The sequence below is a fragment of the Melospiza melodia genome, chromosome 16 (assembly GCF_035770615.1).
Source record: "Melospiza melodia melodia isolate bMelMel2 chromosome 16, bMelMel2.pri, whole genome shotgun sequence".
In the NCBI taxonomy this organism is placed as follows: Eukaryota; Metazoa; Chordata; class Aves; order Passeriformes; family Passerellidae; genus Melospiza; species Melospiza melodia.
Window position 1 is genome coordinate 19,175,756 of NC_086209.1, and position 72,089 is coordinate 19,247,844.

The 72,089-nt window shown below is 41.0% G+C and overlaps 3 long non-coding RNA genes across 4 annotated transcripts; all 3 read left to right on the forward strand.

Annotated features, from left to right (window-relative positions):
* Nucleotides 1–542: 542 nt before the first annotated feature.
* LOC134425520 (uncharacterized) lies at nucleotides 543–19,707 on the forward strand. Its single transcript, XR_010029705.1, has 3 exons — nucleotides 543–629; nucleotides 14,283–14,425; nucleotides 19,606–19,707. It is a non-coding gene; the product is annotated as an uncharacterized LOC134425520 (long non-coding RNA).
* Nucleotides 19,708–30,037: 10,330 nt separating this feature from the next.
* On the forward strand, nucleotides 30,038–35,922 carry LOC134425939 (uncharacterized). The gene is made up of 3 exons (XR_010029811.1): nucleotides 30,038–31,907; nucleotides 32,446–32,812; nucleotides 35,695–35,922. It is a non-coding gene; the product is annotated as an uncharacterized LOC134425939 (long non-coding RNA).
* A 70-nt stretch (nucleotides 35,923–35,992) lies between these two features.
* Nucleotides 35,993–48,172, forward strand: LOC134425846 (uncharacterized). 2 transcript variants are annotated; one of them, XR_010029784.1, is made up of 4 exons: nucleotides 35,993–42,334; nucleotides 42,432–42,569; nucleotides 45,757–45,929; nucleotides 47,416–48,172. It is a non-coding gene; the product is annotated as an uncharacterized LOC134425846 (long non-coding RNA). The 2 variants fall into 2 exon arrangements; XR_010029783.1 differs by having other exon boundaries at nucleotides 35,993–42,569.
* Nucleotides 48,173–72,089: the final 23,917 nt, after the last annotated feature.

The window sequence follows — 72,089 nt, forward strand, 5'->3', positions numbered from 1 at the left end:
CTACTTCATGCTCTTCTTTCTCAGGAAAAAAATTTATGAGAAGTGGAAATACGTCGATGATTAATGCTTATACCCGATCCTGTGAAGTGAAACCCATAGCATTTAACATAATTTTAAGGTCAGAATTTCTTCCATAGAAAGAAATCTATAATAGAAGATCTATAGAATAGAAGATCTAAATAGAAGATTTATAGAATAGAAATCTATAATAGAATATTATGGTTTTCTATTCCATAGGAGTCCATATTAGACTTCTTCTAGTACAAATTTCTAGTCTATAAATGGAATTAATTAATTAATAGAATAGGAATCTATAGTAGAAGTCCAATATAGACTCCTGTAGGAGTCTGCCTGGTGGGAAGTGTGTTCCAAGCCCAGAGTGTCTGGAGCAGTAAAACATTTGAAAGGAGAGGGATGTGTGTTGGCATGGCAACACTGCTTAACTCATATTTGCCAAGGCCACTGTAATTACTTAGCTGAAGCCACAGGTCACAGGAAGAATGCTATCAGAACTAAAATTGTTCCATCTTGTCCTCAACTTCCAGGCCAGAGGTTTCTAGATAAATCAAGAAGTGCAGTTTGACTGGAGGAACTCGCTCTCTCTTGCCTTGGCCTCGGCAAAATCTCATGTAAGTGCCCTTCTGATCTTGTGTGTTCTCGATGCAAATTGCAGATTGTTTTGGTGAAAGTGTCTTCTCTTGTTTACAGGATGATATGTCTGGGTATGAAAAGTGGATTGTTTACTTGTTTGAGGTGCCACTTTTGAGTGTGTTTCAGAAATTGCTACTCAATACCTGAGACCAACCCCGTATGACAGCGGGTATTAGAATATAAACCAGTATATCAAAATCAAAAAAGGTTCAGGAGGGATCAGTACAGAGCACTGTGCTTTCCTGCATTTATACAGGAAGGTGGAAATCTGTTCATTTGGGGGTTGAAAGGATTTGGTGTAAAACTGGAAGGTGAGAAGTTGGATTGCTACAAAACTTGCGCTCAGTTGTGGTTTAACTCATCTGAAAAACAAGAGCTGTGGTCTGCCCTCGTCACTATTACAGCTAAAAATTGTTCTTGTCAGCTCAGGAGTTTGATTTTTTTGATCAAAGTTGAAATTACCTGATACCATTAAAGGCAGTTCATTGAAGATAAAGGTCGAGAATTTGCTCTCACAGTTGTCATGTCTTTCAGTAGGAGAATTCAGGAGTTATTAATATTTCTGCCTCTCCAAATCCATTTAACTTGCTTACAAATCTTCATAGATTAAACAGTGGTAATTAATTAAAATTCTAGTTAAAATAATTCAAATTCTAGTTGATGTTTAAACTTAATTTTTTTTTCTTTGATTTCCTGAAGTTGCACACACTGTGTTGTAGAATTTCCCATGTAGAATTTGACATGTGGGCTATAACACCCACTGTTCCTGATAAATGGCTTGTAAAAGAAAGGCATTATGGATTTTAATGGTATTTAAGCTTTATTTCTATTTTCTTCTTGGATTTATAATGTGCTTCTTCTATTGATCCATACCATTAATGCCGAGATATGCTGCATTTATTTTCTGAGATTGATCGAGCTCAGTGTGGTTTGTTGGCATTAACTGGGATGGGCACAAGGAGAGGAATCTTTGAGCAGAAGGAGCAGATCTTTTCAATGAAAAATTCCTAGGGAATATTTCTCTCACAGTATAGATTTTAGATACTAGTTTGAGTTACCAATAAAGATAGAGCCCAGAGGGAAAATTTTGCTTTGCTTCCCACAGATAGATTCTCAGCTGGTAGAAATAGGCTCCACTCCTTCCATTTCAATGGGCTTACACCACTTCACAGTGTCAATATGGGGAAAAAATATCACTTCCATCAGCCTTCCAGACAAATAACCCAGTAATTAATCTGAGTAGCATTCTCAAAATAAAAATGTGGAAATGTTCTTGTTGGAGCAGAAAAACAGAATAGCAAGGTTGTCTGAGTTCACACCTTGCTGAGGCTACTAATTGAAATTGAAAAATCAAAACAATTTACAAGAAAGCAGAAGCAATTAGCAAAAGAATATAACAACGGTGAAGTTTATCACTTGGAAATGATCTTATTTGTTCCTCAGAAATCTTTATGGATGAAATTTCCTTGGAGGTGTTTCTTTTGTAATTGACTCGCAGAGTTATCTATTAGTGTCTACCTATTAGTGTTTGGTGGTAATATTTCATTTTGCTTAATTTACTTAAAATGAGGTGCCAGGGGTTTTGTGACAGGGCTGGGGTCAAAATCAGAGCAGCCTTGGGCAGTTCCTGAGGGAAATGGGGAGAAAGGAACATCACTGCAGAGTGCTCGAATAAATGAAATGTTATCTTCAACCATCAGCTCATCACCCATCCTGTTCATTGTGCTGCTGCTGATTGCCTGGAGATTCTGGGTCAGTTCCTGGAAAAATCTGGGCTTTGGGGCTTGTTTGTTTTCTCTGTTGTTCCTAAAATGTTTTGCTGTTTTCAGTATTTATGGCTTGCTGTCTGTCTGACTGTCATCATTATCAAGACTTGTGGCTTATTGCTATTGTTATAAAAGGTTTTATTTTCACATGGGGATAATTTAAACTGGGAGAGGTTTGGAAAAGGCTGGATGAATGTTCCATAATGAAAGACTGCAGTTATCCCATCACAATATGGGTGTCTCAGCACAGAGGGTCTGGCTGACCTTTGGGCTATTTCCATGGATTGTTCCCTGCTAGGAGTGCCTTTTAATGAAAGATCTAATCTCTAATAACTTACTGGAACTGTCCTGTTTTGCTCTTCTTGAGGCTGCAAATCTCATTTCAGAAGTCCAAGGTATAACTTCCATTTTACATTATAATATAAAAAAAATATATTACTCCTACTACTCATGTTTAGCATTCAAAGTTTCATTGACTGAAGAGAAGTTCATTGACTCAAAGCACTTGGAAATCCCTTCTTGCTCAGTTGTGATGCTGCCAATTAATAGAATTAAGTCTCCCCGACCCAGGACTTCCACTGAGTTGTACCCAGTTTGTAGCTGAGATTCCCAGCACAGGAGGATGAGAATGCAGGGTTTAGGCTGCACCTTGGGGTTTCAGAGATCCAAGTCTTGGTAGCAAAGAATTAAACATGGAGTTCATAGGGTGCAGAGATTAAATTCCACTGCTGCAGTTTATTTTTTGTTTTGGTCTAAACGTATCTTCTATTTGCTTTGTGTCAGTGAGAGGGAGAGAGTGGCCCCTCCTGGGAGGTGGGTTGTAAAGGTTTGGACCATTTTCAGTAAGGCAGAGCTCAAAATTAGGCCTGTGGGTGTTTAAAGCTGTCTCTAACCCCCAGAACTGCACTGCTTGTGCCAGCATTTCCCTGGATCTGTGTCCTGCTAGCTCATCTCTCCAAAGCTCCTCTCTGGCACAATTGTGCATTTCCACCTCGTGCCAGGGGCAGGATGTGAGGCTCCATCTCCTGGGGCTGATCCAGCCAGTGCTGGGGTTTTTAATCCCCCTCTGAGGGATTTTTGTGCCTTGTGAAGGGCTGTGCACATCTCAGCCCTGCCCAGGACTGCAATTCCCATGCACTTCACCAAAAATTGGTGATGCAACAGTGAATAATTACAGTGTTTGTGCCCTTTATCTGCCGTTTGGTTGTCCTGTGCCTTCATTGTCAAAAAGTTTGATCTTTTCCGACTCGGCATTAAATAGCGCGATGTGTTTGGCATCAGGATAATACTGCTGCTGTAAATTTATTATCTACATTGTGATGAACTCAGCTGAACTTTATTCACCATCCTGATTGTGATCTTTTAAAAGAAACCACTTCAAGCTGCAATAGGTACAAAGGAGAGCTATTAATATGATTAGAAAATAACTGAGTGTGCAATTTTCTCCTAAGAAATTTTCTTGTTCCCGTCCCAGTTCCCTGCACATACCAGAGAAGCTTCAAGTGTTTTAAATGTGTATTTCCTTTCTGCCATGTAGATGAAATTACTGTAACAGATTTGCATTTTTTTTTCTCCTACAATGCCTTTTGTACCTGCCTTTACATATCTCACAGTAGCACTGGTAAACAACAGAGCAGAGTGGGATAGGAGTGACATCTCCTACAATAACTGCACTCCCACACGAGTCATTTCAGGGGGTGCAAAACTTGTTCCCCTTATTACTTCATCTAAATCAATGCTGTAATCTGTTTGGTTTGAGGGATGAAGGGCATAATCCTGCTTATTGTACTGTGTGGGCAATTTACCCAATGATTTAATAAATATCACACCAAATCAAATTTAATGCAAAGACAGAATTCAAACTTGACGTGGTTATTGAATATAAACCCCCATGTCAAGTGGGATGAGATTCCCCTGGCGGAGACAGAGCCAGGAGCCAGCTCTGTGGGCAGTGAGGGTTTGGAGTTTGGATTTCAGTGAGAGACAAAGGCATTTGTCAGCTCTTAACGTGGCCTGCCCTTTGGAAGAATCTGGAGAATCTTTGGATAGGCCTCTTTGTGGAGAAAATAGACAAGGTGTAGTCAGATCTTTTGGGGCAAAGTAAATGGATTGCCCCTCTTTCCTGCTTAGCTGTCCACATTTCATGTCCCTTACTCTATCATTATGATATAATTTGAATTTTCCTTAATTTGTCCTCAAAGTAAATTTTTTTTCTTCATTTTTATTTCTACCTCAAAAGCCTTTGTAATTTTTTTTTTTTGCATAAATTTGTAAATTAACATTTACTAACCAAAAAAATCCCCAAGGATGTTTTGTTTCCTTGGCTGAGCAGGATCAGATGGGCCAAGGGAAGGGAGCAATGAGGGCTGTGCCCAGCTGAAGTGACAAATGCAAATTCTTCTGTTCCCTTGGATTAAAAAGGGCTCCCCTGAAGGGTAACTGAGCAGTGGCTGCATTACAGTGTCAGGTGCAAAACCTTTAATGGAGAGAAATTGCCTCAACTAATCCATTTGTCAGTAGGGAGGGGAAGTGGAAAACTATATATAACTTAGAAGCTGAAAGGTTTTGCCCTTCTCCAAAAGAATAAAATAATACAGCACTGAATAATGGGTTTGATTCCAGTTTTAAATTAGAAATCCAATTTGTTCTTATGAGCTCCCTACTCCATTTCTTACTACCCTCTCAATTCTGCTGGGTGACATTGGGAGATAAAGCAGAATTTACAAGATTGAAATAGGTAAATTCTTCTTAAAGGTAGACTGAAACATGTCCAGAGTGATGGATTGTAAATTGCATTGCATTTATTAATAAATGCCAAGTATCCCCAGATAAGATAATTAAGTTTTATGCTTAGAAATGTGCTAAATGTAGATGCCAAATCAATTCTTTTCATAATTAGTGTTACCTGTTGTAGGAGCTGAAAAATGGGATTTTTGAACCCATCTGAATGCAGTATTGTGTTATGGCCATATGAACACCTGCAGAGGAACCAGAACTGGCAGGAGGGGAAAGTGCTGTTAGAATAAGTGACTTATATCATTTGGAAGCACTCTCAGAAAATGGTCTCCTATAGAAATGCTATTTAATAATTTATCTCTGTTTAAGTTGGGATTTGTCTGCTGTGTTGCGTGCTCATCGTGCCCCAGGCTGGGAGGGATGAGATGACTCAGGGCACAATTGAGGTTATGAAAACCTCTGCCAAATGGCACTTCCACGGCTTAACTCTAATGGAGCAGAGGTCTTCTCAATAGTGAGATAAGTCAAATTTATTACCTGCTCCTGAAATGATTTTTTTAAAGGAAAACAGCACAGAAAGAGTCCAGGTTCCACCTTTCCATTCTGAGAATCCCATTTGCACTCAGAGAACTGAAAACTTGGGTGGTGGCTGGAAAGTCAAGTGCAAGCATTAGAGACTGGCAGCAAAACGTGTTTGGTGCAGGAACGTTTATGTTCCTGTTTCATTTATTGCTTCTATGAAAATGGAAGTGTTTATAGGGAATATCCCAGGGGAATTGTATTTTTTAATTTTTTCAGTTATCAGTACTCTCTTGCTCACAGGATTTCAGAGTCCTTCATTACCTGCTGTCCATAAATGACATTCTTGCATTTGGTAATACAAATTAATGGATTCCTTCCTCTCCTCTGCCTCATACAACCTTCACATTCTTCTCCTTGACTAAAATTCCCACTTGGAAAAACCACCATTTCAAATTATGAATCCTGTGGAGACACAATTGAGTCTGAACTATTTCTTACCAAAGACTTTGCCATTTATTGTGGCTGTAGTGTTGTATATTATTGTGTAGAGGACACTGCTACAGGGACAGCAGTGAAAACATGGGGGCCACAGCCAGAGGGGTCCCTGTGAGCATTTTCCAAGTCTCCAGCCTTCAGTTCTTGAGGCATTTCCTGAGCCAGAATTAAGCTTTGGTAAATTGCTGGGTAAAAAAATGTTATATGTTATAAAATATAAATAAGTCATAAAATATAAAAATGTTATAGAAATTGTTATGAAACAGATAATTGTAATTAAGTTTCTGGGTGAAAAAAAATGTTTAAATTTAAATATTTGCTTCCCTGCATGGACACTCTTGATATCAATGCACAGGAATTGTCACTGAAGGATTTTGACCAGCATTCAATGGCAGAGCCCACATTTCATCTTGCAGAGGACACAGTCTGTACATGAAATTGCAGAATGTCATAGTTAACAGGATATTAGTTTAAGGACAGAGGTGAATGGAGGGGCTGTGATGAGAACCTCTCCGTGTTTTTATTTAAACTGTGTTTTGTTTAATAGCACAGTCTGTACTCCAGTGCCTAGAATGGAAGGATGCCATGCCCAGGGTAGAGAGTGACAGTGTGTGGATAAGAGGAGGGAATTCCTGGCTGATTCAGGATGTGTCAGCAAGGCCAGGGACAGACGAGTGCAGATGTGTCTGGAAAGGAATAACTCAGTGCCTCAGCAAAAGGCTATTGACTTTCTTTCTCTTGATGTAAGGACACCTACACTGAATTTTCCTCATCTCCTCCAAAGTGAGAAGTAAGCAAACCCTTGCAGCGCTCAGGAGCTGGACAGGGTGATGGATTCACCTTTCAGCCAGCGTGGCAGTGAAGGGTTTGTGCAGGGAACAGCCCTGAGCACTGAGGCTGAGCCCCACTGCCCTTCCAGGGCACCACAGCTCCTGCCAGCTTGGTGTGTGACAACACCCTGAACCCAGGGAGCGCTGTGGACAGTCCCCTCTCATCCCCCAGTGCTGTGGATGAATCGCTGGGAACAGAATTCCAAACCCTCCCTCCCTCAGAATTCCATTCCCCTCCTTTCCAAGGGTTCCCAAGGCGGGATTGTCCCTTTTTCCCAAGGCAGGATTGTCCCTTTTCCCCAGGCTGAATTACCACCTTTTCCAAGATGGGATCACCCCTTTTTATTCAAGGCTGAATCACCCCTTTTTTTCCAAGGTGGGATTACCCCCTTTTTCTCCAAGATTGAATTGATGAAGTCCCCCATGCCCACTCAGGATGCTGCACCCTGTGTCACCTTCCCCTCCAGAGACATTTGGCACTCACTCTCCAGAAGGATTTGCATTCATGGAATCCCAGAATCCCAGAATATTTTGGCTGGAAGGGACCTCAAGCCTCTCCCATTTCCAGTGTCTCCTGGTGAGTTTCACTGTTGGGAGAATTCCCCATCAGTGCCTTTGCTCCTGCAGATGAACTGTCCTCCTCACCCACCTGCATCACACTGGGTGAATTCTCCTCCCAACATCCCCAGCACACACCCTTGCTAATATCTGCTGTGCTCAGATGTGTCCCTCATGTAAATTATCAGCCTTTAAGTGCTGGCAACGTTAGCATATTGTTGCTGTAGGCTAAGTGTAATTCTTTTAATCTTGATGGTAATTTCCTGGTTAAATATTTTAAATAAATGCATTTAAATAAATAACTTTGTACAAGGAATATTAATAATATCACTTTAGCAGCATATTTGGATATTTGGTTATTTCTGACTCTCTAGTTTTTAATTTTAATATTTGGAGTCCAATTTGGCAAAGAAGATTGTACCTTGTTAGCAACCATCTATTTTGATCAGCATGTTGGGCTTCTGTTGGTATCAGTGCACAGAGTGAAAAATGAGGGAGTGTTTGGAATTCTGTTCTCAATAATCATCTATGGCACTGGGGGATGAGAGGGGACTTTGTGCTCTGCTCCCTGGTTTCAGGATGGTTTAACACACAAAACTGGGGCAGAAAGGCAGGTTTTATGCCAGTGCCTTTCACCTGTTAAAGGTGAACAGTTAATTGTGGCTGAGATATTATTTATGTCCTTGTGAACTGCAATTGTAGCACAAATGCTTTTATTATATCCAGGACATTCCTGAAACAAAGGGATTTCATCTCAATTTATGCCAGCATTCACGGAAATGTGTTTTGGTGATTCTTGGCACTCTTTCATTGATTTCAGGGCAGGGCAAACAAAAACCAAACAGGTTTTCAGCAAATAGCCAGCTTGAGTGGATGATTGTTTTCTCACAGACAATGACAATAATAATTTTAAAGTTTAAATAGTCAGGAGACAAGCATGGGATGGAATCTGAGTTTAATTGTATTTTTGGCCTTGGCATGAAGGATTTCATAAAGGGTGGAGTGAGGAGTTATGAGTGAGGGATTTCATTTTACCTTGTGCTGTTGGTGCTAGTGCAGATCTGCTGTGATATCTTCTCCTGTTCCCTCCATGAGCTCCTCACAGTTTTAAGGCTGACCTGCAAAATGTGAAGTTTTTCCTGCTTGGAGAGGTTTCCTACGCAGAAAATACTTTAAACTCATTTTAGACTTCTAAGGAAAAAAATACCAAAAGCCTCAGAATTTCCATGGGGATTTCTGGACATTTGCTCCTCTGTGCCCCACCTTAGGGAGCCCTGGCTCTGTCTGAGTCCCAGCGCAGCCCCAGGGTCATGTGGAGCATGATAAAATCTGGGTTTGTTTTGGTTTCCAAAACGTTTCTGCTGTTTTTGCTTGTTTTAGTGCTCTCCTCATGAAACCTGGTGGAGCTCAGGTTGCTGCAAATGAGTTAAACTGGGACACCATGGAGATAATTTCTTTTTATGGTACCATTGCCCAGACATGGAACAAGTCAATAGTTTAAGCTTTATTTTTTCACATAGCAAAATGCTAAATTTCCCTAAATGTCACCAAAAAACCTCCAAAAAAACCTCCTACCGGAGGAATTGAACATATCCATTGCATATTTTTATAGATTCCATAGCATTTTGCTATTTCCTCTGGCTTAATTTTATGTCTTTTTTGTCTTTCTGTCCTATTTTTCTGGCTTCTCTTTTTGCCCTGTCTCTGCAATAATGCAATTTGAATTTCTAGCGCCATTCCAATGAATGTTTCAGAAAAACCCTACACTTTGTAAGGTCATGATGGAAAGTCCTTTAAAAGTTAATTTTATAAAACCAATTTGTTCCAATCAGTTCTGTATAGATGACGATTTCCTTGGCTCTGTGCATGCTTCACAAATATTCATATAAAATTATCAGCACTTGCAGTTTTCAAATAATATTTGTTCTCTTTTCCATTTGTTCCTGGTGCGTGGAAAGCCTGAATTTTCCTTTTTGGGGGGAAGTTTTTATTTGTGACTAATTCCACAAGGCAGCTGAAAGCTCCCACGTGCCGGAAGAGCGGAATAAAGCACCTAGAGAAGGGTGGAGCTATTTTAATTCCACAGCAGCACCCTGGGTATTATTTATCTGATTATTGGATATTTTTTTGGCATTTCAAAGGGTCTGTGCCTTGCTCTCAGCACTTCTATCCTGGCTGGCACTTGCTCTGCCAGAGCTGAGAGGGAAACTGCTGCTGGATATGGAATAGGGAATTGCTGTGGAAAGAGAATTGTTATTAAATAGGGACTTGTTATTAAACAGAATTGTTATTAAATAGGGAATTGCCATTAAACATGATTTTTATTAAATAGGAATTGTTAGGAAACAGGATTGTTATTAAATAGGTAATTGTTAGGAAAAAATAATTGTTATTAAATAGGGAATTGTTATGAAACATAATTGTCATTAAATAGGCAATTGTCATGAAACAGATAATTGTAATTAAATCCATAATAGCAGAGATGCAGGCGTGTGCTGTGTTTGACAGGGTTCTGGGCACTCAGCATTAATTAGCTGCTGTCATTAGGCTGCTGCCTCTTGCCACAGTGCGACAGCAGAAATGCAGCAGTTCAGGATATGGTGACATCAGAAATACAGCATTATTCAGTTTTAAAAATGGGTTTTGGTAAAGCACATTTAAACCCACCCAAAGCATATCTGCAGGAGTGATTTAAAGTCTGTATGAGTCTTTTTCCATTAATTTTTCATGAGACAGGCAAAGTGGATAAATTATCTTCAAATTGGGATTTAGTTGTCTAAGTAACTTGTTACTTACTCAAACTTTTAATTAACTAAACTGTTCCCTTTATAATTCATATTGAGCAATTTCCTGCAGCAGTATTTCACAGGTGAAAATCCATGGGTTGCTGATTTACTGAATGAGAAATAAAATATGAAGAGAATGACTTGGAAAAAGATTTTAATTTATCGTTTTTCATTTCACTTCAGGATGGCCTTATTTTTTGTCTGTGCAATTCCAATTTTTCCTAAAAGCATTATTTTATAAAAAATGGACATATATACCATCACTTTTTTAAGCTGTAAAGTTATTTAAAGGAATTTCAGGATATTCCTCATGGAACAAAAAACTACTGAAGCACCAGTTTTAAGGGTTTTATTAAAATACCAAAAAAAGAGAAATATTTTAGTAAAAGTAATACTCCTTTAAGTACTCCTTTTTTTTTAAATGCTCCTTTTTTTTAAAATACTACCTTTTAAAAAAAAAATCCAGAAGGAAGCCCTGAAAAGAGCAATAGTTTGAAGAAGTTTTGTAATTTTCCTGAAAGAAATGCTGGTTCTTTGAAGGGGAATATCAAAGCATCTCTCCTTGTGATAACCTCTATTTTCCTCTTATTTTTTTCATCTTTAGAGACTTTCTAATGTATTTTCTAATGTATTTCTACAGCTTTACATTGCATTCTGAACATGGGTTATATTTCCAGAAAAACCTGAACATTTTCTCTGAAGTGGCTTTTGAGATCCACCTGAGTTTCCCTCGTTCTTGTGACAATCTCAAAAGAAATGAACAGGGAAATTTTCCTCATATTGCTATAAATTTTATATCCATTTTGTTTCATAGAGCATTATTAAAAATGGTCAGCCTTATATCACTAAGAGAGAATTTTTCATTTTTGCCCCCCAATTTTGCCAATTTAACCCTTCCTCAGTTCCCTCAGGCGGAGCTGCTTGGACTCTTTGGGGGTTTCCTTTTCCAAGGTCTGACATTTCTCTCTCTAATTTCGTTTAGCCTGCCTCCAGCTCCTTATCACTTTGTAAATGTCAGATTTGCAAAATGCACACAGAGCTTTATAGAAATGTGAACAGTTTAAGTTTTGTCATCTCATAATTCTGTCATTCTTACACACTTCCCTCTTTGGGTTTTCCTCCTGTCTGAATTTCAACCTGGAGTTCCCATTTCTCCTTGAATTCTTCTATTTGCTGGCTCTGAATTTAATATATTGGCATTTTCCCAGACACCTCTCGTTGCCACATTTAACACGAAGCCAGAGGAGAATTTGGGTGGGAAGGAATCTCCAGAGGGCTCAGGAACAGCCTAAACCTGCAGAGTCCACCAGGAGAAACACAAAATCTTTGTTTCTTGTGGAAATGAGGATTTTTAACAACGGGGAAATTTCAATTAATCATGTTAATCTCATAGTAGTGCTACCTGGAGACTTCAAATTAGGGATTAATTGAAATCATTTTTGATATATTACTTAATTTAGAGTTGGAAAATCAGGCAAATTGGGCATTATTATGATAAAGAAATAGTAAATAAGACATTGTTCTGTGTCAATTAAAAGGCTATGTAAGATTCTTAGCTGCTAATAATGAACCATAATGCAGATGGAGTAGACTTTTAAAAATTATTCTCCAAATTCCCTCTATACCAACTGAAGAACAGATAATGGCAACATCAAATATATTTTCCTTATATTTTTCTTAATGTATTTACTACTGTAATGTCTGACCATTTACACATTTAAACATAATAAATAGCTTTAATTTCATAGAAAGATGGAGCTTCCACTTCAAGGTGGCATTTTTTTAAGCAAATAAATGTAATAGATTTTTGTGCTTGCTTTCTTATCTAAGTGCCTCTTTATCTATTAAATACTTGACGTGCCATTTGCTGCTAAGTTATTGATAATTGTATAGACATTTTTATAATGACGCAGAACAAAACACGATTGTGCAGAGTCTGCAAGGGGCTGCTGCAACATAAAACATATAATGAGCTAATGGATTCAAATTAATCACTGAATTAGTGAGGGGAAAATAAAGAGACTGGCAAGAAGATGCCATAAACCTGTTCCCTTCAGTGCTGGAAGGGCTGGGGAGGAGGGAGCATCAATTCTCACATGTTCCTATCACATCCTTTGTGTTTGTTTCTTTTTTGGGGAGTTTTTTATTTCTGCAGGAGTTTTGTGTCACTACAGGACATGAAATGATCCAACATACACATACACAGCTGTTTTCAAGGTAAGAAAGGGAAGTTTAATTTCTGACTCCAGCATTTATAGTTTTCCCAAAGTGACAGTGCCACCTCTCCAATGACACTGGACAAACCAACAATCCATCAAATTTCTCCTCTTCCATAAAAGAATGCAAAACAATGAGTTATTTACGGAAAGTGTGTGAGAAAATTTGTTATAATAATGTAAATATCAGAAAGTTTAGAAAATCTTAAAAAATCAGGGCGACACTTTGCTCTGGCCCCACTGTGTGTTCAGAGAGAACACATTTCACACAGCACAGGTTTTGAGCAACAAAGTCAGTGATGTTACAAAAAAGGAAGAGATGTAAAGGTGTAAATAGAGATAAAGATGTAAAGGGAATAGGTGTGGGGTGTGCAGTTTTTCTTCAACAATTAACTGAATATAACCACTCTAAATATATTTATTTAGCTTTAGACTTTGAAGTACATTGGCTTATTCTGAAATGCCAGTAGATGGAGAGTTACTTTGGATATATCAGGAGAATGGGTTGGACTGAAAAGCTGAGTCAAAGCTGATGCTCTCATGACGTGTAGGAAACAGGATGGATTCTGATGCTGTGCCCCACTAGCAGACACATTTTATTCCTGTTGTTACCCAACTCTGTCTTTCAATAATTATTACTAGGGAGGCAGAAAAATTTTGATTTTCCTACTGCTTTCTGAGCTTTCAAATTATTTTTTGCCTCGGGCATTTTTTTTCCTTAGTTTCTGGTTAATATATTGTGCTGACAAAACTCCAAAGAACAAAGTGAGCTGGGGATAAAGGAATTAAAGCACCCCCACCTGTCTGGGGTTTTCCCAGTGACTCCTGATGTCCTGATTTCCCTGTCAGCACACCCAGAGCAGCTTGGGCAGGGACTGAAATCCTGAAATCCCAAATCCAGACTCCAGCACCTTTCACTGGAGCTGCAAGGAAGGAGCTACAGCTTGATTAAACCTCTTTAGGATTGGATTTCAAGTCCACAGCTCTGGAAGTTGAGTAATGATATAATGAGTAATTAAACATGTGAATGAAAAGGTGAACCTCACACCGTGGGCTGAATCTGTTCAGGTTTTGCAGATTGTTTGAAAGGGAAAGGTCATTTATTAGCAAGTTCTTTTTTTCTTCTGTTAAGTTTCAAAAATCAAATGCCAACCTAAGAAAAGGATGATTTTATAGCTCACATTGGAATGAAAACTACCATTTCCAATTGCATGTGAAATGGTTTCAGGAGTGAGTGCAAGCACACTCAGTCGTCTCCACAGTCGTTCTCTACAGGTTGGAGTGTCTAGAAAAACGATGTAGATAAAGGGAAATAAATGCCAAGTCCTACAATTCAATATTTCACCCAGATAAGATATAATAATGGGAACAATATGGGATGAAAATTACATCTTCATTATGAAAATCTTGAAGGTACCAAAAAGAAGAGAGCACTTTAAAAATATTAAATCCTCTGGACTGCTGCAGTGTGTTTGACTCTAGTGTGGCACAGTGTAAGGGTTTGAAAGTTTGATGTAACTCCTTAAAACTGATTGTTTTGGGATATTTTCCCCTCTTTTCTCCCCTCCAATACCTGTATGGGATTTTTTTGCTGGAAGGACAACCCAAGGTGCTGTTTGCAGGTCCTGCTTGGTTGGTGTGGCCTGCACAGGGTGTTTTTGTGAGGGCATTACAGTAAATCCCCAAAAATGGCTCTGTTAACCTTGACCTTGTCCTTTTCAGGGGTGAATTCCTTCAGTGGCACATGGGAGGGCTCTGGCCATAAACTGGGAATGACAATGGAATGATGGAATCTTTCCTTTGCCAATAGAAACTCCATCAAAAGTCTCCTTGTGACAATTCCTTGTGTTTGATGCATTTCACTGGTAAGCAACATCTCTGAAATTCTCTCCTCCATGTATTCACATCCATGTTTATTACAAATTCCAGAGGGACACAATGCATAAGAGGCTCTAATTTTCACCTTTGTATTTATATGAATGGAGGAGACTTTTCAATGCCAAATTTTGCTGTGAACAAATCCAGCAATGAGGGCTTTCTGTGTCTGAAAAGAATTCCTGTAACTTGAAAACGCTCAGTCTGTTCCAAAAGACATAGAAAAGTTCCATGTGAGCAAATTCCAAGTTTAGGAAGTGTTGTGACAGCTGAAGTCCAAGGGAATACGGTGACTTTTTTATTTTGCTTGAGTTTTTGTTGTGGTTTAGCCCCACCTGGCAACAGCCTTGCAGGATCTTCTTTGCTGGGACTTTGGGAAGCTTTGCTTTGCACATCGGTGATTCTGTGTGAGGGGATTGCGCTCTGTGACCAATCTGCTCTCATTCCCTGAGTGATCCAGGTAAATCATTGTATTCTCTGCTGAAATTGTAGCTGGGAGTTAAGTTAACAGCCCTTTATTCAGGACTCCCTCTGCCAAATGCACAGAGTCAATTTGGACAGCAAACGTTGTGATGGGTGTCATGGAAATTTGGCTCCACAGCACAGAGGTTCCTGCAGCTCAGGCCCGGAAAGAATTCAAAATCTGCTCCTGGTTGGGTGAGATCATCTGAAATTCCCCCCTCAGATTGATGCCCAAGCCAGGAGAACCCAGTCTTCCATCAGCTTATCAAATAGGAATTAAATTAATCTTTAATAAGTTCTGATGGTGGTGATGGCTCAGAACATCTGGCAGTTAATTGGATCTATGACTTCTGTGTATTTTTAAATAACTTCTAATGTGATTTCCCATACAACATCTGGATTTAAAGTGCAATTTCAGGAGTGTGTGCTGGATCTCATACATAAAACATCCACGATGGGTATCAGTGAGCATAGGAAATTAAAACTCTGATAACTTCTTTTGTGTTGATTTAAGCTTCCACTTTTTATTGATGGGACAGTTTGTTTTTTAATAATTTTAGGTTAGCATCAGATTTCTACATGATCAATCACTTGTGAAAATGAAGGGTAGACTGCTGTGTGGTATTCTTGCAAAACTCAATTCTCAAGCTTTGCTTTTTCATACAATCTCTTCTATTTCAAGATTACCACACCTCAACAGGAGTACGAGAGTTTTGCTCTCTGCAGACACTTCTCTACTATTTTTCAATAGCTCTAAATTTAGTCAGTAAGGTAAATAAGTTCATATTTTTAAAATTGTGGTGGTTATGATAAGTAAAAAATCATCCAGCACCATTTTAACCCCATCAAACCCAGTGATTCTTACACTGACTCTTTCATCTCTATTATTACTTGTGTTGTTGTTAGTGAAAAAATTATTATTGATGCAATCTAACACAAACTTCTTCCATCCTTACAAAAATGCAGCTCATTTCCTCTGCTGGCCCCTCGTGTGTGGTACAGATTCAGATTTCAGGGACAGCTGCAAAGGGAAAAGCCTTCTCCAACCTAGGGAATGGATGATAAATTCCTTTTGTTAGAAACAAAACAATTTATCAAATGGCCCAGCTGTTCCCTGGGTGTTAATAATGATACCTTTTATTTGGGTGCTGTTTGGTATTTATAGCTAATTAACTCCCTTCTGCACCAATCTGCCTTCAGAGAACAGAGAAAACTGATACAGATTGAACCAGAAGCAGTTAAATACATAGAAAAAAGTCAGCTAATTTACTCTAGAACAGTTGTTAGCAAAGCTCTGGGAGATATTTTCAGGTGTTTTTTTCTGTTACTGTGTCTTTATTTTTTTATATTTTGCCTAAAGTTCAGAGTACAAAAACTTTCACAAGTTACAGAAACTCCCAAAATATCGTTTGCTTCTTATTAACTTTGAAGAAATGGAGTATTTTCAAGGTCAGATTAAGAAACTGTTCCGCTATTAATGCTGAAGTGTTGATGTACAGGTCATGTTTTGTAGCACTTGCATTAAAGATTTCTGCTGAAGGAAATCCTTTGCTGTTTTCCCCTTCCATTCCTTTGAAGGGAGTAGTTTTTGCTGCAGAAAAGGAGAATTCGGGCATTGTCACTAGAATGTAGTGAAATGAGGGATGTTGGTTTAGGAAACAGCCTTCCACAGGAGATGGAAATAATTTGGAAAAGATTTGGTGAATGTTTGTTCTCAGAGCACAGGACCCAGCTGAACTCCATGGTAATATTCTGCCTGTGCCTTCCCTCCACAGGTTTTGGAATTTAGGTTTTACAATTTTAGAATCTCAGTTACTGCTTATTTTGGAGAACACTACCAATTAAAGGAAATTAACAGAATTTTTAAGGTTTCCTAACAGGAAAAGAACCCAGATCATTTGGATGCTTGAGCGGTTCCAAACCACGTTGTTGTTGTTGTTGTTTTTCCTTCCAGTAACATTTTTGAACCAATATCAATTATTTCAGCTTGATGCTCCCACTTTTTCCAGAAATTGCAGTTTGGTGGGGACTAATATAAAATATTTCTTTATTTTATATAATCCATTTTGGACTGATGGATTTTCTGCTTCTTTTTATTCTTAGCTCTTGCTTGCTGTACATCCTTAGCGGAGGCACTTTAGGGTAAATGTTCTACAAAGATTGCTGCATTTATACAGCCTTGTGAAATGATGTCTTACAGTTTTCCCATTTGTAAAATATGTGATAAAACTGCTCATATAAGTATTTTGGAACCTCATTGTTTGAAAGCATTTGTTAATCTTTAGAGGAGCCTTTCTTCCCATCACAGATAACAGATGTAAGGGACAGGAGGCCTTGGTGCTGATCTGGTTTATCTGCAGTGAGCCTCCTTCAAAAACCATTTCTGAGGAGCACATATGTGACTGCTTCTGTTGTGATATCCCTGGGCAGAGAGGTGGGCGTGGGAAACCAAAGCAGGAGGGAGAAATCTGGGAATCTGTTTCTGGAGATGGGATTGCTGCCCTGCTGGGACAGCCCTGCCCTGCTGGGACAGCCCAGGTGGGGCTGGCACCTGGATCTGGCTGCTCTGCCCTTGGGTGGGGTGGGAAATGTCGCAGACATCTTTTATGGAAAATCCTTTTCTTGGGATTTTTTTCTTCCTGTGAAGCTGGGAGGCCTCAGGAACAAAATGCAAACAATGGTTATCTGCTGCTGTGGGATGCAACAGGTGCATCTGGGATTGGTCTCATGTGCTTGTTTCTAATTAATGGCCAATCACAGTCTGCTGGCTCGGACTCTCTGTCCAAGCCACAAACCTTTGTTATCATTCCTTCCTATTCTGTTCTTAGCCAGCCTTCTGATGAAACCTTTTCTTCTATTCTTTCAGTATAGTTTTAATATAATATATATAATAAAATAATAAATCAGCCTTCTGAAACATGGAGTCCGATCCTCGTCTCTTCCCTCTACATAAGACCCCTGTGAGCACGGTCACAGGGAAAGTGTGTCTTCTATTCAGGAAAAATTAAATTTCAGGGAATCCTGGAATGGTTTGGGTTGGGAGGGACCTTAAAGCCTCAGAAATGGTTTTTGAAGGAGGCTCACTGCAGATAAGCCAGATCACTACCAAGGCCTCCCGTCCCTTACATCTGTTATCTGTGATGGGAAGAAAGGCTCCTCTAAAGATTAACAAATGCTTTCAAACAATAAGGTTCCAAAATACTTATATGAGCAGTTATATCACATATTTTACAAATGGGAAAACTGTAAGACATCATTTCACAAGGCTGTATAAATGCAGCAATCTTTGTAGAACATTTACCCTGAAGTGCCTCCGCTAAGGATGTGCAGCAAGCAAGAGCTACGAATAAAAAGAAGCAGAAAATCCATCAGTCCAAAATAACCACATCAGTGCCACCCTGCCATGGCAGGGACAGCTCCCACTGTCCCAGGTGCTCCCAGCCCTGTCCAGCCTGGCTTGGGACACTGCCAGGGATCCAGGGGCAGCCCCAGCAAATCTGGGATAATTTCCACCTCTCTGTCCTGCCCTCGTCAGTGAGGCAGCACCAGCAAGAAAACGACTCCTTGTCCCCCCTGCATGCACCAAAATGCTTTTAACCCAAGCACAATCCCTCTAGCTCTGCTCAGCGGCAAGAAAATATTCAAATGTTATTCCAGTATTCAAATGGCAGGTTGTTTGTTTGTGTATTATTTAATTCTCACTGACTTTAAGGCAAGATAATGTTTCTATCTCTGAAGTTTAATAGCACAAGTGGGTGTTAATTCTGATAGAGTTCAAGAGCAATAAAATGCTGCTAGAATTCCACTGAATAGCAACCTGCTGTAAATTTTAGTCATGCAGTGCTAGTATCAAACAGAATGAGCAGCCAGGCTGCAGATGAGAGATTGAAACCACTTTGAACACATCTCAATTGGCAATCGTTAAAGAGGCATTTCTACTGATTTTGCATCTGGTATTCAGACAGAATTCCTAGTTCTGAAAATGTGGAAAATAAGTGGCTTTTATAAGGTAGGTAGTCTATTGGATTTGATTGTAACTTCAGTTGAAAACCCCTATCAAGAATATAAGCATGAAGAAAAATGGATTATCTCTATAATTCTCTCTGAAAACACAACTCAATGTGAATTTGTAAACATTGAACTACCTACAAGTCAAGGGAAAACGTTCTGCAGATTTCAAATACCTCATTACTTTTATTTCAGGGCTGATATTTTATTTTATTGGGCTTCAAGGTTTCTACTCTCTGACCAAAGCATCAACCCAGGGAACCTCTGGGAATGTCATCCTGGCTTAGAGAATGCCATATTTTAGCTGGAATTGTCCCTTTCAGTGAGTGCTCCAGCCCCACTTGTGTGACTCAAGTGAGTATCACAGCGGAAGGGAATTGAGGTTAAATTCAAATTCAAACCCTTGGCTGGAAGCAGGAGGGGGAGCTTCCTTTCCATTCAGTCTCTTGGAAGTGTGGCGAATCATGGATAAAATGAATGCAGGAAAACAAATACCAAGGAGTGCTTTTCTTTTCATCCTCTTCTAGCCCATGCCTGAGTGGGTTCATGTCACTGTGAGTCAGTCACTAGAGGTGTGCTGTCTAAAAGAGGATCAGTATTTTATCTTGATTTTTTTCTACATATAATACAACCTTTTCCAGAGCTTCCTGATCACTGTTATTTGTTCCTCACCTCTTTTAATCCACGAACTGGTCCCAAGGCTGTTTGTGCTCCTGGTCATCAGTCTGGAGCTGCTGCCTCTCCTGTGCTGTGGTGTTGTGAGGGTCTCCAGGATGAGGTGAGAGGTGAGAATCTGACTCCAAGTTCTTAGAAGACTGATTATTATATTATATTATATTATATTATATTATATTATATTATATTATATTATATTATATTATATTATATTATATTATATTATATTATATTATATTATATTATATTATTCTGAATAGAATAGAATATTGTATATGTTATATATGGTATATTATATATTATATATTATATACTATAAAATAGTATATTAATTATATGTATTTATTATATTATATTAATTATATTACGTGTTATTATATTTATTATATTTTATTTATTATATCTATTATATTCTATTTATTATATTCTAAAACTATACTAAAGAAAGAGCAAGGAGACACCAGAAGGCCAGACAAGAATGATCACAAAATCTCGTGACTGACCAGAGAGTCTGACACAGCTGGACTGGGATTGGCCATTAATTAAAAACAATTCACACGGAACCAATTAAAGATGCACCCGTTTGTAAGCAACCCCCAGGCCACATTCCAGGCAATCAGATAATTATTGTTTACATTTCTTTCCTGAGGCTTCTCAGGAGGAAAATCCTGGTGAAGGGATTGTTCAGAAAATGCTGGTGCCGCTCCTGAGCCGTGGAGCAGCAGCAGCTGAGCCCTCCCTGCGTGTGGAGCTGCAAACCAAAGCAGAGCAGATGCCACTCAGCAGGAGAAAACCAAATTGTTTGTACACGTGGAACGGGATGGGAGTGCAGGAAAAAGGAGAGAGGGGAGCGAGGCAGCTGGAGCTTGAGGAATTAACAAGGGCTGGGCTGTAGATGTGAGGGAGCAGAATAAATCAGGAGTGATGCATGAACTCACAGAAGGACCGGCTTTTGTAATTTCTGCTCCTCACAGTATTAATTGCTCCTCTTTGCTTTGCTGCTCTTCACAAGAAGGCAGAAGTCAGAAAGAATCACTACATTGCAACTCAGCTGGGAGACAAAAAATAATTCTTAAGCAGCTTATTCATTATATTTAATAAATCTCCAAATAGTATTTACTAGAGATTGTTTACGGTCCCGTGTTATTATATAACTTGTAAAAAAACCAACCCAAAGTGTCTTAAAATTGCTGCTTCCAAAGCAGTTCTGAGGCAGCTCCTTCTGGGGGAGATGTTTAGAGAGCAGGTTGCTCACACGTGCTGTGTGAGCCCTTCCTTTGTGAATTAATTGGGTTGATGCAGAAACATCAAAACAGATTAAGAAAACCTGCCACGGTTTTCCCTTCCAGACTCTGGGACCCTTGTTTGGTACAAGTTCTGTGTAGGTTTTAAGATATGTCTGTGCATTTCAGCATATCCATATTTTTAAGGCTTTGCATCAGATGGAGCAAAAGCAGGCAGTGACAAGATTTGCAGGGTGTAGAGTGTACATAATCTGACATTTTCAGGACACGGATTTTAACTAATTTACACCATCAAGCCACACTACTTAAATCTGTGACAGCAAACCATCTTCAAATTTTATATGGGAATGTCTTCACTCTGCAGATCTGAGATCCATCCCCTTGGTTCTGCAGAAGTTAATCTTCTTTTCCCCTCCCAGGTTAGGGCTGAGGATCTGCTGAACTTGCTGTTAATTCCACCTTTGCTCTTCCTCATGTCCAGGAGCTCACCTGGGCTCCTCCCTTTCACAGAGAGTTCACAGATTATCCCTGCATGGATTAAACTGGCTTTTGGTCAGCAGCAGATTAGTTGGTGAGTTGGAATAAGAATTACTGTGGGCAACAATTTGCACATATTTCAATGTATATATTTGAAATACTGAAAAACCAGCAGGTTTTCACAAAGGTGTGAAATGTCAATAATTATTTAAAGTTTCTGAAACATGCCATTATGTGTTTTATAATTAAAAACCAAGCTCCTTTACTGATACATCTGTTTCCTGCAAGTTAAATTCCACCCCTCCCAAGGATACTATTTGGATTTTTTCCTTAATGCAAAATTCCCTTCCAGCTTCAGAATCTGTTTTATTTATACCCGTGTTGTTTTATGGGTGAATATTTAAATTGCCGTGCTGACTAAGCAGGATCAATATCTGACTTTGCTGCTGAGGTGAAATGTTCCTTATTTACAGCTCTTGGATGACAATTGCCCTGTGGATGCAGCAGCCACTGCCACAATTCCTGCCTCTGTCCTGGGCTGACTCTGAGCTTAACAGTGCCAGGAGCTTTACTTAAATTTGGTTTGTGTAGAAACCTCTGAATAGCCATCCACCACTCCTTCCGTTCATTTATTTAATTGTTTATTTATTTCATTGTGAAATTATTGAATTTCATTTCATTTCACCTAATGTAGGCAGTTTGCTTTAGCTGGGTTTGTGTGGAAAACTCTGAATCAGCCATCCGCCACTCCTTCCGTTCATTTATTTAATTGTTTATTTATTTCTGTTTATTTATTTCATTGTGAAATTATTTAATTTCATTTCACTGCCTAATGCAGGCAGTTTGTAACTTGTATGGACTGGAGGAAAGGTGCTGTCAGACCCTGCCTGGGTTAGCTGCAATAGCACCAGGCAGGGTTTTGTTCCTCACAAGCTCCATGCTGAAATGACAGGCTTTCCCTGTGACGTGCTACAGAAGAATGAGCTGCACTTTAGGGCATTCATTAGAAAAGCTTCCTCCTATGCTTTCATAATATTATCTAATGATATGATTAAAATCTTTATGCTTGTCAGAGAAATTAAAGTTATAACTATATTTCATTTTATCTCAGAATAAACACTTGAGCTGAAACGTTGAGGAAGACAGGCACACAAAGTACCCCAAGCAGTCCAACACATCCCCAAATGCTCCTCTGGCTCAGCTTTCCTGCCACCCCTGGAATTCCCTTCCTTAGCAGGGGCTGCAGGAGCCTGAGGGATGGACAGGGGGATGTGATTGAAGTGCTTGGGTTTGTCCAGAGCCACCCAGACCAAAACAGCCCCAAGGAAACCCCAAGGAAACCCCACCAGGTCCTGCTGGCTGGAGGAATTTTGAAGGAATTTGATTCTGCATTGGTTTTGATGATGGGATTTGTTTTTCTTGTCGTCTACACAGGCAGGAAGGGTGAGTTCAGCTCACACCTTCACTGCAGGGCTCAGAAGGTCACAAGACCCACAGTTACAAAGCCTTTTGAGGAGTTATTGACCAATAACACACTGATCTGAGACCTTGGAAAACACTCCCAAACTTAGGTGCTAGAAGAGAGAATGTGGATTTCATAGTTTAAAACAGAGACACATAAACTAAGGAAAGTTTAGAGTTTAAGATATAGAGAAAAAAATAGTTACAAAGATAACAAGAAGTTTAGGATGCAGCGCTGTAGGTTTGTGTGCCATAACTTGATTGGCTAAAAAGCTTACACTATAACATGCGTCCATAAGATAAAATATTGAAGGGTTGGGTCAAAACCATAAATATCCAAATCACATTCCAGAGCAGCAAAACATGGAGGAGCTGAGGCTTCTCACCTTCCCAGGAGAAGGAATCTTGGCCAAGGGATTTTTCAGAAAATATCAGGTGACACTCATTGTGTCCTGTTGGAGCCATCCCCACGTCACGAATTGTTTCTGCTCTCCCTGCTCAGGGCTGGCAGCAGCACAGCAAAAATGGGAGTGCAGGGGAGACTGTTTGCAGTGCAAACACATTTTGGGTAATTAAGCTGGAATTGTTTACTGCTGCTGTTGTTCTGAGGGAGAATACGAATGAAACAAACGCGAGGTGATCTCGGTTGTCGAGCAGCACCCGGCGCTGCTTCAATTCCAGGCAAAAAATTGTATGTGATTACCAAGGGTAATTGTAACTTTGGGTTAAATATACCCAGAAAAAAAAAGAAAAAACAAAAGTAATATATAATTAAAGGTGGCAAAGGCAAGCACTTAAAAGTTATCACCCAGCAAAATGAATGTTTCCAGTAGAGCCTGGTCTGGGCTCCCTTGTGTGAGTGGATTCTTCCCCCATGCATTGCCTGCGATTTTTAACTCAGAACCTGGGCTTTGTCTTGGACACCAAGATAATGTAATTCACCCAATGAGCAGAGGTTCAATATTTCATTTAATTCTTACTGTTAATTGCTGTTTGTCTGCCTGGCTCGCTGGGTCCCCCAGGGTTTGGTGTGGGGAAGGAGCTGTTCATCACTGCATTGTCTGTGAGTGCCTCTCCTCAGCACAATGCAGGGGTGTCTCTCAAACATTCATTTGATTTATACCCTCTCATCCTGCTCCATGCACATGGAGGGCTACTGTTTCCATTCCACAGATAAGAAAGTGAAAACCAAAGACACTGAGGACAAAAGCTTTTGCTAATTTCTGAAAACTTGGATTTCTTGTGTTTAAATCAATGCTTTGAATTTCCAAAACAGAAAAATCCAGGTATTGAGGGGAAAACCCATCACTACTACTGATTTCCTATGAGGAGTGTTGTTTAAAAAGTCTCAAAAAATGCAATAATTTTTACACTTATCAAATAATAAATTTTGGGCTAAGTTTGCCTTCAGCTTTGCCTCCACAGGGCGCCAGGAGGAACTTGCCTGGTTTCAGGCTGTGTGGCAATAACACAATACGGGTTCTGTTCCAATGACGTCTCTGTTCTCTGCAGCCCCAGCTCCTGCCAGCCCTGGATCACGAGGGAGAGGAGCAGGTTTGCTCCTTTCAAGGCTGCACAACCTGGATGTCGCTTTAAACACCAGGCCCAGCCATAATTTCTCTGTTTCATTTGTTTTCCCTGGTTAGATTCGCTCAATCCCTACCGAGAACAAACACCTTCAGGGCCTTTGTTCAGAGCAGTGTGAAGGAACTCTGCTTGCATATTCATTCCTCCAGCAAATTAGCTCAAAAACCAAGAGAATTGTTGCTGAGATGTTGCCACAATTACACGCAAGGTCTGCTGGACAGGAAAGCTGAGAAATCACCATAATGCCTCAGTCTTGTCCTCTTTGTGAATCCTCCCCTGTCACCTGTTGGGAGCCCAAAAGACCCTTGTGGTTCTGCAGAATCTTTTCTGAGTCTGCAACCTGAACTTTTGGAATGTTTGTTAGAGGGAAAACAATCCTTTGCTCACGTTTTTTCCCCTCTAAATGCTTTCCCAAATCTCAGTTTTATAAATTTTGTATGTGTTAATAACTTGCTCTTTGTCAACATGCTTAGAAATGAATCCTTGACAAACAAATTTCTTAGGCATGACAGTGCAGCTCTTAATTAAAAATATAATTCAGGCAGCAAAGAGCCAGAGACAGCCAGTGGAACAATTTTTCATTGAAGAATGAGAGAAAAATAATACAGTCAGTGATATAATTTGAGCTTTTCTAACTCTTTTCTGCTACACAGTTTGATTGTTAATTTTAGATGAATAGAGAATTAAATGCTTTTAAGGATGTGAAAAGCCTGCAATCTCTTTCTTCTTTGTCCACCTTTGTTGAAGTTATTAATTATATATTATCTTTTTTAAATGTAACGTTTCCTCCTAATTAAACTCTTCCAAAGGTAAGGAGGTATTCTTGTTTTTATAGATCATAACAATTGATATGGGAATTGGGCTAAAAGTGGTTTTGTAAAACATCAGATTGTCTTCAGACCAGAGGGGAGCCTGTTCTGCTTTACATATGAAGGAAAAAACCTAAATTTACAAATCAGAGATCAAAATTTCGCCATTATATGACTATAGAGGGGGAAATGGGACAAGCAGACCCATTCACAGCCATTCCTTTTGGTGGGATTTGTCCAGCTATGTGTTTTGGAATAATTCCAGCATTTATATTAAAAAAAAAAAAAAAAAAAAAAAAAAAAAAAAAAAAAAAAGTTGAATTCACCATGGAGGTGGCTCAGATCAATGGGCTTTGATTTGGAATGGGCTTTGATCTGGAATTTTTATTCAGGTTCTAATAGCATTTATTAATGGAGCTGTTTGATAAGTGATTTGGGATTGTTATTCAGGATCTATACTATTTATTAATGCAATTGTTTGATAGGTGATTTGGAATTGTTATTCAGGATCTATACCATTTATTAATGCAGTTTTTTTGATAGGTGATATGGGATTGCTATTCAGGATCTCTAACATTTATTAATGCAGCTGTTTGATAGGTGATTTGGAATTGTTATTCAGGATCTGTGTAATTTATTAATTCAATTGTTTGATAGGTGATTTGGGATTGTTATTCAGGATCTGTATAATTTATTAATTCAATTGTTTGATAGGTGATTTGGAATTGTTATTCAGGATCTATTTTATTTATTAATGCAGCTGTTTGATAGGTGATTTGGGGTTTTTATTCAGGATCTATATCATTTATTAATGCAGTTTTTTGATAGGTGATGGCTTCTGGAGAGGGGATAATGCAGTCAGTGCCCAGGATGTGACTGCTCAGCCAAATGAGCAAAACCGAGCCTGAAAATTGGGTAAATAGAGCTGGAGAGCAACGATTGCAGAATCCTTTTGTCATATTTGCTCAGATCTCAGATAATCCTGAGAGCAACACTGCGCTTACCCAACTAACAGAGAAGTCAGGTTTTCCTTAAAACACTCCATTAAATCCCTTCTTTTGTCGTCGTCCTGCATTTAGTCCATGGCTTGGGAGGAAATGCCTTGCCTGTTTGCACAAATGGAAATTATTATCAGTGCATGTGCAAAATTGCTCAACTGATTTGAAATAACAGGATCTGCACAAGCCAAGTGAGCAGTGGATGTTCCTGTGATCATTATTTCCTACCCAGTTGCCTACTGTGAATGTAAGTGTTCATTGCTGACATATATATCTATAGGAATGCAGAGAAATACAGAGTAAATATCTTTTTTTTTTCTTTTTATTTCCTAATTTCTCTGGAAATTAGGATCAAGAGCCCTTTGTGATGGTTGTAATGGAGACTTAATATATGGCTTCCTTTGATAGGAATGTGTTTATTCCCCTCTATTTTCTTTCTTAACTGAAATGAAAAAAATCTCAAACAGCAACAGCAAACCAAACCAAGCAGACCAAAAAAGAACCCCAAAACCAAACAAAACAAAGAAAAAACTCTGAAACCAAACCAAACAAACAACAAAAATCAAAATACAATAAGAAAACCAAACCAAACTCCCAAACAAACAAAAAAAACCCCTCACATCTGCATTTGATAAAATTAAAAAAAAAAAAAAATCCTGCTTCTGCAAAATCTTTAGTTTCATTAAGAAACCCCTCATTCTAATTCAAGTTAGACCACATGAAAATGAACAGAAATAACTCATCTGGTAACAAAAATCTCTTCCTTGTTTGCTCACAAGACGCAAAGTTCACTGCCTTTTTGGGACAGAATTGCAGAATTCTTCCCTCTGCATTTTTTACTATCACTTTAATTCCAAGGGACTGTAACATATCTTTACCCCAAAAATTGCACTATATCAATGCTTTGCTGAATGGACCCAGGCTCTTAGAGATTCTGTGGTAAAAAGGGAACTGAATTTTACTTGATGCTCTCAGCAGTTCTGTTGGTGTGTTGTCCATTGCTTCAGCGTTTGTTTTTCCTTTTTCTTTTTCCCTTTCCCCCCTCTTTTTCCTGCTGTTTCCACCTTTGATTTAACTGGGAAAAGTTCCTGGTTCAACCAGATCTTCTCCATGGAACTCTGATATCCACTGGACATGCAGAAAAGCTCTTCCCAGCGTTCCTCCCAGCAATAAATGCAGATATTTCCCACTCTCCTGGTTTAATAAATCGGACTTTTGGCCTGGATGATTTTGTAGAAGCCTCCCCAGTCCAGTGAGTTTTTCTTTTTACCTGGAAATAAAAAACCCAGGGTTTGTCACTGCAGGCTCTGTTGGGGCAGTGCCTTGGGGGGATGAAAGCTTTGTCTCCTCTAACCCCAAAAATGCCCTCACCTGCCACCACTGCTGCTTGGCATTGTGGAGATTTAGAAAACTTTATTCCCAGAAGGACCAGAAAAAACCGATTTTTGCTAATATAGCTTTCCCCATCCTTCTCTCTGCATCCTTTTTCTATTTTTCCCAAGTCCTTTCTCTTTTTTAGTAATTTCAGCAGGTCAAGCAGAGGTTTGCTGGTCTCAGACTCTGATCAATACATTTCCCTACCAAAAATAAGCTGGTTTTCCTTCTGTTTTCAAATCAATACCCTAAAGTCTGAAAAACAGTTAAGCAAGCTCAAACCCATGGCATTTAAACAATGCTACCACAACAGCCTTGTGTTCATGTTTACAGATAAAACTGCTGCTTACCTTGACGTGGAGTTCAGGGGCCTTTATTTCAAATATAATTCTTTCAATAAGTTCACACAACATTTACAAAAATTAAGATGCTCCTGCTTTGTGGGTTTGGGTTTTTTTTTTTTTGTTTATTGGGGGGGTTTTTTTAGTTTTGGCTTTGGTTTTTTGGGGTTTTGTTTGTTTGTTTTGGGTTTTTGTTTTGTTGTTTTTGTTGGGAGTTTTGTTTTTGGTTTTGTTTTGGTTTGTTTTTTGGGGTTGTCTTTTGGTTTTTTTGGGGTTTTTTGGTTTTTTTTTTGTTGGTTTGTTTTTTGGTTTTTTTTTTTTTTTTTAATCTTTATATAAGCTTTTTTTTTTCCCACTTTTAACTTTTTTTTCCAAGTGCAGGAAACACTTTCAAAGCCACCCCAGGGAAAGCTCTAAGCCAGAGGACATACAGCATTTTCACTTTTTCGTGCTTCAGGCTAAGATGGTTTGACTGATCCATCATCTGAGCAGTAGGCAAGGCATGAATCATGCATGAAATGTCAGCTGAAATGTTAGTGCACCTTCGTGTCATTAATTGCATTTTTTTAATCTTCCGTCTGTACCATCTACAGAAATTCCCCAACATCCACAGAGTTGCGAGGATAAAACTTCAGAGGGTTTGGTTTGGTTGTGGTTGCTTTTGTTTTGTTGGTTTGTTTCTCTTTCGGAGGGGGAATGTTTGTGGATTTTTGTTTGTTTGGGTTTCTCAGGGTACAAAAGTTGAAGAGAGACTTGCAAGGGGTTTTTATGACTGCTGTGCAAGGATTGCTCAAAATCTCTTCTTCTAGACAGAAAATCTAGGTAAGATCCTGAAGTACAAAGGAATTCCAATGGAATTTCACCTCCCAGCAGAATTTGGCCACTGTTTTTAATTAGGAAATGCAATATATCTTCCCTCAGAACTATTTAAATTCCTGTAAATGGATCTCAAAAGGTACTCCAGTCCTGATTAAAATAAATGTTGTGTTTGATCTTCCTCCTTTGTGTGTGAGAGGACAGAAAAATCAGGTAAGAAACTGAAGTTATATTTCAGAATTTTATGTGATAGTCACAGTTTGTGAGTATTCACAATTTGCTGTGGAATCCAGAATTTTCTCAGAGGATGTGGAGCCCAGTTGGGTTTGGCTGCATTGGCAGAATTTGGGTTTTTTACAACCATAACAGACTTTCATTGACATTGGACATTTCCTGCTGCATGTTGGGAACTAAACAAATGAAATTATCTCTCTGCTGGGAATAATGCAGGTTTTTTTGTCTGGGAAATCATCTGAATTCCCATATTTCTCTGATATGATGTCACTGGATGGACTCTTCCTTTTTGCTCTGTGATGTCTGCCACTTTCAGCTGTGGAGCTCAAATATTCTCAGTATTTTCTTTTGCAGTTATATTTGTCCTCTTTCTTGCCTATTGCTTTTATTAATATTAAATGTAACATAAATTCATTGCTGCTTCAGAATGCCTGAAATTGAATTTACTGTTCCAATATTAATACAATTATGAACTTCCTTCTGGAAACTCTCCATCCCAAATCCAAGTCGCTGTTGCATATTCTGCTGGCCACGATGCCCCCCTGTTCATTTGCTATTAATACAGAAGTTTTTATGCTTTTTCTTTACCTAGGTACTTTCCAGATAAATGTAACCTTTTTCCGTAATGAAATTCTCAGAGTGAAGAATTTATTATTATTTTTATTCTTGGCACTAGCCTTGGGAAAGCAGAGACTTTGTGAGGAAACTCTTTCATTTTTCACTGCATGAGCACATTCCCCGACCTGCTCTCTGCTGAACTATGTTAATTTTCCTTATCAGCCTGCCATAGAAAGATAAACTGAGGTGTTTATCAAAATAAAATTTTGTGAAGGTTACATTTTCACATCCTCAGCTCCTTGACTTCATCCCTTCAGACAAAATGAAGCAATCTCTGAGTGCACAGGTTAAAGCAGAAAAGTGGCCCTTTCCCACTGCCGGAGATTTTCAGAATAAATGAGAATTATTCCTGCTCTTTGCATCCCTCTGGATCTCTGGAATTCTGTCATTCCCCCATTCCATCTTGCTATTTGTATAAATGTCTCATTTTAATTGAAGCCATAAACACAGAATTTGCCTTTTCTGATTTTTGTGGCTGTTTCAAAAATACAAATTTTATTGAACCTCAGGCCTTTAGTTACCTGGATTTTTTTTTTTTCACTCCAGTTCATTTCCTTGATAAGAATTAAAATACTTTCTGTTTCTACTGATGATAAATTTTCTTGTTAAAAAAAGACTAAGAGGCCGAATTCCTTCTTAAACCTTAAGGTACTCTATCAATCAAATATATTAAAACTGATTAAAACAAGCTTGAGGGGAAAAAGAAAATAAGAATCAAACCTGTCATTTTTGAAAATTTAGCCTCCTGTTTTGAATTATATCAGAGAATGAATAAATATAGTGACTTCCCAGAGACTTTGATAAAAATGCAGCTCAATACTTTAAAAGGTATTCCAGCCTATGGTTCAGATAAGCAAAAAGCAAAGGAGATTGGAATTACAAATCAATGATTTTTTCACTCTCAGGAATTGAATAGTTTATCAATTCCCCTTAAACATAAAAGAAATCACATTTGCAATCTGATTTTTACTTTTTAACTGCTATCTAAGGGCATTCGCCATAATTATGTTGGAAAAGCATTATGATGAGTCCAAATGCAGAATTTTTCCAGAAAAACATTTCAATTTATGATTTTAAGAAGGAAAAATAAATTCTGTGCTTTCATTTGCTGTTTTTATCCTTAAATCTTATTTATACAGGTTAGGGAGTATATTGTCTTTTCTTTAATTATCAAATGATTAATTTGTCCAAGTAGTCTGCAATATGTCCTGGCCCAAAGTAACAAACTCACAGATTGTGGAGCAGCCAAGGCAGTTGCAGATGCAATTTTTTTTTTTTCCAGAGTCTCTCTCAGCCATTTAAAAACTCAATAGTTGAGCTGAACTTCTATTGTAATTCCATCACAGTTATTTAGCTAAAAGAAGCAATTCCAGAATTTTCAGACAGGCCCATGATAGCAATGCATAATCCTTAAAATTGTCACACTGATATTACTTCAGCCCTTTATATGGCAAGATTAAAAGGGCTTTAATACCTTTCTCTCACAAAGTGGTGTGGAAATACTGCCTTCTCTGCTTCCTGAAATAGCTGCTCAGGCTTGCAATCATTTAAAAATATTATCGGGGGAGTTTTCAGGGCACAGAAGTTAAAAGATAAATTGTGCTGCTCCTGCAAATGTTAGGATACGCATGCTAATCTGACATTTCTGAGCGAGGGATGGAATAAAAACCTCCTGCAGTGGGAGAGAGGCTGCTGGACAATGGGTGCTCATTAAGAAAACACCAGCATGTGATTAACAACTACAGATACCTGCAAAATCTTCAGAATTCAAATTTTGTTTGAGAATCAGGTGAAATATTTGAGGATCCATTCATGTTCATGTGTAATGATCCTCACATAGAAAGCCACAACAGTGCACACCTTCCAAACAGTACCATTATTATTATTTTTAATTTCCTCCATTTATTCTTCTCAAGAACTGCAGGGTGATCACTGGATATTGAAGGAAAGGAAGGAATTACAGGATTTTTTGTTTCTGCTTCTTGTGTTGTGTCAGGACAGCCAGGACAGTGTTTAGCTCTTGATGGAAATGTTAGTAACAGCAACTGAAGTTGGTATCTTGTATTTCTCTATGCAATATTGCAAAACAGAACTGATCAATGTTTTATTTTCACATCAGGACCCATTCTTCACCTCCGGGATTTTGAGAAAATCCTCCGGTCCCTGTTGGGATGTGGATTTGTTTATATTTTAACAGGTAAAAACTCCAGGTGTGTTTCAGTGCAGAGTGTGAAACTCCATCAAGTGCAAGAAAATGCTGAGCACTCCACAAGCTGAGAAGAAGACGCACAGATGTGAAGTGCACAGAAATTCCAACCCTTGTGTTTTGCCCACAGAACATTGAGGACTTTGGGTTTCTTCACGGCAGGTTTGTGGGCTTTGGGTTTCTTCACAGGCGTGGGAATCAGGGATGCTGTAGAACTTTTGTTAGATGGTAGCTGAAGAGAAATATGAGGTGCGGTCCAATGTGTGTCTGACAGATGGCTGACAAGGTTATCAATGCAATTAGTGCTCATAAAAAAACCCCAAAATGCCAAACCTGTGTGAGGAGAGGGAGCCCTGCAGAGCTGCAGGAGCTCAGGTGAGATGGAGAAGCACCTGAGAGAGACCACAGCCCTGGGTGCTGCTGGCCCTGGGTCCTGCTGGCCCTGGGTCCTGCTCCTGCTTCTCCCCAGCTCTCTGCCAGCTCTGGGTCTTTACTGAAATCAATTTATCCTCCTTGGGCACTCCAGAGAGAGGGATGGAACCCTGCAGCCCTGAGGCTGCCTGGAATCTCTGTATGGGCTCAAGGACTCGTTTGACCCACGAGCTGTTTCAATGTCAATCCATGTGATATCCTCAAAGTGTGATTTCAGAAAGGTTTTTTCTCATTATTTTTTTCCCCATTTCTTTAACATTTTTTTCAGCCTGCTGATGGAGTCGCAGGCTGAGGATGCAGCAGAAGCAGGGACCCTCCCTGGGCAGGCATCAAGAGCTGCTGGGTCGCTTTCTGCGGAGTCTCACCCCACTCACTCCCCGCCGATAACTCAGCTGGATGCTGAGTTATGAAGGTTATGAAGTTTAACCTGATTCCCAGCCACCAAATCAACCTCTGAATGCAAGCCTGACTTGAACAGACAGGAGATAATTGCGTTTAATAAGCACGTGGGAAATGAGGTGTTGGAGGCTCTGTGGTGAGAACGCAAACAAACCCTTGAGAGAACAATGGCAGAACTGAGCAATAACTGCACCCTCCCATCTGCAGCTCTGCCACTCAGCTCCTGCAGAAGAAAGGTAATCCCAAATTAACCGGAGCTCTTTAAAAAGCTTGGATCAGTCTGATTAATCTTTGCTCTTCTCTGGTTTTTAACCATGACAAGAAAATGCATCAGCTCTGCTGTCAGGAAATACTGTCAATGAAATTTCCAGTGCTGTTGCTCTTGATTACCAAAGAATTTTTTCCTTTTTGCATTTTAGGTATTTAACAGCTTAAAATACTTCCCCAGTGAAGCATACACGATTAATATTTCATTACAAGAACTTTATTACGTCACGTTTTCTATTTTAAAAAAATCCCAAAACAAAGGATGCTGATTTTTTCTCATTCTGTAAAAACAGAAACAAGAGGAATTAGGGCTCTCTAGCCCACCTGAGAACTAAGATCTGCTTAGCTTTGAGGCCAGTATGAGGAGAAATAAATTTGTTAGTAGTGGAGTGATGTTCCACCATCGTCTAACCAAAGGAAGGGCTCTGATTCACTGTATTGTAGATTATTTTTTTTATTTGTTCCTCTAATCTGTGCTGGAACTCCCCTTATATTAACATTCCTGAGTCTGGAAGCAACAAGTTTCATTGCTAAAGTTTGTGTTCTATTGAGGGCTGGGTGCCAAACGAAGAATTATCAATTTTTGTCACTCCCTGTTCATGGAGCCCGTGCCACTCATGGCTTACAGGCTTTGATAAAATCCTGCTGGATTTTGTGCCCACCAGAAATTAAAACTTCTCAGGTTTATCTGTAAGGAAATAACTCCACACATTTTTACTTTTCTGTGCTGCTGTTGCTTGTTCTGTTTCACTATTTTACTTTTCCTGTATGAATAGCCTGTAATGCACAAAGGATTGGAAGGCCCAGAATGGATTTCTGTCTTCCAACAAGGATGGTTTTGATTTTGTTCTCTCTCCATTTTCTAAAAATTCAATTGCTTTCTGTTTGCCTTTGAGCTGATGTTTTTGTAGAATTGTCTATCATAATTCCAGCAACATATTTCTGTGCAGCTTGGTCAGAGCCCAGCATTGTAAATGCAAATTAAGATTTTTTTTCCTCTCATTGTGCATTGTTTTTATGTCTATCAACATCACATTTTAGCTGACATTTTATTGCCACTTTCTCAAGCTTGCAATAAAATCTCATTAGCATCATTAGATGGGAAACAGAAAACTTGGTAACTCAGTAAAGTTTTATTTCTATTTTTTTCTGCATATAGGACCCAGTACAAACCTCTTCCAGGGTAAAAGTTAACCTGGACCCCCAAACAACTTCATTTAGAAACCTTTAGCAAGGTTTTCAAAGCCCTTTTATTAATCACAAGATCTTCTCTTCTTCTCTGATCATCTGATCTGGATTTGCTTCATTTCTTGTCCCCTTCTCTCAGCCAAATCTGCTTATTTGACATCAGTTCTATGTCAGTAAGTTTGCAAAAATACTCAAGTGTCAATGTGCTAATCCTGGATGTGTAAATGCAGTGCAGGATATGGCACCAAATAATTCAGGAACTGCCCCCTGTCAAATGCACCCCTGCAAAAAACCTAAAAAAAACCCAAATAAGTAAAAATCTAATATAAGTAGCTTTGTTTGCTTAGGAAGAGTATGTTTTGCAAACAAGAACAGTCCAAAGATAATTGTAGAAAAATAAGAATAACAATATTTAGGTTAACATTTACCATAAAAGAACGGGAGCAGATTACCATTGAAAAGCCTTGGAAAATATCTCCTGAAAATGTGCTGTGGTGGTTTTGTACAGAAAGTTCTGTCGAATATCCTTTATTCCTGAGCCAAGGGGAAGAATTACTGAGAAAGATTTCTCCAAGAGTTTGTGTGCCTTTCCATATGCCACAGTTTAACAGGCACTAGCAGGTCTGTTTGTATCATCATTTTTTTGTCTTTAAAAAAAGAAAAAAAAAATTTGCTTTTTGCTAGTTTTCATATGTTCCCTAAAGATTTTCATCTTGCAAATAAAAGAGCTTAATTATTTCCATAATGGAAGGATTAGTGTTCCCATGAGCAGATTCTTACTGTTTAAAAGTCATTGTAGGTGTAATAAAATTCAAGCAGTTCATGACCAATGCAGCTGCTTCACAAATTACTGGAGTACAAAAAATAAGGGAATAATTAAAAAAAAAAAAAAAAAAACACCCAGCAAAACAACAAGAGAAAAGAGATTTTTAAAAGAGAGGATTAAAAATAAAACTAAACAAGCCCAGTGCCATCAGGTCAAACTAGTGGAGAAAAGTGTAATACGATAGCTGCCACCTAAATAAGCCTTAATGTTCCTGTGGATTTTCACAGGAGGGTTTGGGGATGGTGCATAAGAGCTGCCAGGAGAGTTCCCGTGGACTGAATGGCTTTATATTGCATTATATTCATATACATTTTATATTTATTACATATTGACCCCGGGATTTGGGATTCTGTGCAGCCACTGAGTGCAGCCTGCTCAGGCTTTACCCTCTCCATTTTAGCCCATAGAAAAAATACCAACCTTGTGTGAGGATTTACAAGCCACAAGGGTTTGAGTAGAATGGTAGTGGATTTGTCACAGGGTGAAAAAGTAGAATTTTTGGGGCTTTAGAATGGGGGTTCAAGAGGCAAGATGGAGGAATTTGGGCATGTCCTGTCCTTCTTCTTGTCCTTCATCTTCTGCTGTGATGGTGACACTTCTGGATTGGTTTAGAGTAGAGACAGACTGTTTAATGTAGGTGATAGGTGTTGGAGAATTATTGTCAATAAAGTACACACAGTTCTTAGTGTAAAAAGGCAACACCACCCCGAGGGCAGGGACTGTGCCACAATCCAACCTGCTGGACAGACCTCAGCAGGTCTGAGAAAGAATGTGATAAATAAGAGAAAATAAACAACCTTGAGAAGCAGAACTGATGAATCTTGACTTCTTCTTCAGTTGTGGGGCTGAGGAAAAAAAGAGAATTTCTAATACCTCAAAAGTCATCTCAAGCACAGAAACCTGAGACTCAGGAACAGAAGTTACCCAAAGAATGTGGCACCAAAGCAGTGCAGGAGCTCTGGCTGTCCCCAAGCTTTGTTTGTACTGGTTCTAAAGGAGAAGCCTGATGGATCCAAGGAGCTTCCCAGATCCAAGGAGCTTCCCAGAGCTGCCTTGTGCAGCAGAGCTGGAGGTGCAGGTGAGCTTGGTTCTCCATCCATCCATCCATCCATCCATCCATCCATCCATCCATCCATCCATCCATCCATCCATCCATCCATCCATCCATCCATCCATCCATCCATCCATCCATCCCTGCAGGGCTCTCTCTGCTGCACCTACAGGCTGAGGGCACAGAGCACTTGGTGTGGCACTGCAGATCTTCCCCCTCCTTCCCTTCCTTGTTTCACAGTCCCTCTCTGCTGAGGCAGAGGTCTCTTTATGGCTGGGAGAGTCTCACAGCTCTAAACTGCTCCTGTGTTTTCTGGGGACTTCACAAGTTCCCAGAGCAATTTAAACTCGGTGTGGTAAAGGAGGCCTGAAAAGTTCCCTTCCTTTTCCTTACCTTTTAGGAAGTGGCATCAAACTGTCCTTCCAAAATGAGTCTGCATTTATGATTCAGCGCTGTGCAGCAGCCCCAGGGCCAGCCCAGATAAGCTGCTATAAATCATTCAAAGCAGGGAGATAACAACACTCCTAGTTAAGATCCAGGTTTATATTATGTATGTTTATAAAGCATAAATAGGTGTCTCTGACTGAGTACCAACATCCCAGCCTATTCTGAGAAGTCTTTTCTGTGACTTATGTAGTCTTTGATCAGTTTTTAGCAGTGTTCAGTGAACAACTTCATGTTTACCTATCTGAAGTTTTTAAAAATTATTTATAATTAAAGGAAATCTAGTATGTTGTATCAATAGGCTAGTGTCCTGCCATTGTGGAAACACTACTTTAAAATGCTGAATATTATCTTATGAAACTATAAAGAGGTGGTTTATGCTATAACTGGTCCAATTTAACTGATACAAAAAGATGCAGTCGTGCCATCAGTTCCGCCTGTCCCTCTCTTTCCTCTATTACATTATATTTAGCACTAATGCAAAATATGAAGTAGAAACAACTGGAAACTGATGTTGCAACTCCCCCCAAGCACTGGTTTTCCATCAGCTGAGTGAACTGAACTGGTTTAATCTGTGTGATGCACTGCAGGGGTCGGGGGAACAGGGAAGTCGTGTCTGCCCATGGAAGTTTCCAGTTACCTGAGTTTGTGCAGTTACCCGTTTCTGCAGTTTGTGCACACTGGGCAATCATGCTCCGAGTCCCTGGCTGCCAGCAGGCTCTGATCCCCACTCAGTGTGTGTTTTGGACTACTCTCTTTAAGAGGTGGAGTGCAATTAGAGCATCTTAGCTGGGTCTCTGCGTGGCCACGTTCCACCTCTCCAGAAACCCTGGCAGTGCTCTGAGCCTTTGTGAAGTATTAGTGCTGGCATTAGGAGCAATTCCTGATTTATTATTGTGTGTCACTTTAATTAACATGCTGTTTCACTCCCCCTTCCAGGCTGTTAATGAAGATGTTAAATAAACAGGACCAAACAGTGATCCCTGCAGAGCTGCACCAGACACCTCCCACCCGCTTGATGCATTGCCATTTTTCATTACCCTTTATTTGCACTCAGCCAGCCATTTTTAAATCCAAGTGACAGTCCTCCATGTCCAAGCCAATTTGAATTAATTTTGCGAGCAGAGATTTTGTAAGACACTACATCAAGTGTTTTACTCAGACCAGATATATTACACATGCTTTCATCCACTAATTTTCTAAAGCTATCAGAAAAAGCAATCAAGCTTTGAAGATTACTAGCACCCAGCCAGCTTTTTGCTGGTTTATTCACTTACAAAACCAATCTTGGCATTATTAAAGATTTGCCACTCCTTCAGCTGATGAGTGATTTAAAACAATGCATCTTTCTAATCCATTACCTTCCCAAAATAACACAGAGCCCTGATTATTCCTCCTAAGTGCTATTTTAGGGCTCTGTGGTGTGTGAGTTTAAATTGTGATTGGCAGACAGATATTTTTCTTGAAAAGGATCCGTGATTTCAGCAGCTTAGCTTATGTTTATTTTACATGCTTCCAGCTGTTAGCTTGTATCAGCAGTTATTCCTTATTCCCAGTATGGAAGCAAGCAGGTCCTGTGGCACCTCTTTAATTATATCAGGGAAGGAACATCAGACTGGCAGTACAGGTAAAAAATACAGTCTGGCAGGATTAGTCCTCACAAAACCAGATTTATTTCTTACACCAGAGGAACATGCCAGTCAAAATAAACTTTCTCTCCTTATTTAATATATCCCTTCCCTCTATGTTTTATGGCCTGCTCATGCTATAAATTGTTATACTTAAGACTTCTAGTCAGAATTTGGGTTTTTTCCCCCTCTTTTGGCTTGTTCATCCTTTATTCTTCTGCCTTCCTAAAGCTGGAACCATTTGTTCACCACCTATTCCTTCCTGTGGTTGTGAAGGGCTGTGTTTGTTTTCCAGATGTGGTTTGGGGCACAGGGAAATGTGGTGCCTGCAAGTTTCTGCAGACTCTTCACTAAAATTGGGAAGGTTTCAGGTTCTTTTCCCTCCTACTAAACTCTGTTTTTTCACAGCTGCCCCCACTGAAACACTTTCTCTTTTCTCTGCCAGTGTGATTCAAATACAGTTCTTGGTTATTCCCTTACCTGGGGCTCAGCTCTGCCTCTGCTTTGTCAATGGTGTTTTTACTGAAATGAGTCCAAAAAGTTTCCTGCTACATTTCTCTAAATTTTTCATGCTGTTAAGTCAGCTTGTTCAGGGTAAAAATTTTCAAACTGGAATGTCACCCTCACAAAAGTGCTGAGTGTTTTGCTGACTTCTGTGAGTTTAGGGGATCCTACAATGGATGTTGAATTGTTTATTGAATGTGGTTTTTCTTTATTTCTTCACTCAATTTTATTTATCAAAATTAATGGTCTCTTGATTGAAGTCTTTCAGCTCCTAGTGGAGTGACTACATCAGAATACCCAGTGCTGAACTCCTTTGCATGTGTGCATGAAGGCAGAAAGCACATTGATTTTCCTCCCAAGGATAAGGGAAACAAAGGTCAGAGCTGCTCACACTCTAATTTATGCAAGATTAATGCAGAGAATACAGCAGAGTTCACTTAATGAGGGTGAAACATGCAGATGGGTGAAGACGTATCATTTTCAGTTTTGATTTCCCAGCTGAAAGAATATAAAATAATACAATAATGTAAAATATCTTTAAAAAGAATTCCTGATTTAGAGGTAAGAAGTAGTGTGCAATCCTGTTTGAAGGTGGAAACAAGGAGCTCAGGCCTCATTTCCCTCTGCTCAGCCTTTGGAATATCCTGCATTTTCTGCTTCCACACTTGTGGAAAGCTGGGCACCGTTCTGTCATTGGTGAGGCTGCCCTGGTGGGACGATGCTGTCTCACAGAAATATTCCTGTGCTAATGCTCTCGTGGCTGCTGGAGGAAATCCAGAGGTTTGTGTTAATCAGCGTCTGCAGTCCGTAAAAACAAAGAACTTGCTGATGAACTCAGAATGGTAAGAAATGCCTGGTGTCTGCAGCAAAGCGCCTGGAGTGAAGAGTCCTCTCTCCACAGATTGACCTTCTGGAGCTTCAATTGTGCGTCTGCACTCACACCCAGCAGTGCTCTGCAGCTCAAGATTGTGTTGCCAGCTGCCTTTAAGACTCCCTTTTAGTCTCTCTTTGCTTTGCAGAGCTTTTCCTTAGCACAGTGACAGAGCAGACAAGGCAAAGCACAGAGAGAAAAAGGAGCATTGGTGTTACTGCAGCAGGAAAAAGCCACTGCCAGGGTCTGTGTGGAGCACTCCCATTTGTACAGTCTGTGGTTGAGAATGAAGCTCTGCTCTTTGGGAGGGATTCATTGTCCCTAAATGGACAGGTATGGATTTACTGTGGGTTTGAGAGGCTAAAGTGAGTTTTGCTGCTGTGCATTCACAGGTCTGGCTCTGTGTCTCCTCTTGCTTGGTGACCTGCCCCAAATCCAGGTCCTGTTCTGTCACCTCCTTCTCACGTTATTATTGATGGGCAACGGGCACACAAACGTTCAGCCATAATTTCTCTCCTTAAAACTGGAATGGGGGCTTTGGAAAGAGCTTCATTTTCAGCAATGTCCTGCAACTTGCACTCGAGGCAGAAATAAAAACGCCCATTTCACTCTGTAACTGACTTTAATCTCCAAATTTGGCACACTAACTCCTGAGAGGTTAACTGAATTTTCAGCTCACCAAACAAAAGTCCTTAAAGTGTTTACTGGAGTTTTGCTCAGATTTTCTCATGTTTCATGGATTTTCTGAACTAGTTCAGCCCGATGTTGAGTTTTAAACAACTGCCAGGCATCTGAGAGACAGAAAACTCCTGAACATGCAGCAGGAGCTCTGCATTCACCAGGATCTGGTGAGTTTCAAAGACTGTTCACAGACACCCGCTGAATGTTGTTTTTGGATGTTTCTAGACAATATTTTGTTGAAAAAAAAACCAATCCACTCTGAAAAAAATTATGAACTCTGCCTCCCTTTTCAAATGCAAACATCACAGCTATCTATTCTTCTGTGCTGTCTCCTCATCTACAGTCAGTGCAAACCAGGGGGTCAAGGTAGGGCCTCGTGTGCCGAGTCTGAAGTGAGGAAATAAAGTTCCATTGGCACCAGGTTCATGTTCTGCCTCCAAAGCTCTGCCAGCTGCTCCCGATCCTTTGTCTGTGTTCTTGGAGTCACACTGCTGGACTGGGAGGAAGAGATGTCATTCACAGCTTTATTAAACATCTGTAATGCCTGTTACTTAATTAAAACCCAGCCTGATAGAAGCCCAGATTGCATCTGCCTGATAAGAGATATTCCACTGTTCTCTTACCGTGGAAACTGTTGTGTTTGACTGAGTTTTCCCTCTATTTCAGAAATCAAATGTTGAATTGATGAGCTTCTTCCTCCCCTCTGATTTCCAAAAGCAAAGAAAAGAACGATATTCATGTTGGCAAGAATTTCCTGCAGCACTAAAATCTATTTCTGCTGTGCTGGCTTTTCTGTATTTTTCGTGCCTCTCTTTTGTTTCTAACAGAACTGGTTGCTTCCCCAAAAATCTTATGAGAACTTTCAGACTGCAATCAATTTCCAGTGTCTTTATGGAAGCAAAGCTCTGTCATTATGTTCCCAGAGGGATGTACCAGTAAACCTGAATCTGGGGAATAAAATTGGAGGATTACTGTTTCTTGTCATGTATTTCAGTTTTATGGTGTTGAGTACACTGGAATGGCTTAGTAGGGACAAAAAACAACAGCAAGGAAGGGAAATAGCTATTAATGTCCTATCAGAGCTTGATAGGGCTTGATAGGAAAAAAAAAAACCCCAAACTTGTGATACCTTCAGCAATTGTAATTTCAATTACTTGCCAGCTAAAGGCAACTTTCACTGCTCCAAGTTAGGAAATCATGTAAATAGACTAATTAATACAATTTGCCTTGTGCTCCACTAAGAGAACAAAACCAAATATTTCATTTTCTAAGAGGAAGAAAAAAAAGTAAACTAAATATTATAAATATTCAGTCCGTCTGCAAAGCAAACATTGCCTTTTTCCTGTCATGCCCAGCATTTCTGAGGGATTCAGCAGGATTCCCTGGGATGGCGGTGCCTTGCTTTGGCTCTCCAGCTGCTCCCCAGCGGATGGCAATGCTCCTCTGTGAGGATGAGAGGCAGCTCTCCCAGAGCACCGAGCAACAACGGGGGGCTGCACACGGAAAGGAGGCTTCATCATCTTCTATCTGCAGCCCTTTAATATCAAGAGACTTCCACAAAACTTGAAATGAGTCTTTGAAATGTTCCGTGCTGTGGAGGTAGGAAGGTACAATAAATAATATTTCTCTTTTTCCTCGTGTGGAATGGAGAGATAAAGCTATTTATAAAGCTGTGAAGACTTACAAATCATTCCAACAGGTTGTCATATGTTAATGTCAGCGAGAATTTAATCACCCAAGGTAAAAAAATCTATATTTTTTTTTCTCCAATCCTATCTTATTTTCATAACTCTCTCTATTGACAGATTCTCTTGTGATGATAGATTAAAGGAATGCCCAAGACCAGAAAAATGTAAAATCAGAAAAAGTGCAGGGAGTGACCCAGTGGGTTGTCTTTAAACTGCGTGGCAGTTTTATTTTTTTGTTCTTGCAGCATTTACAGGATCTAATGAGGAGTCATTGCGCTCAGCACTGTGCACCTGCTGAACAAGGAAATACAGAGCTAATAAATGGATGGACTGTGGAGATCCAGATTTATGTAACAAGCAGCAAAGCTATCTGTGCAAACTCTTTGTGGAGTTGTTGGTTCAGGAATAAACAACCTTGCTTAGGAGCAGAACAGTTTTACTCATCAATTTATTAATAAAGATTTTTATGACAGCTGCTTGCCCAAAAAGCTGCTCAGTGATGGGTTTAATTTGCCATCTGGGACTGGAGTGCCCTGAATTCTTTGGCTTTTAGCCACTCTCACTCCTGTTAAAAGGAGACTCATCCTTTGGCTTTCCAGGTGATCCCGTGGTGAGTTTGACTTTATCCTCTGAACCAAAGAGGAGTTTTATAGAAAAATAAAGACATGCACGACGTTACATCTGTGATCGTATAATTTTGTATCTAGCTCTCAGCAAATCCAGTGCTGGTGAGGTTCTTGTCCAGAGGAGGTTGGACATCCAGCATTCCTTGGTGGCCTTTGTCCTTTATCCTGAGCTCAAATTGAAGTGGGGAAGGCTCAGCCCAAGCTTGCTGTGCTGCTATGGTGAGTATTAGAAAAAATTCATCTTAAAACCCCCCCTGTTCCCTCCTTCAAAATAATGTGATACTGCTGATGGATCTGATGGCTTTGGCTCTTTCCTTCACTGCATTTGAGCAGTACACAGAGCTGAAATGTGAAATCTGACTGCCTGTATTTCCCTTGGGGTCAGTGGGAGGGTGCAGAGCCCTGTCCTGGGTGGTGGAACACAGGTGAGGTGTCCTGCATGGTGGAACACAGGTGAGGTGTCCTGGGTGATGGAACACAGGTGAGATGTCCTGGGTGGTGGAACACAGGTGAGGTGTCCTGGGTGGTGGAACACAGGTGAGGTGTCCTGCATGGTGGAACACAGGTGAGGTGTCCTGCATGGTGGAACACAGGTGAGGTGTCCCGGGTGATGGAACACAGGTGAGGTCTCCCTGGTGATGGAACACAGGTGAGGTGTCCCAGGTGATGGAACACAGGTGAGGTGTCCCGGGTGATGGAACACAGGTGAGGTGTCCTGGGTGATGGAACAGAGGTGAGGTGTCCCAGGTGGTGGAACACAGGTGAGGTGTCCTGGGTGATGGAACACAGGTGAGGTGTCCCAGGTGGTGGAACACAGGTGAGGTCTCCCAGGTGATGGAACACAGGTGAGATGTCCCGGGTGATGGAACACAGGTGAGGTGTCCTGGGTGGTGGAACAGAGGTGAGATGTCCCGGGTGATGGAACACAGGTGAGGTCTCCCTGGTGATGGAACACAGGTGAGGTGTCCTGGGTGGTGGAACACAGGTGAGGTGTCCCGGGTGGTGGAACACAGGTGAGGTGTCCCGGGTGATGGAACACAGGTGAGGTGTCCCGGGTGGTGGAACACAGGTGAGGTGTCCCGGGTGATGGAACACAGGTGAGGTGTCCCGGGTGGTGGAACACAGGTGAGGTGTCCTGCATGGTGGAACACAGGTGAGGTGTCCTGGGTGATGGAACACAGGTGAGGTGTCCCAGGTGGGAGCAGGGGCTGGAAAGTTCATTCCCACTCCAGAGGTGCCTGGTGCAGCTGGAAATGGAGAGAACAAAAGTTCAAACACATAAACAGCACCGTGGGGCTGAGCCCTGCTCTTTGTGCTGGGGACATTCATCTCTCCCTGGGTTTTTAGGACGTGGCTCTCATTTCCCTCTCCCTGCGTTTCACAATGCAGGGTGTATTTCCAAGCCCTTCTAAACGAGGGGTTCTGCCTATTAGAAACACAGATTTATATTGCTGGCTCCCTGATGAAGGGCTGGCTGTCTGATGGTGTGGGGTTGGGGCTGTGGCACAGAGCAGGCTGTAATAGGAAATCAAATAGTTCATTTCACAGCCATCAAGTGCATGCTGAGCTGCCTGACTGCTTTATGCTGCTTTATCTTTGAGGACATAAAACCTATTCTTACTTTATGAAAACATACTTTGTGTTGGATAATCATTTCATTTACATATAAAGGTTACACTTAATAAAAATATATGAACCAAAATCGCAACAAAGATACAACATCATAAACCACCTTTTTTAAAGTCTGCTGCTTTTTCCCCTTGAAAGGCTTCATTGCCTTTAAGACAGGAGATATTGCTTCAGAACTAAAGATTTAAAGCTTTTTTCTTCTGCCTGTAGTAAAAGTAATAAAGCTTTTTATTGTACAAAGACTGTAAATATATTTAGCAATAATTTCAACAGCTGGAAGTGTCTAGATGTCTGTAGTGGAAATACAAGGATCATATTTACCTAGGCTTGGCCTTGAAATTTCTATAACCCTTTTCTTTCCACCTAAGCAGCAGCGAGCAGTTATTGGCTGTTATCTTGTAAACACTGCAAGACAATTTCGTGGAGAAAATGACTCTGTGCAGCCCGAGATCAGATCCTGCTGGAGCAGCAGCGCTGGGAGTGTTTTCTGTCCTCGTTGTTTGTGACAAGTGTTCCCTGCTGAGAGGAACCAGCCCTGCAGGTTGGAGCCTGGCACCCATCCTGGAGCTCCAGGAGCAGAGTCAGGGCAAAAAGAAATCATAGAGAAGATGAGAATTATGGTTTCTGTCATTGCTGGTGTTGTCCTGGATGCAGGAGGTGTTGGGGTTTGGTGCAGGGGCAGGTGAAGCTCGCTGCCTTTGCAATTACAGAAAGGTGAGAAGGTCTGGAGCCCGGCACCCACCCCCGGAGCCCCAAGAGCAGAGTCAGGGATGTTCTTTAGGAAATCCATGGCAAAAATAGTGATAGAAAATGTGAGAATAATGGTCTTTGTCATTGCTGGTGTTGTCCTGAATGCAGGAGGTGTTGGGGTTTGATGCAGGGGCAGATTTAGGGGCAGGTAAAGCTCATTGCCTTTGGAATTACAGAAAGTTGAGAAGCAAACTTGCATCAGTTTTCACTGCTGCCAACATCTCCTTGCCTTTCTCAGTAAATATCTCAGCCCTGCCAGTGTTTCATCCCTAAATCAGGATTAATGCTCTTCCGTTCCTCCAGTTTCCTATTGTACTTGTGTTGACCCAGGAATACAAACACACTTTCAGCTCCTGAACCTTATTATCCTCTGAGGAACATGTGCAGGGAGACAAAGGCGCTCTGCAAGCAGTGAGCAGCCTCTTCCAATTCCATTTATAAAATAAAATAATTATAATTGTTCTAACTCTGTGTGGAGGGAAGTACAACCAATTATTGCTCAGCTGTAATCACAAAATAGAAATGAAATGCAGGCACAGACACTCCTTGTGGGGGAACAGTGATCAGTAAGTTTGAGTGTGGTCAGAATACCTGTTGAAATTTCCTTGAAGGGTAAATACTTGCAGAGTTTCCAGGAAAAAAAAGAAAAATATTCCAAAATATTAGTTATCTCCACAGAAATTGTTCTTTTGGGGTTTTTTTCAGAGGTGCACTCAGGCCTTTCAGCCATTCACATTTTTCTGGACATGGTTTCCTACTCTGGCATGTCGAATGTGGATGTGACCTGCCGTAAAATGTTAATTTATTCTCCTATTGAATGGCTTTGATGACCTTTTGGTAGAGGTTTCTCTTCTTCTCAGCTGCCCTCTGCTCTGCCTTTTGCACTCTGAAATTGAGGACACCACACTGAACCAGGGAAACTTTGATTAACAGAACAAACATTTCACTCAGGAAATTTTAAATTTTGACTTGTAATACTTCACACTTCAAAACAGCATGAAAAAATCATATCTTTATGTCTCAAAAGGTTTTGAGAAGATACTGAAACATCCAGTTTTTGACAGCATCTTGCCAGCTACTTGAATTTGAAAGATGAGAAAAGTCTCTGGAGCATACAGGAAGAGTGATGATAGTCAGAAGGAAATGGATTGTGTATTGTTAAAAAACAAGACCTATCCAAACATGCAAGAGAAATGGAAGGTAGCAAATCAAGACAAATGTTATTGTGCTGATAATAAGTTGGTTAAGACAGTAAAGTTTTCTAATAAGGCTGGAGGAGGAGACTGCTTTCTGATGGATGAGAGGACCACCAAAATGAAGAAAAAATCTGTAAAATAATGCATTTCTCACTTTCTAACAACAGCTGTTTTAAAAATTATTAATGAAACAGATTTGGGTAACTTTTAAACATCTTATCTTGGTATTATTGCTAAATTTTGCTGCAATAGGCAGCAAACCCTGCACACCATGAATTTCTAAGTTGAAATGTTTCATGGTACACTTCAGTGGAAAGTAGAAGAGCATTTTTAAAAGTAGACATCAGTAGTGATTGGAAATGTCAATTAACATGGTGTAAACAAGCATGAGCTTGTGTATTTCTGTGAAATGGAATCAAACTGTCTCAGCAGTGGGCAAAGTTCCTTTCTGTGCCACTGAAAGGGAACAGTGCCACGGCTACAGACCTGGAGCTGATGGATTATACAGGCTATCAGGTATAGATTATTGCATTATCAAATTAAATATTAAATCTGGGATAGGATTTACTGAATTTGATTGTAGCAAACATGCACTAGACAAGAGCATTTTTCTGGGATCCCTTGGGGATGGCAACAGAATTTTGGGTTTGCAAAACACAAATCACATGTTCAGCTGATAGAAATTGACAGTGATATTTAATACAATTCCACCTGGTTTATCAAGATGTTATGCTTTGGTCTAAAATGCATTAGTAAGCCTAATGCCCACCTGGCTTGTCTTAATAGCAATAGTAATCATAATAGTAGTAGTAGTAGTAGTAGTAGTAGTAATAATAATAATAATAATAATAATAATAATAATAATAATAATAATAAGTCTATTAATGTTGTTATAAGAATATATTATTATTAATAATATTGTATAATAGTATTATACAATAACAGATTTAGGTCTCCATTTTGGGTAATGAGATGTGTAAAGATACTATCCCCTACAAAAAAAGGCCTCTATTGATGAACTATTGATGAAATATAAAGTGTCTGCACAGATAGAAGATTTGTTTTCTAAGCAGAGACAGGAGGTTGTCCCAGTACAGAAGCCACAAGGGTTTGGGCTCCACCTTTTGCAGAGAACAAAAGTGTGACACTGCTAAAAGTGTGACCTGACCAACCACAGCCACCTCACAGGACTAGTGGACTGGGAAGGGAATGAATTTAAATATAAATTTAAATATAAATTTTAAATAAAATTACAAAAAGGTGCTGCTATCGTTTGTGGAGGAGTTCAGTGGGATGGGGCTTAATAAATAAATGTGGCTACTTGGATGCAGACTGTTGAAACTCCATCACTTTGTACTTCCTTTAATGCTTCTAATTCTCCCCTCATAAAACCAAATTCAAGTTACAGTGTAGCAGCTGAGGAGAAGCTGACACAAATAATGGTGATTTTGATTCTGAAATGAGCTAAATCTCTTTGTTTCCACCTCCAGGATGACACGGATGAACATTCCTGGCTGTGTTTCCTGCAGACCTTGCTCTCCCCTGCACCTTCGTGGCACAGACAAATATTCCAGTTCACAGAATGGGGACAATTAGAATGGAAGAAGTTTTTATGGTTTGACTTGGAGACTTTCATTGTGCTTTATTGGATAATTAGAGGCATCAGCATCTCAGAAGTTAATGACCTGCCTGAAATCATGGGGATTTTAGAAGATGGAATGTTACTAAATTAATAAATATAATAAATATTAACTATTTCATGCAAGTATATGGTCTATCTGAAAATAAAGCTGAGAACAATGCTGGGTTTTCACTTCAGAAGTGATGGTTTCATATACAACTACAGCATTTTTTATTTATGATGTTGATATTCAGAACAGAGCTGTGGATTATATTCATCGTGCCCATCTGGGCTGTGCTTGCATGTTAATTAAAACACAATTCCCCTTAATGTGGAGATGCTCTCTGTCTTCAGGCTGGGGCTCCTTCAGCAGGCTCAGGACAGCCTGATAAGTGTGGGGAAATGTTTCAATGCTTGCTCTTATGTTTATGGTGAAGCAGAGAAAGTTTTCCAGCTCCCCAGGTAATGAGTCTCCAATACAGGAAACATTTGGGGATGATATAGGATCTGCTGAGGAAAATGGAAAGTATGATGAGAGATGAAATGAATTATAGACAAGTGAAGGAAATGGGGAAAGTTTTAAGAGAAATTGTTTTATATAGAATAGTTATTATAACACTTAGTCATTAAAATAGCAGTAATAAAATTATATTTATGGCTGAATAAGGAGTCTCGGTGTGATTAAGATATGGAAGCAGCTAATTGGACTGCTGAAATATTAGGATATTGAAGTGATGAAAAGTATACAAATGAAAATAAAAGTGCATAAAAATTAATGAGGAGACCGAAATAGGAAATGGAATAAAGGAAAATAACAAATGAAGCAATGTGGAATGAATAAACACCCAGCTGGAAGACAAGGAGATATCGAGGACATTGCAGGAGTGAAGGGACATCCATCGCCCCAGAGGTGCTGCTGGTGCTGCAGCTGTGCCCAGGGGCAGGGCTTGGGCTTTCTGGGGGTGCAAAGGATGATTTCTGCACACCAGGATCTCCATGGGGCAGGGTGGGCTGCTCCTCACTCTGTGTGTGTGTGTCAGGTTTCTGTGGGTGCACAAGCGTGATTTCTGCACACCAGAATTTCCCAGGTGCAGGGTGGGCTGCTCCTCACTGTGTATGTCAGGTTTTTGAGGGTGCAAAGGATGATTTCTGCAGGTTTTCCCTGGTACAGGATGGGCTGCTCCTCACCCTGTGTGTGTCTGTGGGTGCACAAAGATTATTCCTGCAGGATATTCCTGGTGCAGGGTGTTCCTCACCCTGTGTGTGTCTCAGGCTTCTGTGGGTGCACAAGCATGATTTCTGCAGGATCTCCCAGGTGCAGGGTGGGCTGTTCCTCACTCTGTGTGTGTCTCAGGTTTTTGAGAGTGCAAAGGATGATTTCTGCTCCCAAAGATTTCCCTGGTGCAGAGTGGGGCTGTTCTCACCCTGTTTGTGTTTGAGGGTGCACAAGGATGATTTCTGCAGGGTCTCCCTCTATCTCTCCTTTCAGGATTCTTATAATAATTTTTTAAAATGTATTTTCCAGGCTTGGAAGATTTGGAAAAAATACTAACAATTTGGGAAAACATATGAAACATTTATGATGAAAACGATGAGATTTGCTGCACACTTCTCTCTGCAGCTTTGCGGTGATAAATTCGATAGAATTGTTACTGCAATTATATATCAGGACACACAAAGTTTATGCTTGCACATAAATATGAGATGAACTGTCCTGCCAAGCACTTTAAGAAGCAGCTGATGCTTCATTATGTCCCTGATTTACACCAACAAGGTAAGATATTTACAGTTAACTAACTCTGTAAATAATTTTGTCCTCTGAGATACCTTGATGTGAAATATGGTCAGGAATGAACAACAAAACAAAGGGTTTGGATTAAACATATTCTTTTATTAGGAGCAAACAGCTTTACCTATATTTATCAATTTGAACTGAATTCTGTTTTACACAGAATCATCTGATTCTCCTCACTATAGGTACCTAGAAAGGCTGAACCCCCAAGCTCCATTCTTACCGCCTGTTCTGTTAAACAGACATGGTTTCAGCAATGTCCTTTCCTTGCAGGAAAATGTGGAATTTTGATTTAGATCTGGGTCTTCAGTTTTAGATTATTTTTCCCCCTGAGAAGTGTAGTTTTATCATGACTGTGATGCTGTCCAGAAGGAAAAGGTATCCTACCTGTGGAAAGCCAGGCTCTCAAACTCAAATTGGGAATTTAGACAGTACAGAGGGAGAAGTTGTGTGTTAAAGCACCGGCAACAATTCCAGAATTGATAACAAATAAATAATATAGCTCTGCAAAGCCCACCATGGATGCTGGCACCCCCCTGGCTGCGCTCTGCTTGTTTCAGGTACCCCCAGTGCTGGGTGTGTCTGAAAATAGAGAATTCACAGGTGAATACACAACGTCAGCAGCTGAGCCCGATGAGATGAGCAGAGCTCTGAGCCAGGTGGGTGTGCAGTTCCCTTCCCTGGGTGTGCAGAGCTGCCCTGGAGGGACACGGGAGCTCGCTGAGGGTGTTCAGCCTCCTGCAGAACCAGCTGAACGCATCTGTGTGCTGCCACAAAGGCTCTCCTCCAGTCTGCTACCAGAGAAACCATCAGAGCAGTCCTTTGGATTAGCCCTGCTATTATTAGGATGATGTTTTCTCATCTAATATCCAGCTTTGAGCTTCCTTATGCCATTTAAACCTATTGCTTATTCACTGTGGCCACGAGGAACAGATAATTCCATTCCTCTTTGCAACAGCCTTTTATTTTTCTGATGACTGCTATAATGTTGTCTCATTTTTCTGTCTTTAGGCAAACTACTGCAATTCAATTATTCTTTTGGCACAGGTGGTATTGATTATTCCTAAGTATTCTTGTCCCTAGCACTTTTGCCATTTAAACTATCCTCTGTTTTAAGAGCTAATCTCTACCTCAATAAATCTGTCATCTGGAAGCTTAAGAAAACACAACTATTTTTTTTTTCATACAAAGTGTAAATAAATGATGAAAGACTTTACACTGGGCATTGCAGAAGCCAAATTATAAATGACTTCAAAAAAAGATTATACAGAGTCCTTATGGAAGAATGGTCCAGAGGGAGCAGCTGAAAATAAATTTCTGAATGCAACCTCTAACACAGGAGTTCTGAAATTATGGATTGTAGCTGGGAGGGATGAACAAGGAGAGGGCTGTTCTTTACTTGCCTGTTTCTCACATCCTTTCTCTAAGCATCTGTTACAGGATGTTGCAGTTATGACCTTCTTTTGTGGGATTGCTTCATCCTTAATAAGCTTAGGATACCCCGGTTTGCATATGCATTTTGTAAATTTGTTGGCTTATTATTTCTGATAAAACTCATAAAAGGATTATGGGCCTCTTATCTGCTACCAGATTAATTGTGAGCTAAAACAGCAAAGGTTAAGAGGCTTGCCATTTCCTTTCTTCTCCTCCTGCAGATGGCTGCCTGAGTCTCTCTAAAAACATTTATCCTTCATCTTGTTCATTAGTTGTTGACCTATACCTTGTAATACAATCCTCACTCCTTTTTAAGATAAAGGAAAAAATTATGTAATTATGGAGATAGTCTCATTCTTTGAAACATCTAATTATTTTTTTGAACTGTCCTTATTTCTTGGTTTAAGTTTTAAGACAGGGAATTCCAATTCTGAATTATTCAAGAAAAGAAAAAAATCATAGTGCCTGTTTTTAAGTAGCATCACTTTGGTTTTACTTACTTCCCTCTCCTCCTTCCCTTATTTTTATTATTAAGAAATGTGGTTGAGATTGGTCTTTGGAGGAGAGTAAATTGATTCTGTACAACCTGGATATTATTGGTGGGTGGGGGAAGAGCCAATTAATTGGATGCCAGGGCTGATATCAATCCCGTTTCCATCTTTTATTTTCTGACTCATTTTGTAATTTCTTGGTAATGTTTATCTCCACCTGGTATTCAATGCTGTGACATGACCACCACAGAATGTTATTTTTATTTTATCTGCTCTGGCCAGGATTGTGTATGTTGGTCTCTAACCCTGTCCTTCCAGGGTGGGTTTTGCTGCAGCCCCTTCTTTCCTGGTGGGCTGCAGACACAACCAAGGGCAAACATCAGCAGTTCTGTGCCAGTGGTGTGGTGGTGGGGCACAGGGGCTGCTCAGGGGCTGTGTGCGAGCTGTGGGGCACTCTGGGATGAAGTGGGGAATAAAGGATCCCTCTGAGGGTTTGAAAGCCTGGTAAGTGCTGACAGCCCTCACCTGCCCCAGGTGGGGCAATGGCAGCCCAGCCCAGCCCAGCCCAGCCCAATCCAATCCATCCTAGTTTAGCCCAGCCCAATCCCATCCCATCCAATCCAATCCCATCCTATCCAATCCCATCCCACCAATCCAATCCAATCCAGCCCAGCCCAGTTCAATGCAATCCATCCTAGTTTAGCCCAACCCAATCCAATCCAATCCAATCCAATCCAATCCAATCCAATCCAATCCAATCCAATCCAATCCAATCCAATCCAATCCAATCCAATCTAATCTCATCCCATCCAGCCCAGCCCATCCCATCCCAGCCGAGCCCAGCCCAACCCAATCCAATCCAATCCAATCCAATCCTATCCAATCCAGCCCAATCCAGCCCAGCCCAGCCCAATCCAATCTAATCCAATCCAGCCCAGCCCATCCCAGCCCATCCCATCCAATCCAGCCCAGCCCAATCCAACCCAATCCAGCCCAGCCCAGCCCAGCCCTGGCACTCTGGGCTCAGGGTTTAATGCCGTTCCCAGCTCCTGCCTCGTGCCCTGGCTCTGCCCAAGCCCCTGCTGGAGCTGTGCACCCCTGGCTGCAGAGCAGGTAAGGAATCAGGGGAGCCCAGCCCTGGAGCTGGGATTAGAGCTGCTGCCTCCTGAGGTTCCTGGGTGGGTTTTTGTGGGTTTACAGGTGCTCTGTTCTGCAGTGGGTTTGGTCCTTTGGCTGTTGGGAGCTGCTGCAATGTTTGTTTCCTTACTGAAATCTTCTCTGAAGAATGTTTTGAAAGTAAATGGATTTGGGGCACAGTTCATGGCCGTTAATGCCAGCCTGTGCCAGCTTCGGTTCGTGGGGATGTGTTGGGTTAGCTGAGTGCTCCACTTGGCATTGTTTGCTGTTCCTGGTGGATAAGCCTGGAGAGGGGCTCTGTGGGCAGCTGAGGGTGAAAGTGTTGGAGCTGTTTTCCATTAATCCACTTACAAGTGTGAGTTAACTCCTTGCATCACAGGCAGTAAATATTTCTCGCTGGCCTTCACTTCGTTTTATGTGGCTCACCTGCTGTGATTTCAGAAAGGGAATATAAATGTTACTCTGGCACTGCAGAGTGGGGAGATGGCTGTGGAATTCTACTTGTTAATAAAAGCTGAAAATCTTCTGTGCAACTTCATAGAAGTGACTGAAGAGCACATAGCTAAAATCCTGCAATTTGTAATTATTCTGTTGGTACACCAGATTTTATCTGCTTGCAGAAGCCTCAGGCTTCACTGAGGTTTTATCCAACCATTAATGACCACATTAAAAATGAGTTTATGACAAATACCTGACTTTATTTTTGTTTTGGGGTGTGTTGAAATTATGGACTTTTGAAAGCAAAACCAAAATCCCTGTGAATGAGGTCAAAATGGAGTAGAAAGATTGACTTCTTTGAATGGATGTTGTCCTCCTTTATTTTTATTTTTAATTGATTGTTCTTGTTTTCCCCTGTAGCTGCAAGAGTCTGTTTGTTCCTTCGTAATATAATTCTGTCACATACATGTAGCAAAGCAAAATGATAACTGATTTGTTTTATCTGATTCCTCATGGAGAAATTCTGCACAGTATACATGATGCATAAAAATAACACAACACTAATTGAGAGATATATATCTTAATTTAGATTAGTTATTTTCTTAATTCTTAACAATTACTAAGTGTTTTTATGAGCCAGATACCATTCCGTGCTTTCCACAGTAAGTTTTGTAATTAACAATGGATACAAGTGGCTTCAGGCAAGATCTTTGTGTGTGCATATATATATATATGAAAGATGCTTTCTCGCGTTCTGCAAATAAATTTATCAGAATTGCATAGTTTTGCTTTGGCAGGACCTTTATTGCCTTCTCTGAAGTTTCTAATATTTTGAGCACAGCAGTAACTTTTTTTCAATTGTTTGTGAGCTCATCTCATTTACGCTTTACTTGTTAGCTGAAAGTGGCATTGCTGGAGAAAATAAAATGGCATTTGGGGATGGGAATGCCTGTGAAGCTGTATCATCTGGCTTTTTGAAGATAATAAAAATGAAAATAACTAAATGCAAAAGAACAAAATTAATGATAGCTGATCTTATGTAGTGGAGTGTTCCTCTCCTAAAAACTTTCAATGGAGACAACAGTTACAAATTGTTTTGGAAAGCAAAGTCAGACTTTAAAGTGTACAAGAGGCAGCTCCATGGTCATTATAGTCACTGAATAAGCATGCAGGCAAACATCACAAAACTCAACATTTCAAAACATTTCCAAAGATGCAAGAATGCATTTGAAAGGCGCCCAGTTCTATCAAATAGCTCTGGATGAAGACTCCAGCTGAGAGCAAATTAGGAATCAGCCTGGAATGTGGCTGCTGGTTTTGGTTCAATCTGGTGCTGAGCATTTAATATCAATAGATTTGCTTCATCAGAAAAGTGGGGTTGGGATATTCCTGTGGATTCTATCACAGAATAATGCTTTGGGTGCTGTTACTGTGTTTGATGGAGCAAATGTGGTTCATTCTGACAAAGCCAAGCTGAACTAATCTTTCACTGCAATTTATAGTAATTTTTTTTTTTATTTCAATGTGTGGAGTTTTCAGAACTGTTCAAACTCAATCAAGATTAAAATGCCAAACAGGCCATGATTCTCCATTATTTTTGTCACCAGTGGACTTGAATCAGTTCAAGTTTGGTATAAGGTATTCTGCAGGTGAAGGTTCCTGTTAATAATCCTTGCCCATGAAAATGCTCAGTCTGTTAGGAGACAGTAAGAGAACACACTCGTGGATGGGTTTGGTAAATACACTTGGTTTCTAGAATTCTGAAATGCAGAAATGTTTGCAAAGCAGTGGAGTTCTATGATTGAGACTGGCTTCAACAAGTCCCTATTTACACTGTTTTTTTCCCTAAACTGCTGGTGTGTAGCAGCCCCACACTATGGACTGCCCCCATGCTCAGTGTGGAATATTTTGGTGTGCAAAAAGCTCCTTTGGCTGGTTTTGTACCCAAATGAAAGGCAGCATCAGTGCCCTGGTGCTGCCGTGCATGGAGCTGTGCACTAATGAAGGACTGATACTGAAGATGCATTTTTATCCCCACTGATGTTTTATCAACTAAACTCTTGTGCTGTACGTTTGAGTAATGAATAGAACACAACAAATGCTGCTACATTTCTGTTTTGCTGCCAGAAGATGCATCTCGTGGGAAAGGTTAAAGCTAACAATATGATCACTTGGTGGCTTCAGCACTCCACTCAATCAAGGCCTTCTTTGTTCTAATTAGAGCTGCAGAATTGTCCCTGTGCAAGGGTGCAGCAGAAACCTGCAGGATCTCAAATGGGCAACTACAGCAGTTCCTGCCAGGTGTTCAGGAAATGTCTCCTGGCTGCTTTAAGAGATGAGGGGAATCTTTGTGTTCAAGAACAGCTATTTCCCTGAAATTAGGGACATATTTAAAATGAAATGACTCTCAAAAAACCCCAAACTTTTCCTATCTATCCTATCTATCTTCTGTCTTTTTCATAACCAAAACATCCTTTTTTTTTTTCTTTACTTGCCTATACAAAAATCTGGGTGGTTTTTTGTTGGTTGTTGATTTTTTCAGGTTTTTTAAAATATTCTGTTTAAATTGCCAAAATAACAAACATAGCTGATTATCAAAATTAATAAACTTTATATCCTTTGATCTTCAAAAAGACTTCTTCAAGATTGAGAGAAAAAGAAGTATTTGTTATTATTTTAGCATGAAATATTTTCAAAAATACAGTTGTACAAATGCTGACCCATGCATCTCTAATGGGCGTGCCTCACTGTAAGGGAACTTTAATTCATCTTTTAGGTGTAAAACTAACTCTAGAACTTTGGTTTATCTTTTATTTTAGGTGTAGTTAGTATATAGTCCTTGAAATCAGAATTGATCTTCTGCTGTTCTTAAGCTTTCATCCTGTTGGGAGTGAGGTTTGTTCCATGTTATTTTATTTAATTTCCTTTCTGCCCCGTTCTGACTGAGCAGGTGCTGGCAATGTGTGATACATGCAATGATCTCACTGCACAGCTGTTTGCAAGACACCTTTTCAGTCTCCTACTACTGTTTGTGAAATAAGGGATGAAAGACCTTTAAAAGAAGCTCAGAACACTGAAAAATCAGTGTTGAAATCACTTCCCAGAGCCTTTGGGACACGCTTAGGGCAGATGGCAATTTGCCACCAAAGCACTCAAACTTTCTGAGTTACTTTAACACTGTAGAGCAAGTCACAGACAAAATTCTATTTGATTTCTGGTTATTCTTCTATTATGTTAAATGGGTCAAGCTTAAGTGAGGTTTATCCTGGAGAACAGCAGGAATAATGATGCCTTGCTGGAAATACTGAAATAAAAGAATCTGTTGGCTTTTAAAACTTTTTAGTGAGAATCTCCTGGCACGCTCCTGGTAGTAGTTCAGAGAAAAGAGCCACATCCCATTTTCTGGGTGTTAAATCTGCAGTCCTTTTTTCCTCTTGAGGAAAACATTCATGAAATTGTTGAGGACACTGAAACTTCCTCACGTTCATTACAGAAGAAGCCATTAGGCAGTAATTGAGGATATCTGGTACCCACCTTGGTATTCCAATTCCTGATGATTTTGGGTCCCAGAGTTGATTTTTACTGTTCCATTCAAACTGATATGCCTGGTTTGGGCAAGAATCTTACAGTCACTTACATCCTGTGGTTTCTAGTGAGATGTTTGGATCCCAGAATGAAGCAGATGCAAATGGAGCTTTTAATAAGTTTATTTATGCCTACTTTTTGATGGTGGGTCCTGGACAATGTCAAGCAGTAGGAGATTATCCTGAACAGACCTCCTATTTCCACCAGCACTCCTTCCCTAAGTTCTAGTGAGCATATGTGTTAGGTATTTTTAAGTTTTGAGCAGTAATTTGGGAAATTGTAATCTTACAGACTTTCTCACCACCATGCAGGAGAGTTTTGCTCAATATCTAGCTGCTCAAACTTCTTAGGGGCTTTAGTCTTTTTCTGTTTGAACAAAGAAGACCCAAATGCACAAAAAAGTCTCTTAGTGTTCTGTTTAATTCCATAATATCTAGTTCAGGTTCTATAACAAGGGTGAGTTTTCTGGCTTTAAAATTTGTTCCCCTTATAATGGACCTTTTTAACATAAATGTCTTGAGTATCTTTTTGCACTGTCCTTGGTTTTAGCAGTGAATGACAAATCTGCCTGATTGTTGTAGTGCCATTGGGTAGTCCCAGAAGAATACTCAGTCTTGAATTAAGAAACAGTATTTCTATAAAATATCTAGTAAATATTGAGTTCCACATGTGCAATTTGCAAAAGCCAATATAATCTGAGGGGGAGCTACCTGAAATAGACACTCTGCAGGGCCAAGGGGAGCTCAAGGGGTCAGCTGGGCCAACTCTTACTGATGACTGTGGGCAATTGTGCAGAACAAAACAGTTTGAGCGAGTCTCTTCAAGAAAAACTTGAAAATCCAGTCAATTTATTCCCAGAGAATGACCTAAGTGTGAAAGAACTGAGTCAAAACACGTCCTTAAATGAGTCTGATAGAAGGAGTGAAAATAGATCCCCTCTTTGCTGAGTGTCTTCAAGGGGCTGTGCAACAGACAGACACATGCTGGCCAAACAGCTCCCAAATGTTTCCTTCCTCTTGCGCTGATTATCTATATAAAACTCCATTGCTCCAGCCAAAATTTCATTTTTGGAGAATATTTGACAAAATGGGCCTTGCAAGGGAGGAAGAGTTGTCTTGTGCCTGGGAGTACAGCAGAGCTTAGACCAGGTGAGGGGCTGTGAGACTTCTCAAAAGTGACAGAGAATTCTGTTCTGCTCATGGTTACCTGACCCTGCTGGTGGGAGGCTCCAGAGCCCAGCGTGGTTTGGGGTTAAAATTCTGGATTTTGTGCAGGGTCTGTGCTGGGAGGGACACTGGGAACGTGGTGAATTAGCAGTGGAGATCTGTGTGGCTGCCTGGCCATCTCTGCCATGGGCTGGGGTCACTTGGGGAGGCCCAAGGGGTTTGGGGTGAAGGCTGCGGAGGAGGCTTCCCTTGGGGTGGAGGCTGCAGAGGAGAGTTCCCTTGGGGTGGAGGCTGCAGAGGAGGCTTCCCTTGGGGTGAAGGCCGCAGAGGAGGCTTCCCTTGGGGTGAAGGCTGCAGAGGCTTCCCTTGGGGTGAAGGCTGCGGAGGAGGCTTCCCTTGGGGTGAAGGCTGCAGAGGAGGCTTCCCTTGGGGTGGAGGCTGCAGAGGAGGCTTCCCTTGGGGTGGAGGCTGCAGAGGAGGCTTCCCTTGGGGTGAAGGCTGCGGAGGAGGCTTCCCTTGGGGTGAAGGCCGCAGAGGAGAGTTCCCTTGGGGTGAAGGCCGCGGAGGAGGCTTCCCTTGGGGTGAAGGCCGCGGAGGAGGCTTCCCTTGGGGTGAAGGCCGCGGAGGAGGCTTCCCTTGGGGTGAAGGCCGCGGAGGAGGCTTCCCTTGGGGTGAAGGCCGCGGAGGAGGCTTCCCTTGGGGTGAAGGCTGCAGAGGCTTCCCTTGGGGTGGAGGCTGCAGAGGAGAGTTCCCTTGGGGTGGAGGCCGCAGAGGAGAGTTCCCTTGGGGTGAAGGCCGCAGAGGAGAGTTCCCTTGGGGTGGAGGCTGCAGAGGAGAGTTCCCTTGGGGTGGAGGCTGCAGAGGAGGCTTCCCTTGGCGTTTCTGCTGAGGATTTGCACTTGGCCCCGGGTCGGCTCAAAGGGAATGGACGGATGTGCTCAGCAGACCTCCTCCCTCGCCGGGGCAGGGGGACGTGTGCTCTTTTTTCAGCTTTGGGTGGTTTATGTTGTGGCTGGCACTTGTTCCTGCCTTTGAGGCTGGATTAGCTGGACATCTGCTGCTGGAGATTTTCTCCTCCCCGTCAGAGAGACGCGAGCTGCTGCCATGCCAGTTCTTCTGATGCCTGTCCAGAAGATTCTGCAGGCACTGAGACCTGCTGAGTTGTGAGTTTAATTATCCTGGCAGGTTGTTAGAGTCAAAACAAAAGATGGGAATTGCCGCTCTGATATCAGAAGCCTGTACAGGAAATTCCCAAAAGAATACATAAAAATGTAAACTGCTTAGTAATATGGCACTTTTTCTGCTCAAGAGCTGCCTAAATGAGTTCTATGTGTTTCTGGAAATTCCAGAGTTGTGATTGTGTTTACTTTTAATGCTTAATAGACACTAAAAATGACTTTTTATGGGGTGAAAGTAAAATAAAACATTTGCATTTGTTGACATTTCCTCTGTCTGAAAAGCAGGAGATTGTTAACTGATGCCAATCAAATTTGGCATTGGATTCTATTGAGTTTGATACAGTTATTGGCTAGAATATGGCCAGAACATCTATTTTATATGTTAAATATTAGTGTACATTTCAATAACCCAGCATATAAAATACAGTTCATTTTATTGCCTGTCATTAACCCTGCAGAGCCACCTTGCCAAGGTTCAAGCAAGTTTTGGAGGACTCCAAGAGTGTCCAAAACTGCAAATGATTGACTTTAGAACACTTAGACATTATTTTATTAATTTTTTTTTCAAGATTAGGTAACTTGCCATGCATTCAAGATGTCTGTTTTTTTATGGGATGGGGCTGTCCATTAGAGGACAGTTTGATCCCACAAAGGAGAGGCTGCAGGGCAGCCCCTGCTCGCAGCACACTCTGATTTTGCCTCTCACATCTTGTGCAGTTCAGCCCTGGCTGTGCTGCCTGGGGAACCATTCTCACGCAGGTGTGAAACCAGGAGTAAAGAAAAGCTGCTGCTGTTGGTTAGTCCTGTGCTTCGTTCAGAGCAGAGCTACTCTTCAGGAAGACAAATATGATGAACTGATTTGCTGTGGAAAGCTGGCAAATGCACTGGCAGAGCACGTTTGAAGTCTGATAGATAATGATGTGAAAAGTGTGTGGCTGAGTAAAAAGTTTCCCCCACCTTCATTCCAGGTATCCTGGACAGCCCTAGATTTAAAAATAAAAGCACAGCTTCTTGATATTTCTCATGTTTTATGGAAATATTGGGTGACAGTGGTTAGAATCCAGACAGACAGAATGTTAGGAAATTGATAGAGATTGGAAAATAAAGGATATTATTGTCTCCTTCATATTGTCTGTGGGTTTGATCTTTGTCTCAGGGTGCAGTAAAACTGCAGAAGATCCAGGAAAGAACGCTGCACAATTATCAGCAGAATGGAACTGTTGTTTTTAAGTAACTCATGCTAGGAGCTTTGAGGCTGAGGAAAGAAAGCAGAGGAGGAAATATGAATTAGCTGGAGAAAGAGAGCAGGAGGGAGTTGTCTCTTCCATGTGAGAATTAAGAGCTATCAAGCTCAGCAAGTGGTTGGCTCAGTGTGATTAAAGCAAACAGTTCCTCACACAGCATGGAGTTAAGCTGTGGAAGTTGTTGATCCAATGCATTGTGTGTAGATAATAAAATCTGTGTGGGTTCAAAAGCAATTGGACAAGTAGGCAACAAATTCAAATCATTAAGGCTTTCTGTATTAAAAAAAATATTACTTCTCTTCAAGAGGTTCTTGACCCCTGAATGTTTGGATTGCAGAACGTTCCCACAGAATGCTGTGAACACTCTGTCCCTGGTACTTGTCGTGTTCTCAAAGCCTCCTCAGACATCTGCTGGAGTATTGAACTGGAGGCATCTTTGGTTTGACCTTGTTTCCTGTTCTTACGAGTTGGAGTACTTGTGTGTATCTGGGTTAAAAAGAATGAATAATAAACTTTTAAAAACGTGAAAGGGAAAAGGGCTTGCATCCACTTCCAAGTACAAATATAAATTAGTAACTAGAGTCACAATACTTCTTATGATTCCTTGTCTCTGAGTTCTTGGGCTGCCACATCAGACTCACGGGCAGCACTGGTCTCACTTAAATTGTTTTGTTTTTTCTGACAGAACCTGAGAACTCTGTGATCAACTCCAACCCAGACAAACCAACAAATCAGGGAGCACAGCTAATGGGACACGTTTAACATGTGCTTTATTGGCACACATGGAACTGTGCTGTATCGTGGACAAGCAGTACCAAGGTCTCTGAACAGGAACATGATCTGTTCACTCAGAAATATGTGTGTCTTACAAGCCTGTCCTTTTGATTAACAAAGATGCTGAGCTCTTGTATAAAAGCGGAGTTTTTAGAGTTGTCAGACCTGTGAAAGAGATGATTTTTCTCTGTGGAGCAGTTCTGAACATAACAATGTCTGCAGCGCTGTTTAGCATTTAATTGTATATTCAGCACTTTCTTGGGAAGAGAAGGATCTCCTGCTATCTGCAGAGATATTCAAAAGGCTTTCTCTCCCCATTCTTCAAAAGACCTTTGGACTGTTGTATTTGCCTTGCTATGCAGGAGCAGCAAAGCAATCTCTGGAAGCTGGTGAAGGAGTTTGGAGGGGCTGGGGGAACGGGATGAACCTCAGGGTGCATTTTGTGATGTGCCCCTGACAGACAGCACTGAAGCTCAGGGTGTGGGAGCCCAGGGGTGAGGAGCAGCTCCTGCACTGGCTCTGCCCGTGCTGAGGGCAGGAGAGGCTCAGGGGGAAAGGTGCCACGTGCCAGAGCCTTCGCTGCCACCTGTGCGGGGCCACCTGCCCAGGTGTGCCAGGAGAGGGTCCCCGAGCTCAGCTCCCAGCCCTGCCTCCATGTGTCTGCTATTTATGGAAAGAAGGGCCTTGCGGCTTTAGGGAATTGCTCTGGCTGTTTCTGGGGATTTGTAGTTGCCATTGCATTGATTTGTGCTCACCCCTGTGGCTGGAGAGAACAAAAACCCTCGAACCCCAAAGCAAACCCTCCCCTTGTCCACCCCAAAGCAGCCCCTCAGAGCAGGAGGAGGCTTTTGCTGCAAAATCGCATCCTTTGGAAGCTTTTTCAATCTGTGTAATTGCCATTGGCTTTTTCCTTCCTTTTATGCCAAACCTTTATGCAGTAATCTTTTTCTTAATCTATTTTTCTAATACAGTTCTACCACCATTGGCTCCTAACAGGTTGCTACATAATTTATTCTATTCTACATTACAGTGAAATGTGCAGAGCCAAAAGCTGTGGGAGTTTAGTGCAACCCCTAATGGAACACAGATCTAATTTGGAAATCAGAGAATTTTTTAATCTGAAACTCCTGGGAACTGATTTTTTGGATCAGCTACTTAGGAAATTTTTAGATAATTGTTAATTCATATTTCTTGGAGTTGGAGCTGTTGATCACATTGCTTCACTGCTCTGTACTTTAATTCACAGAAATATTTTACTTTTTCCTTTTTTACAGAAAATAATAATTAGTATAATACATAACAAATTCATTATTTCTGCTCTCAAAGTCAGTGATAAATGGCCATTGTCAAATGAGATAATGTTTTGTGTACTTTTTCTAACCAGCTAAAATTTAAAAAAAGAATTTAAAAAACCATAGCTCCATTGTTAGTGCTGTACCTTTGAAAGGTATTGAGCACATGCTCTGAATGGTATTTCAAATTTCTGTAATGTAACTCGGTGATAAAAGAAATACACAACTTTACAACAAAGTCGTTGCTAGGGATTGGCAGCATTTGCAAATTACCAGAACAAGTCAAGACCTCTGGAATAAGAACCCAATAAAAAAAAAAGTTTCAGGCACATTAGGATAATGTGAGCAGAATTCTCATGATAGACGAGAAGTTTTTAATAAAAGGAGAACCAAGAAGTTTAATGCCCTTAAGTTATTATAACTATTTTCTTTTAACAAGTAGACCAAAGCTGTACAGCAACGACAAAAATACAGGAAAAAAAGTATCTAGGTCTCCTATATTGCAGAAAAAAATTGATTAATGTATTCTGAATGGAAATTACCACTCACTTGGGTTTTTTCCCCCAAATTCTTTTCTGTTAGAGCCAAACAGCAGCAGTGAGAAAAGTCAGCTGTCAGTGAGTGTCCACAGCTCTCTAAGTGGACTGGAACTCTCTTGATTTCCAGTTTAACTCTTCATTTTCATCTTTAGTAAATTGTGCTTTCATGCAGATTTGTGGCTGTTCTGTAGGGCTCTGCAAGAGTGGTTTCATTATTACAGGGTGTGAAGCAGGTTGGTTTAGGAATATTTTCCTATCTTATATTAAATATCACAGCAATAACCTGCTTTGCAACAATTTGTCTTTATGACCAGATCACACTGGATTGTTGACATATTTTTGAGTGAGAAGACTGAGTTCTCCTTTTGGTCAGAGAAGGAACATTCAAGGCTTTTATTGTACCTGGTAACTGGGGATTAACCCTTCTTTAACCAGATTTTAAATCCTGAGTACCCCTTTCCCAATGAGAGGTGAGTGCTTCTTTAGAGACTCAATATTTCCTCAGTTCTGGGTGCTGTGGGGAGGTTTTGGCTGTCAGTGTATGATGGTTTGTGATTAAACAAATGAAGCAAGTGGATTTTTTTTTTTTTTTTTGCGGCACACAATCCATACACAGAGTAAGAAATACAATAATAGCCTGTAAAGACCTTTCTGGACATGCAAACTGACAAATCTGAGTGCTTCTTCCTTGGAAAATGTTATTGAATAGCTATTACTTGAACTGAATCAGTTAGAAAATTGTTGTAATAGTTTTGCAGTGAAAATTGCCAGCTGAAGGCTAATTTGTAAAAAGGATTGAAGTCGATTGAATTACTTTTCTGGTGTAGTAGGTGGAAACCATTCTGGCTCTTCCCAAGCTGTGAGGCAGAGCTGTAAATGTGAGCTGTAAATGTGATAGCTGCATGTGAATTAATGGCTGGCTTGGCTCTGCTAATCCCAGCCTGTGTGTGGGGGGGTCCCAGCTGTGGGTTTCTCTGGGTCTGGACTGAAGGCACTGAGACAGTAATTCATGTTTTGGACCCAGGTGTTTATTATTTCTTATCAGTAAAACAGCCTCACTGCTGTGAGTTCTGCAGCTTTTCATTGGAAGGCACAAAATGGCCAACAATCTCTGGTTACAGGGACTTTTAAAGCTAAACTATCCAATTCAGAGCTGACACCTGGATTATTTCCCCTTTTAACCCAAGAACTGATCCCAAAGAGCTGCAATGGGGACTTTCCTGCCCAATTACAAAATGCCCCCAAACCCATGGAGAAGGAGGAAGAAGAAGCTGAAGGAGAAACCCAGGGTGACACCCTGTGCCCTCCATCTTCCCTCCATCCAGAACACACTAAAAATCCCAAACCTCAGTTTCTCACCCAGTGATACACCCACACTGCTCTCTATAATCTATTTCACACTTTTGTGGGTTCTGGTCTATTCTGGAGTTTAGGGAACTTTCTCCATGCATGAGGGTCAGAGTCAGTGCTGCCCTGGGCTCAGGGCACCCAGAGCAGACACAGGAATATTCCTGGGTTTCCATGTGGGTGTAAGCAGCCTGGCAATGGAGGGGACAGGGACAGCAGCCCCAGCACACAGGGACCCCATGGCAGCAGCAACAGCAGCAGCCTTGGAGGTGCTCAGTGATAATTTGGCCAGAGGCTTCACATTTGGGGCTTTTTTGTGCTGCTGTAGCCAGGGCAGGAATTTGTGACTGGGGCTGCTGCAGTCTCTGGGAACTGGAATGCGGGGAAGTTGCTTTCTGCTCGTTCTGTTCCTCTGTAGCCCCTGAAAATAGACTTTTTCCTGTCTCATTTCTGTCAGCACGAGCGTGTGGAAGGTGAAGTTCTCTTACATGAGAGGCTGATCCCAATCAGGAGTGGAAGGAACCACAGTGAGGATCTGTTTTCAAGGTGAACCTTTCCCTTGCAGATTCTCACCTCCTGCTTCAGTCCCTGCTGTTTGCTTTGGCTCCATGCACAGCTCCTTGGAAAGGTGTCTGTCAGACTGAGCAATGAGGGCTCCAGCAGCAGCTCCTGCTCTCTCCAATCAGCTCAAGCACCAATGAGTAATCAGGGCTGGAGGGGGAGTTTACAGCAGGGCTGGGTTCACACTCAGCGTGCTGAGCAATATTCTGCTGCTGCTGGGTCCCAGCCTGGCGCCTGGTGATGTATCTGAGATGTCTGAGACAAGCTGAGGGCACAGGGATGGGCACCTGGGGTGCAGTTTGATGGTTTGGGAGCCTGGGGTGAGGAAACCTCAGCAGCTGGAAGGGAACATTTCCATTGTCTGAAAAGTACAGTGTGAGCCCTGTGAAACACTCCTGGAGTTTTACGGGGATGGCAGCTGACACCAGCTCTATTTCCTGCTGTAAATTCAGGTTTTGAGAACTGCTGTGTAACTGAGAATGTGGCTGCAGGCGTAGAAGGAATAAAAAGAGCATTCCTGTAAATGTTTAGACCTAATTTAATCTTCCTAGTGTAAACAATGAACCTGCTCCCTCAGTGCAGCATTTCAGTAAATATTCTTGCAGACTGCAGTCATCCAAAATAGTTTTGGTACTGATACAGCCAGCAGACCACTAACTCCAAAGCTTGGAAAAAGTGCAGTAAACATTTCAGCATCCAAGAATGTGGATTTTAACAGAAAATGAATAGCTCAAAAGTGTATGCTTTGGCTTTGATGTAGCTAAATATGTTGAACCACAGAGACTTGAAAGAATTTGATAAATACTCCAAAAGAAAATCAACTTCCTCCCAGCAGCCCAATAAATAATTTTCCCCACTCTCTCATAAGTTGTTTTGCAGAGGAGTGGAATAGAAAGGCTGATATAAAACATTAAATCTGAAAACCTGAGCCAAAACCAGCCACGTGAGCACGAAGCCTTCCCAGAGAGAGATGGAAGATTCTAGACATAATCCCATCCCTTGGTAATCTGCATTCCTAATCTGCTTCCTGCTGCCCTGGCAGAGCTGCAGTGTGAGAGCTCCCAGTGCCAGGAGCGGCTGCACAGCCCTGCAGGAGGGACCAGCCCTGGGATTCCCTCCTGGATCATACACAGAATGGTGAAACTGTGTGTAAACATCAGAGAGTACTGGGTTCCAACAGAGTGGGGGGTTCTTGGGTGCTGCTGGGATGCTGGAAATAGAAAAGAGTTTGGTTTAATTTCTGGTGCCACTCTACCATTGCTCCTCACTGCTCCTCCCTGCTTCATCTCCTGCTCCTGCATTGGTGTTTCAGGGTGAATTCATCCTCACTGCTTCATCTCCTGCTGGTGCTGCAGCATTGGTGGTTCAGGGGGAATTCAGCCTGCAGAAGGGTGTGGGGACCACGGCAAGGCAGCAGGAGGAGATGCTGTGGGTTGGAATGCCCTTGATGCATCTTTCCTGCCCAAACAGTTGTGTGAGCTGTTGGAGCAAGCAAAGCCCTGCTCTGGCTGTTCCATGCCTCCTCAGTGGGATGGGTCCCACTCTCTCTGCCACTGAAAGCAAATCTGTTGAGGACTTGCCCAGAGGCCCCAGCATTGAGTCACTGCGAGGGTCAGCCCAGAAACGTTTCTGTGTTCACACACTGGGACCTGGCTTTCAAATTCATACTGCACAGGAGAGGGTTTGGCATCCCAGTGATGGTGACACCCACCCTGTGCACACCCCACAGGTTTCCACCTGTGGGTTCAGTGTCCACCAGTGATTTGAGAGCCCTGAGGATCATCTTGGGCTTTGTCTTGGGATTAGGCATGGCTGAGAGGAGCTCGGCTTGGACACTCAGATCACTCTGCAGCACCAACCAGATTATGAAATAAGGCTACAAGTGTGAGGAATTTTTTACTAGAGTGCTAGAATGCTGAAACAGATGCACTTTTTCAATCCATGTGCCAGACACAGTAAAAGAATGAGACCAATGCTGAGTTGGGAATTTATTTTATGATGCCTGATACCCTTCTGCTCAGGGTGCTGCAGAACTTTGTTCAAGAGGAATATTTGGATTACATTAGAGACAGGAGAAAGTTCCCAGTAATTCTGTGATCACCTCTACGTGGTGCATGGTTTTCTTGTGTTCAGCTACTCCTTTTCACTTGGGGACTATTCACAGTAAACTTGTTGCTTGAGAAACCAAGGCGAGGGGAAAACTTCTGAATAAGTGCTGAAACAGAAACCTAAACTGACAAACACCTGCAGGGTGAATGTTTTCAGGCAGCAGAGTATCACAGACAAGTAACACACAGGCTGGAAAATGAATTTATTAGCAAATACTGAGCTAAAAGTTCCTGTAGTATTGCCACTGTCTCTCAGTGGTTGCAGGCAGCACATTTGGAGGGTCCAGCAGACCCTGAGGTGTTGCTGTAGTGAGTAAAAGTGGAAATAAATTCAACAGTGAGTGTTGTCTAGGTAGGGAGGTGTGTAAAGCCTCCATTGGATCTGATCAGTGATCTTCATGCTAATAATTTTTAAATATTCTGGTATTGGCTTTCATTCCAAGAATTCTTGCCTATTACAGAAGGATTTGGATGCTGGGACAGCTCAGAAGTTTCTGAATGCAAAGGTCTTGCCACCTGTCCAGAGCAAACTGTAAATACAAAACACTCTTAGCTCAGTAGCCACAGCTGCTCCTCAGGCTCAGAGTTAATGTTTGCATTAACAATTCTGATTGTCATGTGAAGAGGGTTCCTTGGGCATGGGGTAATTACTGGTGATGGATGCCAATGGCTTTAGGGTTCAGTGCATGCAACTTAGCTCTGCTTATAGGATTTTGCTAACACCTCTCACTGGAGATTAACCTGATCTCCTAGCGCAGGAAATTAAAAATCCTTTGACAGTCATCTTCAGATTATGAGAGGGAAGGCAAGATGAAGTGTCTCTTAGCCCCTTAGCATGCACCTTTCTCTTCTGTTTCCTGGAGAGAGGTAGAAAAGTTGCAGGGATTTAAAGAAAAAATCCAGTGGTAGTGACAAGCAACACATCTTTCCTCTGGGTTATGGTGCTTTTCACTTCTCTGTATGTTATTCAAGTAGCTCAAAGTGCTTTAATGTTTAAAATTCAGCTTTCAAAGCTCGTACCTGAGAATGGGGTAAGTTACTGCAATTTTTCAAGTGTTTTAATCCTTGGTTAGTGCCCATAAATATTTAACAGTGGCTACTACAGCACAGTTTTAGCCTGATGGATAGACATGGGCATTACTGGTAATAAACCTGAAACTGGGGGAGTAAAAGAATCTTAATAACTTTCTTCCTAATTTGCTCTCGTGCAGAACTTGTGGGTTTGTGGTTGAGGTGGTTTTCTCCCTGTCCTGCTTCTCTGCCTTAGCCCAGCATTGTTCCTTACAGAATGGGGTGGCCAGAGGAGTTTTGGAATGGAGCAAGCATGAAATGCTGTCAGGGGTCACTGAAATGTCCTGGAGTTTTCTGGGTGTGATGCAATTCTGCTGCTTTCATCAAGAGACACTTTGCCTCTGCAACTTTCAAGAATTAAAATGAAGTTATTTTTTGTGGTTTTTTTTTTTTTTTTTTTTTTATAATTGCAGATGGAAAGGCTCTTCCTTCCATTTTGTTTGTTTGTAATTCCTGGGAAATAATTCTGCCAGGAGCTGGCTTTGTTGCCCTGGTGACATTGACTATAGGCAAGGTTGATGTTAATTGAATATAGGCAAGGATTAAGCTCACTGTGGGTTTTGTACCCCCTCCTCAGGGCCAGTCTCATTTTGCGGCAATTCAGTATTTATATTTAGTGGCTGGACCAGCTTTGCTGTCATTAGTCTTTTTGGGTGCAAATAAAGAGCTGCTGCTCCTGTAGGTGCGACTGCCTGGATCCCTGTGGACAAAGCTGGCCAGAAATGGCACTGGAGCACCCGGCTGGGTGAATTTAGGAGGTGTGGCAGCTCCTGAGCTGGGCACTGGGGGAGTTCGTGTTCAGGCACCTGTTCTAAAGCCATGTACCTGCTTCTTTCATCCAGCTTAGATCCAAATAATTTCCTTGGTAGGGAAATCAAAAGCCCAAAAGGCAAACTGTCCCCACCCCTTGCTGCCATGGGCACTTAGAGCTAAACTCCCTTTGATATCCTAATTTTTAAAGCTACTTGGTGCTAGGCTGATTCATTTCCATAATCCTCTGACCGTAATATGTGTATTTTAGTCATAGCCTGTGTCACTGAATCACGAGTTTGGATCTGGATTCTGGGTAATTTAGGAAACTCAAAAGGTGCTTTGGGCTGGTTGCATTTTCATCCTCTTGTTTGCCTCTGGTTTTGCTGTTGGAATTGCATTTCAGATGGGAAATGGAAGTATTCAAATCCTCCTGAGAAGTCAGGGGAATTGAGTGGTCACAGGGACTTTGTGGCACCTGTGTGTCCTCTGTGCTTCACTGTGCAGGCAGAGAATCACCCTTACAGTGATTATTTGTCCAGGCTCACGATGGGAGTTGCTGTAATTCACCACAACCTGGTTTATGTTGTCTTCATTCAGCACGTCAGACAAACCAACCAACCCAAACCACAGCAGGGAGCTGCCTGAAATCAGCAACATCCCAAAGATGCCATTGCTTCCTTCCTCAAATCAGCAACATCCCAAAAGACGCCATTTCCTCCTTCCTCAAATTACCAACATCCCAAAAGACGCCATTTCCTCCTTCCTCAAATTACCAACATCCCAAAGATGCCATTGCCTCCTTCCTCAAATCAGCAACAGCCCAAAGATGCCATTGCCTCCTTCCTCAAATTACCAACATCCCAAAAGATGCCATTGCCTCCTTCCTCAAATTACCAACATCCCAAAGATGCCATTCCCTCCCTCCTGAATTCTGCACTCCTTCCCCTGCCCATGAGGTGCAGTTAAATGGAACCATGTGCAGTTAAATGGAGGAGGATGAGCATTGCTTCAGCAGCTCAGGAATGCCAAATCCCACTCCAGTCAGCTGCTGTGAAATCACAGAAGGTGCAGGAGAGATAACAGGTGCTGGTTTAAAACAAATACAGAAAAAATTTATTAACTTGAAAGAATTTTGTTTAAACATCACCTGGCAGCCTGTGCATCAGATGAGATGAAAATACAGAGTAGAACAAATGGAGGAAAATAAAGGTCTGTGTTCTGGTAGTTCTCTGCTTTGATGTGCAGTGTGTGCTTATGAGATAGTTAATAACTGTTAAACAAGAAGGAACAGAAAAAAATGGAGCTCAAAAGGAAATTAATTTTGAAGGCCACATTCTTGAATGTCAGAAATCAGATAGATAAGGAGAAAATTCTAGTGTCAACTGTTAGGGGTTTTGTACATGATCTAACTTCAGATTTCCCTGAGTTAATATAGAACTCCTTTATTTGTCATCCAGTGCTATTTCAAATGGTCTGCTTCTTTATTTCATACCACAGAAAAAGTATGAAAGGAGGAAAAAATAATTCTGATGAAGGAGACAGGAGCAGTTTAACCTTTTCTTTGACATTTCTATAAGAAATTCCCTCATGTTTATTTTATCCAAAAAATTGTAGAGGAGGAAATTGAAGCTTTGTGAGAGAATGAAGGGAGGGGAACAGTTTTCAATAATGAAAATTCATCCAAATCCTCTCTTAAACGAGCAATGCTTGTTGTCTTTAATTGTTAAGTTAGGAATAGCCCAGGACAAGTGGGACAAGAGCCCTGAAAGCTCTGGGAGAAGGAAATGAGAGCAGAGTTTGCCAGGTCTGACACTGTGGATGGAATCCAGCTCATGATGGAATCTTGGGTGGAATCTCCTCCTTCCCACAGGCAGAGCCTTCTGCACAGGGCTGGAGTTCCATCCCTGCCCCTTGGGGACTCTGTGCCGTTTAATTCCTTTCCTGAGCAGAGGTGGGCTTGGGCAAACCCCTCCTTTTTGAGGAGCTTGGAGCAGCAAACGTTTGAAATCTGGCTCGTGGTTCATCACGCAGGCAAGGAGCTGGCAGTGACAGAAAGCAGCATTTCTGGCTGACCCAAAGCGTTATTAAATGAGAAATCTGGGTGACTACTGCCAAGGTGTGTGAAAATCAGATTGAGACACTTCCACTGGGGCCTGACTTTCTGCTTTTGAACAGATTGGAGCTGTAGTGACATCACAGATGGAAGCTGAAAATACATTCATTCTCCTGAGATATTCTTATCTAGAATGCTGAGAGGCCTGCTTCCTACCCAGAGTGTCATATAAATATATGACTAAGTGGAAAAATGCCTTTAACTGCTGAATGTGATCTGTCTTGTTTGACTCTCACAGTTCAGAGAGGAGCTGGCTGTGCTCTCAGTCCCTCTGGTGCTCTGGGTGCTCCTCAGTGAGAGAAGTCAGATCTATTTTGCACTGTCTTTGTGGATTCACCACCAAAGGTAGCTTTTGGTTTGACCAGATGTGTTTAAGGATTTTTTCATTAGTTATAGATTTTCTCAGGCAGCAGCATGTTTCTTGAATGAACTTTCTGCATGAAGAACAAATCAACTTTCTGCAAGTGACACCAGAAGGAGTGAGCTCCAAAATCAGCTTTTGCTCCAGTCTTTATGAGATGCCTCATGCGCAGGGCACTCAATGATTTGTTTGAGGAATCAATAAACTCAATTATGTGATTTTGCAAGCACAAACGCATTTTGGTGTCAAAACCATGGAAAATTGTATCCTAACCCAAAAACTGGGATGAGGATCAGAGCCTTTGGCAGCTGAAGCAATCCTCAGGCTCCTCTCTGCTCTTCATGCTCAGGAGGGCAATCTTTGCTCATCCATGTCCTGGCAGGACCTTTCAGCTCTGCAAGACTGAGAAGTTATTTCCCTTTTTTTGCTCTTTGACTTTCATACAAGAGGGAATGTCAGAAAGAGGGAAGAGATTGGCATTATGCAGGATCCGAGCTAGAAGGTAGAACAACCATTTCCATGGAGAATTAGGTTACCAAAAACAGGTATAAACAACCTTGTCCAGTTTTATTCAGGGATTTTACAAGAGAATTATGTGGGAAACTTCAGGAAAAAAAATGTATCAACCTTAGCATGATTCTGGCATTTCTGTAGAATTCAAGAGAGTGATTATTTCAGTAGGATTCAAGCTGCACTGTATTAACACAATTTCAATTCCAGATTAGCTGAAATGTGTCTCTGTGAAGCTGTGTCAGGCCATATAACACTCCAGGCAAATGGTTTCATTTCCTTTATCCCGTTTTTCAGCCCCTGTTTCATGTCCTTTGTAGCAGTCTCAAAGTAAATGACACAGGTTGAATTTTTCTACTCTGTCTACAGATGATGAGGTTTTTGGGCACCTATTAAGTCCTATAAATAGGGCAGTTTGGGGCAGGGGAAGACTCTGTTTCTATTGCCTCTACTCAGCCTGTTCAGCAGCTGTTTAATAAGAGTTTGGGTTCATTTTTGGTTAAATCAATACTGTTAATGAGTATTTGTGATGATTATTAAAAAAAACCCATCAAAGAATCATTTAGGGGAAAAAAGCCCCACAACCAAATGAAGACAATTCCACTCATGTCCAAGTAGCATCTCATTTCATGCACATTTCAAGGCTCCA